This window comes from Ceratotherium simum, chromosome 25, assembly GCF_057802395.1.
Source record: "Ceratotherium simum simum isolate JZ-2026a chromosome 25, ASM5780239v1, whole genome shotgun sequence".
In the NCBI taxonomy this organism is placed as follows: Eukaryota; Metazoa; Chordata; class Mammalia; order Perissodactyla; family Rhinocerotidae; genus Ceratotherium; species Ceratotherium simum.
In genome coordinates this window covers 6,107,714-6,168,661 of record NC_141924.1, presented here as the reverse complement: position 1 = coordinate 6,168,661, position 60,948 = coordinate 6,107,714, and the positions used below count along the sequence as shown (strand labels likewise).

The 60,948-nt window shown below is 53.4% G+C and overlaps 1 protein-coding gene across 7 annotated transcripts; it reads left to right on the top strand.

The window, feature by feature from the left end:
• Nucleotides 1-568: 568 nt before the first annotated feature.
• On the top strand, nucleotides 569-27,294 carry PARVG (parvin gamma). Of its 7 annotated transcripts, none has more exons than XR_015556330.1 (15): nucleotides 569-912; nucleotides 2,689-2,783; nucleotides 5,277-5,341; nucleotides 6,741-6,843; nucleotides 7,924-8,064; nucleotides 9,004-9,119; nucleotides 10,751-10,806; nucleotides 13,046-13,068; nucleotides 15,600-15,658; nucleotides 15,851-15,919; nucleotides 18,036-18,137; nucleotides 22,987-23,105; nucleotides 23,395-23,513; nucleotides 23,725-25,039; nucleotides 25,144-25,216. XR_015556330.1 is itself a non-coding variant. In XM_087448767.1 (14 exons), the coding sequence occupies exons 3-14, from the start codon at nucleotides 2,705-2,707 to the stop codon at nucleotides 25,854-25,856; spliced, it is 996 nt and encodes a 331-aa protein (XP_087304893.1). In that variant the 5' UTR covers nucleotides 570-912; nucleotides 1,602-2,354; nucleotides 2,689-2,704; the 3' UTR covers nucleotides 25,857-27,294. The 7 variants fall into 7 exon arrangements, 3 of the variants coding, with proteins under 3 accessions (XP_087304894.1, XP_087304893.1, XP_004438025.2); XR_015556331.1 differs by having other exon boundaries at nucleotides 23,395-24,595; nucleotides 24,934-25,039; XR_015556329.1 differs by having other exon boundaries at nucleotides 23,395-25,039.
• Nucleotides 27,295-60,948: the final 33,654 nt, after the last annotated feature.

The window sequence follows — 60,948 nt, the reverse complement described above, 5'->3', positions numbered from 1 at the left end:
CGGGCTCTGAGCTAACATCTATTGCCAATCCTCCTCCTTTTTTTTTTGTTTTCCCCCCAAAGCCCCAGTAGATAGTTGTATGTCATAGCTGCACATCCTTCTAGTTGCTGTATGTGGGACGCGGCCTCAGCATGGCCGGAGAAGTGGTGCGTCGGTGCGCGCCCGGGATCCAAACCCGGGCCGCCAGTAGCGGAGCGAGTGCCCTTAACCACTAAGCCACGGGGCCGGCCCTGTTGGCGGGTTTGAGTGAGTTGGGACATGAAGCGGGTCCTCTGGTTGCTTATGGAGAACTCAGGGGCAGGAGGTGGGTGTGAGTGAAGCTGGCAGCGGGGTCCAGCTAGGAGGCCCCTGTGTGGTCCAGGCAAGAGGAAGGGGGCTTGGCCGAGGTGGGGGCATGGAGGTGGCGGGACGGCCTGGAGGCAGAGCTGCGAGTCTGCTGATGGTGGGGTGTGGGGGCCCCGGGGGGCAGCTGACTCCCAGCCTCCGGGGGATGGAGCTGCCACTTGGAGGCAGGAAGACTGGGGAGGAACTGGCTTGGTTTGTATAGTGGGGGTGGGGGTGGGGGGGAGAAATGTTAAACTTGAGTTGCCTGCGAGGCATCCAGGGCGCCAGGAGGTGTGGCCGGGTCTCTGGGACTCCAGGGGCAGATCTTTCCGGTAGGTTCGTGGTGGCATCGCTTTTGAAGCATCAGGCCCCGCCGCCCAGCAAGGAGGAAGCGCCCTGCAGACGCAGCCGAGCAGGCCCTGCAGAAGCCACAGGCCCCGGAGGAAGTGAGCAGCTGGGCCCTGCCTCCGGGCCAGCCCCTGCAGCCCCCCGTTGACCCAGGGAACCGGGAACCCGCTTTCGGTTGGAACCCGGGGACCACCCCTGGAGCTACGTGGCCTTCGTCTCCTTACGTGGAGGAAGCAGGAGGTGAGTCTCTGGCATCTATGCCGCGGGAGCCCTCGGCCGCCGGGGCCTTCTGCCTGTCCCTGAGTCTCAGGAGGCCGAGCTCACGCAGGGAGGGCTCCGAGGGCCAGTGGAAACGGAGCCCAGAGAGCACGGTCTTAGCTGAGGGAGCCGGGCAAGGCAGAACCCTGAGCCCCGTGCCCCGTCCTCCCCATGCTTAGAGGCGGCCATTCCTCGCTTCCCGGAGGCCCAGACAGGCAGAAGGGCACCGTCCCACCCCTCGTGTAGCCAGGTGAACAGATTTTCCGTTCCGCCATGTCACCTTCCCTGAGCTTCATCTAGTGGGTGGGGAAGAAAGGCCACCCCAGCGTTCAGTTGAAGGAACTGGGACCCAGGGCAGAGAAGGACTGTCCAGGCTGCTGGTGGCTCGAGGTAGCTCCCAGCTCTGTGTCCACTCAGCTGCCTTTGGCAAGTGTCAAGTCCAGCCTCTTCTTGTGAAGAAGCTTCAGGACCAGAGAGCGGAGGGGGTTTGCCCAAAGTCACACAGCCAGAATGAGGAAGAGCTAGCCTGCAACCCAGGCCTCCCAACCCCCAGGCCGGGCTCTTTCCTCTTCTCTGACCACATCCCTCGGACAGAATCCTGGTGTCCAAGAGGGGGCTTGGGAGTTTAGGGGACAGGGTTGGCTCAGAGGCTCTCCCTGTCCCCACTTCAGGGCAGAACGGTCCCCCAGTGTCCCCAGGCTGGCTGCTAGTGTGACGGGGTGGCCCCAGCCCTGTGAATGCCTCCATCTCACCACGGCTCTGCGCCCTGCTCCAGCCAGACCTGCCCGGGGGCTGAAGCTGAACACCAACTTCCGCTGCACGACACCCCTGCCCCAGATGTCTGTTTGGGGTTGGGAACACTGGGGAAGACCAGGGGCAGAAGAGAGAGAGGGAGGGAGGACAGAGCCGCCAGCCAAGCAGGGGAGGAAGTGAGCCGCGGGGAACAGGAAGGAGGCTGGGCTGGTTCTGAATCTCCCGGCCCAGGCCTGGGGCGAGCCCGGCACCCTGCCCGTAATGAGGATGCTGGCCCTTCCCAGCGAGCATGTGCCCAGTGCTTCATGGGCATGAGCCCTGAGACCCCCAAACCACCCCTAGAGGTTGGGGATGATAGTCCCATTGTAGAGAGCCGTGTTCAGAATCAGGGGCCAGGCAGGGCCAGGCCACCCTGAGAGCCAAGCCTGCACAGAGTGGGGATGAGTCTGGGTGACGTTGTCACACCAGCTCCGCTCCGCTCACTCCAAGGCTGGCAGTGCTGCTCTGTGCCCATCTGTCTTGGTCTCAGGGGCCCAGAGGAGACTGTCCTGTTGGCCCCCCGCAGGAGCTCAAGATCTGTCCGTGTCACCATCAGTGTGTTCCACCCTACCAGCCCCACAGGCCCCCCACGCAGGCCCAGCCCGGACTTCCCCCTTGAGCGCAGCCTGAAGGTTTCCTGGATCTGACAAGCTCTGAGGAGTGGGCTGCCCACCTCTGTCCTGACTGCTGGGGGTGGGGTGGGGGCTTCCTGTGTGCTGCAGGAGAGCGGGGGGCTGGCTGCTCTGCTGCTGACCGAGGGGCGCCATTTCCCTGAGAAGCCTCTGCTCAGGCTGTGCCCTCAGCCGCGTGCCTTTCTCCACCCCAGCATCCTGCAAGGATTGGCTCCGGGCGTCCTCCGCATCAGGGGCCCTGCGTCCTTGCCCGGGCAGTGTGGTGACTTGTCCACCCACAGAGTGAGATTGGGGCTACTCGGCCAGTGACACCCTCTGTCCCCTCATCCCCCAGGGCCGGCAAGGGAGAAATGGAGCCGGAGTCTCTGTACAACCTGCTGCAGCTCCCGAAAGTGGTGGACCCGCTGGTGGAGGAGGAGCTCCAACAAGGTGCGGTGCCCGAGCTGGGCTGCGGGTTCGGGGGCGGTGGAGGGTGAAAGTCTGCCTCGCAAAAACCAAGCAGGCCGTGCCCGGGCACATGCGCGGGTTTCCAAGTTGTCAACTGAACACCCGGTTCTGTTCAGCCTCTGTGTACGCCTTCTGCTTTATACTTGACTCTCCCCACCCCCTGCCTGCTTCTGGAACTTTCCGCAGTTATCCCCACGCCCCTCCAGGTTAATGGTGATGTTGCTGATGCGGAGGATGCTAATTGCTATGTGTGCCTGCTGTGTGCTGGGTGTGCTAAGCGCTTATGTGCAGCATCTCATTGATTGCTCTCGGTGGGGGGCGTGTTACCACCTCCTTTTCACAGACAAGGAAACTGAGGCACAGAGTAACATAGAGTAACAGGTAACTCCGTTAATAAGTGGTGGAGCTGGGATTCTGAACCCACAGAGGATGGCTCCAGAATTCAGGTTCCAGCCCACTGGCAGATATCCGCACAGACCTGCCACCTTGCAGGATGAGGGGCCTATTGGTCCGCTCCCTTCTTGCATGTGGGTCTCTCTAAAATCGTGCGGGCTTAGGGTCGGAGCAATTCAATGAGTGCGGGTGCCCCTTTCAGCAAGGCTCTGTTTTCTGAGCTTGGGGAGTTTGTGGCCACAGCCCCTGAAATCTCCCTCCTTAGAGACGGTTTGAAAGGAGGACGATGGCAGGAGCGCAGAGCTGTGGTCACCGTGTTATAGAAAAGAGACAAGCAAACAGCAAACCGGGAAGCAGCCCAGCGTCCCCTGCGCAGGGCTTTAAGTGAACTCGCTAGAATTCAGGTGGTCTTTAGAACCTAAATAGGATGACGGAGAAAAAGTGGGAAGCACTCTATGCGGAAGAACAGCATGCACCTTCCTCTAGATCCCGCGGCTACAGCCTCGGAAAGCAGGCGCGGTGGACCCACAGCCCCCTGGAGGGCGAGTCAGACCCCAGGGACCCACCGGCCGGTCCCAAGTCGCGAGGCTGACTTTACTGGTGCTCTCTGCTTATAAACGGCTTAAGACTGGAAAGTGTCGTGAGGAAAATTGCTGTTAGTGTGGTCGGGCTTAGTTATTTGAAAACATGTTTACTTGTTGTTTTACAACTGATTTAGGTTTAGATTACAATTGATTTTAAAGTTCTGGCAAGCAGAGCTGGAACATGGGGTGATTCAGAGTGGCAAGAATTCTGCTCCAGGAAGGGGCGGGGGGGTGTCACCATAGCCATTCATTCATTCATTCACTCACTCGTTCACTCCCTCCCCAAGTGTTTGATGAGAGCCTGCTCGGTGCCCGGCACGTTAGAAGACACGGGGCTGGATAGTACTCGAAGGTTTTCAGAACATCTAGGAAAAGTCTCCAGCTGGGTCATGTGAAGATGGGGGCAATACATTTCGTGAACTTGGGAAGAAGATCCCCACGTGGTGACTCAGTTTCGCCATGTCCACTGGAACCAGATGACCTCATAGGTCCCTCTCGGCCCTGATATTTTGTGGGTTCCGTGAGTCTAAAACGTAGGGAAGCTGCTGGCCCAGGTCCTGGGGCTCAGAGAGTGAGCCAGGGTGGCCTCAGTGTCCCACCCACACCAGGAGCCAGCCAGACGTGGGTGGAATCCGCTCTGGCCCCCTGGAGCCCTGGGGCCTGGGCTCGCTCGTCTGAGCTGTGGCTTCTTCCTATGTAGGTGGGTAGAATCACCGGATAAGATACAGGATGCCCAGTTAAATGTGAATTTGAGATAGATAAGAAATAGTTTTGAGTTTAAAGATTTTATTTATTTATTTTTTCCCCCAAAGCCCCAGTAGATAGTTGTATGTCATAGCTGCACATCCCTCCAGTTGCTGTATGTGGGACGCAGCCTCAGCGTGGCCAGAGAAGCGGTGCGTCAGTGCGCGCCCGGGATCCGAACCCGGGCCTCCAGCAGCAGTGCGCGCGCACTTAACCGCTAAGCCACGGGGCCGGCCCTAGTTTTGAGTTTAAGTATGTTCCCAAAATAGAAGCATTACAATGTCTGAGGATGAGCTGGTGCTCATGAGGGAGAGGAGGAGGAAGGGCATGTGGGGTGTGGTGGGAACAGCATGGGCAAAGCAAGGAGGTGTGGAGGATGAGGCACGTCTGGGAAACCCAAGCCACTCTGGATGTTTGGTGCTCAGGCTGTGCGTGCGTGCCTGTGTGTGTCTATGACTGTGTGTGTCTGTACACGTGAGTGCTTGTGCCTGTGTGTGTGCATATGTGTGTGTGTCTGTGGGCAGGTATGTGTCTGTGTCTCTGTGTGTGTGCCTGTGTGTGTCGGCACGTATCTGTGTGCATGTGTCTGGGTGTGTGTGTGTGTGTGCAGGAGTGTGTCTGCTTGTGAGAGTGCGTGTGTGTGCACTTGTGAGTGTGTGAAGCAGCAGGACCAAATTCCCCTTGTGGTCACGGTGCCGGCTCCACGGTGACCTGCAGGGTCCCCCACGCGTGTCACGCTCCCCTCTGCTTCCAGGACAAAAGAAGAAGTACCTGCCGCCCACCTCCCGGAAGGATCCCAAGTTTGAAGAGCTGCAGAGGGTAGGACAGTCTCTCTGACCTGGATGCCTCCGGAGGCAGCCTGTGCATTTCCTTGGCGTGGGGACAGCAGGCCGCCCCCTTCCCTCCCTGACCTCAGGCTGGCGAGCAGTGACCCACACTTCCCTGGGGGACCTGCTGAATGGCGGCATGAAAGAGGATTTATTGAGCACCCACTGCATGCCTTTACATGCGCCATCCCAGAAAGCCTCCCCATGGTTGAGAGGGATCTGTCGTCACCTGTATCTCAGGGAGCAGATAGTGAGCTCAGAGAGGTGACCTGACCTGCGGGGGGCACACGGCTAGCCAGCAGCAGAGCTGGGGTTTGACCCAGGCCGTCGGCCCCAAAGCTTGAGCTCCTTCACTCACGCTGCTGCCCAAGGCAACGGACAGCTGGAGAAGTGGGCAGGAACAGGCATGATTCGCCCTGGGCACGGGTCTCTCCTTGGTGGCAGGACCAGCTGGGCACAGGCTCAGGGCCTCTGATTTCCTCTGTTAGGAAATCCTACTTCTCTAGTCTCCACGGGACCTTTCTGTTGCCTCCTCCAGGGAGGCCTCCTGGCCTGCACCACCTTCCACGCCCAGAGGATTTGTATTCCATTTTCTATCCCTTCCTTCCTCCCTCTTGTTCCCTCGCTTCCTCCATCCACCTTTTCCACCACTGGGCACTGGGACGCAGAGTAGACTGGTCCCTCCTGGAAAACCTGGTGGGTGCCGACCTGTCTTAGTTTGGGTTCCGCCAGAAGCTGATCCTGAGATAAGGGTGTGGGTGCCAGTAGTTGAGCTGGGAGGTAATCTCAGGAGACGAGGAAGGGAAGTGGGGAGTGAGATGGGGAGGGAAGGAGCCGCCCCGGGCGAGTGATGGAGAAGTCTCAGCTGTGGGAGCTCAGGCCTGCCGGGCACCAGGGAGCCAGTGTGGAGCAGCCCTGGCGGCTCCCACCCGGGCGGAGGAGCTGGGTGTTTGTCCACCAACTCCTGGTTAGCTCGGGGCTGCTCCCTTAAAGGGGCGGGGGCACTACGTCCCAGTGCGTCTGCCCATGGAGCACATGCAGGGTGGGGCCGGCCTCCGGGGCAGCCCTCAGGCAGAGCTGCAGAGGGGAGCGGGCGGTGTGTGCCGCAGAGGTGAAGTTTGCAGGGTGGGCAGCCCCTGTATTACCAAAACCTCACACAGGACAAACAACACCCCTCAGCGCTCAGGTGTGTGGTGGAGAGAAGCAGAGGCTGTGTGGGTCCCAGAGCAGGTTCCTAACTCAGCCTGGGAGATCAAGGAGGGCTTCCCAGAGGAGGTGATGTTAGACCTGGCCCTGAAGGATGTGTAGGAGTTGGCAGGTGGGCAGGGCTGAGCCAGGTGGAGGTCAGGTGAGAAGTGGCCCCCGGGTCAGCTGTTCCCCGGGGCCTGCAGGTGCTGATGGAGTGGATCAACACCGAGCTCCTCCTGGAGCACATCGTGGTGCGCAGCCTGGAGGAGGACATGTTCGACGGGCTCATCCTGCACCACCTCTTCCGTAAGCGGCTGTTCCCCCCAAGTGGGCCCTGCAGGTCCCCTCGGGTGGGCTCCTCGCTCAACCTCATCCTCCCACTCCCTGCGGAAGTCTGGGGGCCCCAGTTCTTGCTTTTTCTCTGCCAAACCGTGGACTCCCCCACCTCCACACTGCCTCTCAAGCATTTATGGAGCGCCTGCTGTTTGTAAGCTGCTGGAGACAACAAAGAAACCCATGTCCTGCCTGGGGCTGCCCAGGCTGCTGGAGAGAAACAGGCCACCGGGGAGACGACCCTGGCAGGTGGAGGAGGGCTGGCTCCTGCCTGGGGGATCCTGTCTCCGATTAGAAGGCCCCCAGTGCGGGAAGGGTGTGTTGACCCTCAGGGCTGCCTCCTGGCCCCGCAGGCCCCCGTCACCTCTCGCTTTGCTGTCGTGAGGTCATGTGTGTCCCCACGTCTGTTTTCTGCACGAAGCTGTGAGGTCCTGGAAGGAGGGTGGGCCTGATTCCGTCCTCGGCCAGCCTGGGGCCTGGCTCAGGGCTGTTTGTGGAGCACCTTGTACATGGGCTACAGAACAAGCCTACCAACTGGCTGAGCACCTACCGTGTAACGGTGCGGTTAATCCTCGGGACAACTCCATGGTGTTACTGCCCCCATTTTACGGACGAGGAAACTGAGGCTCTGAGAGGCCTAGAAACTTGTCTGAGGTCTCAATGAAGAAAGCAGGGGAGTCAGGTGTCCAGGCTTTAACCACTAGACCACACTGCCCTGCAGAAAGGAAGTACCCAGAGCTGTGAGGAAGGCTAAGGGACTGGGGCACAGGGGTAGTAGAGCGGAGGAGGGCCAGTGGGGGGCAGCTCGGAGGGCTGGGCTTGCTCAGGTCACACAGCCTGCACGCCCTGTGTGAGGAGGGGGCTGCACCCTTACTGCCTGAAGGCTGGCCAACCTCAGCCTCCGGGAGGAAGCCACGGGCTGTGGGTCCCCCTGCAGGGGCCCACACTGTCCCCTACCCCCACTCACCCCCTCCCCCTCTCCCACCCCCTGCCACCCTCTCACTGCCTTCTCCCCACGCCCTCCTGCCCTCTGCTACCCTCTGTGGCTCTCAGAGAAGCTGGCGGGGCTCAAGTTGGAGGTGGAGGAGATCGCCTTGACAGAGGCGAGCCAGAGGCGCAAGCTCGCGGTGGTCCTGGCGGCCGCCAACCGGAGTCTGCAGGTCGAGGAGCCGCAGGCCAAGTGGAGCACGGAGGGTACGTGGGCCTCAGCGGGGCTGAGTCGGGGAGGCCGGAGCTGGTCCTTTCGCACCAGGGCTGTCTCTTTGCCTGGCGGGCGCTCGTCCCCCTCAGGAGTGGGCACAGCCCGGGGGCTGGAAGGAGGCCGCAGCTCCGGCAGGCGCGGAGTCGGGCCCCGCCGAGGAGCAAACAGCCCTTCACGCTTCTGCACCCCGAGGGCATCGCTGCCGCCAAGCCCAGCACGCGGGGACAAGTGCAGTCTTGTCACCAATGCAGCCACTATTTATTGGGTGCCAAGTACCGCACACGCCGTGGGCCTAACAGTCCCATTTCATTAGCTTATTTAAGTTACATCTGCGCCGCCAGCTTGTGAGAAATGAGATATGGCAGCCCCAGACCGCCCCACCCCACCCAGTTAAGTTTGGTGTGAATTTCCTGCCATTCCCTCTCTGCATCCTCCCCATTTCCCAGATGAGGAAACTGAGCCTGAGAGGAGTTAAGAAGCTTCTCCGAGGTTGGCTGGCGATGACGTAACAGTTTTCAAACGCTCTTTTTATTGGGCCGCGTGCCACTGCCGTCGCCGCTGTGTTTAAATTCTCACACTCAGTAACTGGTGTTTATAATGTGGACCCTGAATTAAGTCACATTCAGCTTAAGTCTGGCCATTTGCTGAGCGGTGCCCTCCTGCAGGACGGGACATTTAGTTGGCTCCAGTGGTAAACAGCGCTGCAGCGCACACTCTGTCTGCAGCCCGTCCACACGGCGGTGTGCCCTTGGGCCGTACTCGCAGAGCTGGGATGACCGGGGCAGAGTGAATGGACCTCCAGAGTCTGCTTTCCAGAGGGCTGGATGCAGGTCTCCTTGGTCTGCAGAGGGTCGTTGTGATGGCGACAACTCCTCCGTGTGGCCCAGGGTTGGGCGGCCCCACAGCGCTAACCTGGTCCTCCCCACCCCCAGCCATCTTCAGCAAGGACCTGATGGCCACCTTGCATCTCCTCGTCGCCCTGGCCAAGCGCTTCCAGCCCAACCTGCCCCTCCCGGCCAGCGTCCAGGTGGAGGTGATCACCATGGAGGTGAGGGCTGGACACAGGGATTCACGCGCACAGGCAGGGCGCCTTGGGTCCATGTCACCATACCCTGGATTTGGGGGTGCTGTATGGGGCAGGGGCTGGACTAGGTGGGTTCTAAGGAGCTGTGGGAAACGTCAAATCCCACTGGGACAGCAGTGGGGTGCTGGGCTGCAGCTGTGGGTGGGAGATGCTGAGTCCAGTGGGGTGGGCAGGACCCAGCGGGGCCACGAAGAGGTGGGTGGGCAGGCCAGTCCTACTGACCTCAGCAGATGGCATCTGCCTGGGGGTGTGGTGAAGGTCCCGGCTGGTGCAACCACGTCACGTGGGCTGAGTGGCCATCTGTTTGTGCCTTTCGGGAGCCTTCACGCCCCTGAGCCACAGCCACTGCCCTCGTCACTCGTTCACTAGCTGATGGCTGTGACGATGGTTCCACGGAGACTTTTTGGGCTTCTCCACTGCACGGGGTGCTCTCTCTCTAGTCCCTGCATGACTGTGCTGTAGTTAATGCCCCAGGAGTCCATGGCTTCTCTCTCAGACCGTTTCTGAGCACCACAAATAGGGCCCCCACCTGCTCCCGCTCGCCGTTCTTCCCTCCCTCAACCTCTGGGTATGTGGTGAGCAGTAGGGCTTCCTGGCTTGGGGCTTACCTTTGACTCGCTCCAACAGAACAAGCCAAGTCCGGCCAAACTCAGGTGAATTCATTCTTACTTTTTTCAAAACCATTGATTAAAATTCTCCACTGAGAAATTTCATGGCTTTGTTTATACTTCTTATGTAAATCAGAGGTGACTTCATTCCTTCACTCGTTCACTTACTTATCCATCCACTCATCCCCCCCATCTACCCATTCACCCATCCGTCCATTCATCCATTCATCCACTCACCTATCCATTGATCCATCCATCCATCCATCCATCCATCCATCCATCCATCCATCCATCCACTCACCTACCCATTGATCCATCCACCTATCCACTCATCCATCCATCCACCCATCTACCCATCCACCCATCCATCCAACCATCCATCCATCCATCCATCCATCCATCCACTCACCTACCCATTGATCCATCCACCTATCCACTCATCCATCCATCCACCCATCCACCCAACCATCCATCCATCCATCCATCCATCCATCCATCCATCCATCCATCCATCCATCCATTCACCTACCCATTGATCCATCCACCTATCCACTCATCCATCCATCCACCCACCCACCCACCCATCCATCCATCCGTCCATCTGTCCATCCATCCATCCATCCACTCGCCTACCCATCCATCCATCCACCCACCCATCCGTCCATCCATTCATCATTCATTCATTATTCAGATCAACACATATTCATTGGCCCCCTGTGAGCTAGGTACTGGGTGAGACTCTGGGGATACCTGGGGAATAAGGCAGGCATGGTCCCTGGCCTTGTGGGGCTCCAGGCTCCTGGGGAAGAAGGACAATTAATCTGGACCACAGTGATGAGGCCACCAGGGAGGACGCCCTGAGGAAGATATGAAGTGGAGTAAACTGGGTCCCTCGGGGCTGCTTTGGCCACTACAGTCTTTTAGCGGCAGGTGTGGGTCCCCAAGTTTTCTAGGATTACTCAATTCCTTGCCCTTTTTCTTTCTTAGAGCACCAAGAGTGGCCTGAAGTCGGAGAAGTCAGTGGAACAACTCACTGAGTGCAGGTGGGCAAGGAGCAGGGACCAGGCAGGGCTCGGCTATGGTTTTGCGGGTATTGGCGGTGGGCCTGGGGCGGGGGGACAGCCCTGCCTGACCTTCATGGGAGGAGCCTACACGCTGCAGGTCCTCCCAGCCCTGCGGTGGCACGCGGGGGCCCTTCCGTCTTGCGGGTCCCTGCAGGGCGTGCCCTTATGGACTGTCAGGTGTGCCCGCCTCTGCCAGCTCATTTGGTCCCCTGCACAACCCAGAGAAACAGGCAGAGTTGGGGTCAGAGGGGGCTCTGGCCCTCGGCCATGAGGTCACACCACAGCCGCTGGGGGACAGGAGGCACTCAAAATTGGGGTCTTCGGACCCCGAAGCCATGCTGGCTCCCTAAAGCCCGGCGTCCGAGTGCTCCTGGGCAGCCTTACCCTCATCCACGGTGGGGAGGAGCTGCAGCTGAGTGTAGTCTACACCTTACAAGCGGACAGCAGAGCCCCGTGAGCCTCCTGGTGCCAGGAGGCAAGGGCACCAAGTGCTCACTCCTACCACCAACACTTATTGAGTGCCTACTGTGTGCACGGTGGGGACTTGAGTGTCCAGGTCAGCCAGCTGTTGGCCTTTCGTCTGTCTGGGTGAGCAGGGCGCCCGGAGCTCTTCCCTCTGCCCTCCTGGAGGTGGAGGCCTCCGGGCAGTCCTGGCCAGGTCTCTCCGGGTTGGTCGGAGAGTGGGCTACTTGCAGGAAAGTTGTCTAGCACTGACTGGAGGCCTACTATGCGCCGGGCACTGGGCTGGATGTTTTAGCTCCCTTGACTCATTTAATCCTCACGAAGCCCAGCTAGGTGGGGTCACTTCTTTTCAGCTCACAGACTTGACAGTCAGCCCCAGCTGGGCTTAAATCCTGGCTCGGCCTTGTGTGAGCTGTGTGACCTCGGGCAAGTCACCTTCCCTCTCTGAGCCTCTTTGCTCCTCTGAAAACCGGAGACTCCTTCCTACCTGTTGGGGCTGCTGTGAGGGTTACAGAGGATGTGGGGAGGGGGACCATCTCCTCCTGCTCTCCCTCTATCCTGAGGCCTTCCAGTCTATGGCTCCTGGATTTCCCTGGGGAGGTGGGGCTCAAAGTACTGCAACTGATGACAATAGTGGCCATGGCCCAAGTGTGTGAGCTGAGTGTGGCAAAGGCGGGAGAAAGCCAACCCTTGCTGGTCCCTCATGCCAGCAGGTCCTGTGCACACGCTGGCCCTTTCACCTTCCCAAGGACGCCCTGGGAGGGAGCCTTGTTCCCCTCTGACTCAGTGAGGCTGGTCACCTCCCTGTCACCAGCCGCTGAGCTGCTCTGAACCTGCTCGACAGAGCTTCAGGGTCTGAGCATGAGTTTTGGGAACTTGAGGGGGAGGCCGTGGATGGTGTTCGGGAAGCCCTGCTCCTTCCCTCTCTGTGGCTCTAAAATCGCCCCTCCCAGCCCCTTTATGAACGGGAAACCTCTGTGGGGGCTCCCCTCTGGCTCTCAGCTTGTGTCGTGGGCAGCACAGAGGCGTCTGTCCCTCCCGGCAGTCTGTTTGTGTGGAGCCCTGGTCTCTGTTTCAGGCTGCCCTCGCCACCCCACGCGGCCCAGCTCCCCGCGAGGGCCACAGTCGGAGGGGCCGCCCGCCTCTCCCGAGACAGCCTGGCCTGCTTCTAGGGGCGGGGCTGGGGCAGAAAACTAGACAACAAAGTCAAAGAAAAACCCTTCAAAAACAATAAAAACGGAGTGAAAGAAGCCAGCCAGAAAAGAGTAGTGTATGATTTCATTTATGTGGATTTCTAGAACAGCAAGACTAACGGATAGCGAGAGACATCGAAGCAGGGGTTCTGTTTGTGGGGGTGCGGTGGGGCGGTAGAGCACCCTGGGGGTGAGGGGGGCCTGTGCCCTGTCCGGGTGGTGGTCACACGGGGGTGTGTCCGTGTGAACGTGCACAAGCTGTCAACTCAGGGCTGTGCATTTTACTGTGTGTATAACATCCCCCCCCTTAAACTAACACAGCAGCCCCCAAAACAGCAAAACCCAGCCACTTCTGGGTGTGGAAGCCTCCAGGGAAAGGTCTGAACCCCTTTTTCCAGTTGCTTTCCCCGGGGATCCCTCCTGCTTCCGAAGCTGCCGCGAGAAAAGACGCTGGTTTCTTTGTCAACCTTGTTGTGGCCGCGTCCTGTCCTATTAAGAAACTACAGATCTGAAGATTTTTTTAACCGTTTGTTTTCTTCTTTCCCCTGCAATTTTCCCTTTAGCACAGACAAGGACCAGTCTCAGAGTGAGTACTTGCATAACGTGAGGAAATCTTTTTCTGTCGTGTACATGTTAAAACAGACGCGTGACGGTGAAGGGTTAATTGCTGGGGGTTCTCTCGCATTTCCTCTGTGGTCTGCTGTTCATGTCTCCAGCCTTCGTCTTGTCCATGTGTCCCTCCTTCTCTCTGTCCGTCCACAGATCTGGCTGTTCCTTCTCATGACACCGCTCACACGGGGACGGAGATTTATAATTCCCATTGGCGATGATGGTGGAGTTGTTAAGTGCGTGGGCTCTGGAGCCAGGCGGCCCGGGTCAGATACAAATTCTCCCACTCATTAGCCACTTGAGCTGCCTGTGCCTCAGTTTCCTCATCTGTGAAATGGGATCAATAATGGCACCCACCTCTTAGACTGTAGTGAGGGTTAAAAGATAATTTGTGGTGCTGGCCCAATGGCGCAGTGGTTAGGTTCTCGCGCTCCACTTCCATGGCTCAGGGTTCGCAGATTCGGATCCCAGGTGTGGACCCACGCACCACTTGTCAAGCCATGCTGTGGCTGTGTCCCATATAAAGTGGAGGAAGATGGGCACGGATGTTAGCGCAGGGCCAGTCTTCCTCAGCAAAAGGAAGAGGAGGATTGGCAACAGATGTTAGCTCAGGGCTGGTCTTCCTCACAAAGAAAAAAAAAAAAGATGATTTGTGAATATATGTTTAGCATGGGGAGTGCTTAATAGTGATTGTTCAATAATGTGGCTGCTTTTGTGACAGAGCTCTTCACCAGTCAGCTGATCCAGCCATTCCTTCTTTTATTCATTCATTCCTCAGTCAGTTGGCCAGCCAGCTGTTCATCCACCCATCCATCCATCCATCCATCCATCCATCCACCAACCCATCCATCCATCCATCTACCCATCTTTCCATCCACTCATCTGTCCATCCATCCATCCACCAACCTGTCTATCCATCATCCATCCAGCCATCCAACCATCCATCCATCCGTGTATCCATCCATCCATCCATCCGTGTATCCATCCATCCATCCATCTGTGTATCCATCCATCCATCCATCTGTCCATCCATCCATCTATTCGTGTATCCATCCATCCATGCCTCCATCCATCCTAACATTTTTCCTCTCCAAACCCTCCCCGCTTAGGCCACAGAGCTGTATGGGCAGGGGCTTCTACGAGGGGCACCTCATCTGCAGAGGTGGAAATAATGACCTGTGAAGAGCTTCTGAGAACAGGGGCTGAGGGAGGCTGAATGGGGGAAGGAGGGAGAGGGGAGGCGAAAGGGCGGCTGGTTGGGTGTCTGTGTACGTTTGTGGAGGGGCAGCGTGAAGACGTGTGGGGTTGCCCAGGGAGCAGTGTTTGTTAGGGGGCAGCATGAGGATGGGTCACACAGTGAGGGGCAGGGACACAGAGCAGGGCCTCCTCAACACCGTTTCTAGCACATTCATCCTGTTCTGGCCTACATCGTCTGAGTACACATTTGCCTCTCATTTCCTGGCTCCTTCAGTGACACAATTTCCCTGATCACAGGCCAAGAGGCCTGGAAGGGACCACTGGGGGTTCCCTCTGTGTTTATTGGTTTCTGGGGCATTTTAGCGTACAAGATGCTATCTGACCCTACCTTTCCCCCTTCACTAATGAGGGAATCGAGGCACAGAGAGGTGCAGTGACTTGCTCAGAGTCACACAGCTGCAGAGTGGCAGAATCCAAAGATAGATTCTAATACCCAGTTTGGGTATGCAGTGCCTGAGGACCAGTCTCCCCAGGGCAGGCGTGTTAGCTGCAAATGGCAGAAACGCAGCCTGTGGGAAAAGGGCAGGAGCCTGAGGACTCGTGGTGTCTGAGGCTGGACCGAAGCCTGAGCTGCTAGATGCCTTCTCTGTTCGCAGACCCCATGGGCATGACGCAGCTGCTGATGGCGCCCGCCTTCTGCACGCTGTAAGCTCAGACACTCCGGGGGGGCTCGCTGCCCTCATTCTGCCAATCCAGGGACGCTGCGGAGGAGACCCGCGGGCCGAGTGTCAGTCCAGCGCTGGCCCCTGCGCAGCCACCTATGGCAGCTCCTGTGGGTGGAGCGGGGACCTGGGAGGAGGCAGAGCAAGTTTCCAGAGGAGGGGATGGTGGCCCAGCAGACACAATGATAGGCGTCCACAGCAGAAAGGACGAGCGTTAACCGAAGTCTCACTGTGTGCCCAGCCACCGTGCCAAATGTGTTATCTGCTCCCAAATTTGGTCTTTGCAACGACCCCACCTAGTAGGTATTATCAGCCAATACTTTACAGATGAGGAAACCAAGGCACAGAGAGGGGAGGTGATTCCCCTGGCGCCACACAGCCAGGGGAGCAGTGAATGTTTCATTTGGTGTATTTATAGTAGTTGAGTCTAGTGACTCAGACCCAGGCCCCTTTCTTAATTCAAGAACTTTGAGATAAAACCACAGCTCCCTCTGGACTGGTTACTCGGGAAACTTTTATGGAGAAAAAGTCCCGGCTTGGCATAGAGATGATAGCATCGTAATGAGGTGTTTATTGGATCTGTCTGCAGAGGACGTCTTTGATGAATTATTTAAGCTGGCTCCGGAGAAGGTGAACGCCGTGAAAGAGGTAGGAGGGCTCAGAGCTCCCAGCGGCTCTCCCACGCCCACCTGCGCTGTGTCCCGGGGGCTCGGGGAGGAACCGCCCTGCTGCACACCCACTGTGCCCGGGCAACATGTCGGGGTCGGGGGGTTCTGTCCCCCAGGCAGGGAGGTCGCAAACCTGAGCCCTGGGCCTGGGGCCTTGTTCTTCCTTGGGTAGGCCATCGTGATCTTCGTCAACCAGAAGCTGGACCGCCTGGGCCTGTCCGTGCAGAATCTGGACACCCAGGTAGGGACTCAGCTGCGGGGAAAGGCCGTGGGGTGCGGACAGGGAAGAGGGTACACAGGGCACATCCGTGTGGCCTGGGATGTGTCATTTCTCAGAGCTGTGGGGTCCACCTCTCCAACGGGGGGTGTTGCTGGCGGCAGCATCGCCACCCAGGGACACTGTGGAGATCCCGTGAGGTGGGGACCGTGGGAGCACTTTACAAAGGGACTCGTCTATGTTGCTGTTATTACCTTTTACTGTTGTAAAAGAACCTCTTTTCAGCTCTTTTTTCAAAATTACTCTCAGACTATCAGATGCCATGACTCAGCACGTGAGCTGTCCCAGGGTAACTGTTCACTCCCCATATTTATTAGGTTCGTGCCGTGTACCAGGCACTGCCGCAGGTGCCGACAGCCCCGCGTCTGTGGGCTCCCCGGGGAGTCAGCCCCCGTGGCTGACCTGCCCCGAGTGGTCCCTGGGCAGGAACAGAGCCTTCCGTGCCAGCACTCTGCAGTGGGCCACGGCCTTCCGCTGTGGCGCTGTGTCCCCGTGGTGTTCCCTCAACACAGCGGGGAGTGGAGAAGCCGAGAGGCCAATCGTCAGCCCGGGGGCTTCAGGGTGGCGAGGGGCCTGCTGGACGTGGTGCTGTGGGTGTCGGGCCACCTGGGTTCTGTACAGCATGGGGGGATGGAGAGGGCAGAGCTGGTCCCAGAGGGACAGAATGGCTTCTGACAATCTTGGCTGGAGCTGCTGACTGCTCAGACACACTCTGCATTAGCCAGCGGGGAATGGGGTTGATCCACTCCTGTATCTGGAACTAAAACCCATGTAGCCCTCACTATGGGCCAGGCCCTGAGCAAAGGGCTTTGCATGCACTAACTCACTGAATCCTGCCAACATCCCCCTGAGGGGGGCACTGATACTACCCCATTTCACAGATGAGGACTCTAAGGCACAGAGAGGTTAATTAGCTTGTCCAAGGTCACACAGTGATTAAGTGGTGGACCTGCGATTTGAACCCAGGCTGCTGAGGCTACAGTTTGTACTCATGAGCACCTCACGTGGTGGACACGTGAGACGTTTATGCATGATATGGTGTGGTGCCATGGCAGGATGGAGACACCAGGCTCTGAAGCCAGATGGGCACATGTTGCCCCTGGGCTCCGAGGACACCTCCTCCACATTAGCCGTGTGATGTTGAACCTGGACTTCTCTGAACCTCAGACTCCTCTTCTGCACAAGGATACCAACCTCACAGAATTGTAATAAATGAGAAGATGAACATCAGTGTTTAGTATATTACCTGGCACACTGTGGACACGCAATAAATGATAGATTTGCAGTTTTATTATATTTTATGTGGGTATAAACAGGGTGATTTCTTAGGCTTACATTCGACCTGTTTCATCTTCACTTGCGCCATGGTAAAACAATGGCATTCGGAGAATATCAGCGTGTGCGCGGATGGTATTTACAGACTGTTGGGTAAAAGGAGCTATCGAGGTCCCTGGTATTTTGGTGGTATTACCAGGGAATATCAGCAGAAAAGAATTCAGGCCAAACTAATAACATCGGAACAGACCTAATATGAGGAAATTCCATTGAGGACTTGGAGTGGTGGTTTTTCCTCCGATATCGCACCTTGGGTTTTGTATCTTCGAAGAGATTCAAAAGGATTATATTAGCATACGATACGCTGGTGGCGGGATGAGGGCTTTATCTCTGCACACACAGACAGAACAGACAGAAATATTAATGTGGCAGCAGTGAAATGAGCCGCTGTGCCGTTCTCTGCTTTTTCCTTACGGAATAATTCTGCACTTAACTCTGTTTTCTCCTGTGCTTCTGTAGCTCATGGAACAGTGTGTGGTTTAAAAAGCGATATGAGGCTATTTCACAGAAAATGTGAAAATAGCTCATTTTATTGAGCACGCACTGTGGGCCAGGCAGCCAATAACTGCTTTGTGTCTGCTGCTGCCGATGTTTTCAACAATGCTGTGAGGTCGGGGAGGTCGTCCCCATTTCTCAAAAATGAGGCTGAGCCCCAGAGAGGTTGTGTGACTTCCGTAGGGCCACACAGCCTGTGAAGGCAGAGCAGCTCCCCCGGGCTGCCCGCCTCCAGCTCCCTCCTTTGTAGTTTGCAGATGGAGTCATCTTACTCCTGCTGATTGGACAACTGGGAGGCTTCTTCCTGCACTTGAAGGAATTCTACCTCACTCCCAACTCTCCTGCGGAAATGGTAAGTTTTCCAAAGATTTTCCTTGGTGGTCTACCTCTGAGTGGACAGATCTGCGGAACTGGCACAACCAGTCTTTATTTATTTACTTCCAAGCGAAGTGAAGGATGGAGGGGAAGTTTGTTTGTCGTATGTCTGCCCATCCATCCATTCATTCACCCATCTACCCTCACGCCTATCCATTCACTTGCCCATTCACCCGTCCACCCAAGTCATCCACCCATGCCCCTGCCTGCCCATCCATCTACCCACTCATCTGCCCATCCATCCATCGATCATCCATCTATCCAACCATCATCCACCCATCCATCCATCTGTCCATCCTTCCATCAATCATCCATCCATCTGTCCATCCATCCATCCATCTCTCCATCCATCCATCAATCATCCGTCTATCCAACCATCATCCATCCCTCCCTCCATCTGTTCATCCAGCCATCAGTCATCCATCCATCCATCCAACCATCCATCTATCCATCCATCCAACCATCCACCCACCCACCCACCCATCCATCCATCCATCCATCCATCCACCCACCCACCCACCTATGCACCTGACCCCTCACTTCCTGAGGTCCTCTTTGGTGTCCGGCCCTGTGCTGTGTGGGCCATAAAGACAACCCAACACAGCGCCTGCATCTGAGGGCCTCCCAGTCTTGGCCACCATACTCTCAACGATGTACGGTCTTCCAGGGTCATGATGAAGTGTGTTGGTTCATGGTGGGTCAGTGGGGGACCTGGAAGAAAGAGTGGTTAGTACCATCTGAAGGACTCATGAAGGCTCATTTAAGACTGTACAACAGGTGACACGTGAAGTTGATTAGGGTTTGGTTTGCCGAGTTAACAAACTGTTCCCAAGCAGGGGAAACAGCGTCAGCAAAGGTTCAGATGTGGACAAAAGCAGGAATGTCTCAGGGCTGCGTCTGTCGTTCACTCGGCTGCAGGGCTGGCCAGGGTGTGGCAGGGGTCTGTCCTCGGAGTCGGGAGTCCCCACGTGGACCCTGGGGGCTGGCAGGCTGGTTGGGATTTGGCTGCATTAGTCCAGACAGGAGGGTCTGTGGCCTGACCGGGGGAGGGGAAGGGAGATGGAGAGGATGATGATGCTGGCAGAAGTGACAGGGGAGCCTCCGAAAACGCAGGTCTCACTGCCTCCTGCGTACAGCCTTCAGTGCCCCACCCCGGGGCGGGGGGGCTCCGCTTCCCTCCTCTGCTCTTCAGCCCCCCACCCGCTCAGGCCCCTGTCACCCAGAGCCACTGCAGTTCCTGGAGCTCCTCGTGCTCTCCCACCTTCTGCATAGGCTGTTCCCCGCTGGGGATGCCCTTGGCACGAGGGATACCTGCCAGTGGGGGGAGGGATTCTTACTGCTCTCCAGACGAGGAAACCGAGGCCCCCTCACCCTGGTCATCTGGCTCTGCATCAGGGCAGACGCGGCAGAGGAACGAGCTTCCCTGCCAGGCGAGAGACCTCGATTCTGGTCCCTGCTCCACCACCAGCTTGCTGCCGGCACCACAGGCTTCTTGTCTGTAAAATGGGCCGACAGCTCCTGCCCTGCCCGCCCCCCTGGCCCCTCAGATGATAGGAAGGACTTTAGAGACTCATCAGGGGGAAGCACCGAGGGGCATGTGGTCCCTGGTCGCCCTGCCCAGCCCAGGACCGGCCGGCCGTCTTCGTGAGCATCAGCCCTCCAGGAGGTGGCGTGGTGGCCAGAGGACAGGCTGGAGCGCTGCCTAGACCCCAAGTGGCCAGCTTATCTCTGTCCACAGCAGGGTCCCCGCGGCTGCTCGGCGTCAGCCCAGGCAGGAGGGCAGCCACGTTTTCTCTCTGCAGCAGTGGCTTTTTCTGAAGAGGAGGCACACGGGCAGGGCTGGGAGCCCGTTCCCAGGGCCAGCCTTTGGGGCCATTTCTGGGAGAAGGAAAGGCTTATGTGCCCTCTGACATACCGTGTGTCCTGGGAAGGGTGACAGCCTGTGGCCCTGGGGCTGGATCAGGCCTCTTGGGGTGAAGTTCTACACCCTTGATCCTGGCCCAGTTCCAGGCTGGGTCCCCCTTCCTCCAGGCCCCTCCCCTCAACTCCTCCCCCACATGCCCACAGCCCCATCTGTCCCCTGCTTCTAGCTGCCAGCCTGGCCTCCCAGCTTTTCTCTGGCACTCCATGCCCCGAGTGGTCTGGCCCCACGTGCCGCCCCAGCCTCATCCCTTCTCCCATCCCGCTGACTCCAGGCGCATCCACACGGCCCCACCTGCAGCCTCTACAGGGCTCATCCTCATGAATCTCCAGGTCTCTGCCCAGGCCCTTCTCTCTAGCCTGCCTCCTGCTTTGTCCCTACTCTCTTGGCCCTGCGGTCGGCTCTGACCCCCTTCTCACCTCCTTGGTGTTCCTTGGCATTTTATAGGCCCCTGAACCATGGCTCCTCCCACATTCTCTGGGAGTCACTACCCACATCTAGCCCCCACCCCGGCCCTTGACCCCATCTTATCCTCACTCCACGCCTCTGTGAGGGGGCAGGGAAGGGGTCACATCTCCATTTTACAGAGGGGAAAACCGAGGCCCCAAAAGGCTGTGGGGCTTTCCCAGGACCACTCAGCTGCTCAGTGGCAGGTCTGACACCAGGACCAGCCTTCTGATCCCCAGCCTGCTGTTCATCCCTCTGCACCATGGAGATGCAATCTTCAGTGGGCGTGGTCTCCGCCTTCCCAGGAGGCGGGGGTGCTCTTGAGTTGAGGATTGATTCAGGGCTCAGATTCCCAAGAGCTGGGAGGTTGGGTGGGGAGCAAACAGGTGGAGGGGCACAGTGTGTGTGGTTCTCGTGGTGGTGGGATCAACGATCGACACTTGCTGGGCTGTTACCGTTCACTGGGCGCTGCATCAGTCAGCTTTACACGGAAATGCTGCCTAACCAACCACCTGAGCAAGTGGTGGCTTAAACCACAATCATTTAATCTCAAGGATCTGCAGGTCGGCTGTGCTGGCTGATCTAGGCTCTGCTGGGCTCCGTCACCCATCTGGGATTGGCTGGGGATCAGGCCATCTTGGCGGGGTTCAGCTGGGGTGGTTCAGCCCTGCATCGTGTGTCTCTCATCCTTCTCCTGGGCCAGCAGTGAGCCCAGCCTGGTTGTCTCATGGCAACGGCAGAGACACAAGGGACCAAGCCGGATGCGCGGGGCCTAGGCTTGGAGCTGGCATGCTGTCGCTTCCACCTTCCCTGCCTCCCAGGGAAGGTCCTGCCTTCCTCCCTTCCCTGCCGCCTGGGTGGGGATGTGGGAGAGCCCTGCAAAGTGTGTGGGTGCAGAATTGGGCCAGTGGGACGATCTCCCCCAGACACTGTGGGTGCACTTGCTAATACCTCCTCGTGTCGCGCCTCTGAGTTAGGAACTCTGCCCATCCCCATTCCCATGTGAGGAGACTGAGTTCAGAGAGGGACAGCAGTTTGGTCAAGACCTCACAGCCAGTTAGGGTGGAGGTCAGACTGGCGTCTAGGCTTGTGTGTCTCCAAAGCCAGAGCTGCCCCCCCGATTCCTTCCTGGGGAGCCAGGGTGAACCCTGCGGGAGGCAGAGGGGTACAAGTCTCTCCACAGCCAAGAAGGAGGCTTGCCCGAAGCTTCTGGGACAGCTGAGGGCTCAGGAGGTCAGAGCCAAGGCTGAGACCACGTGTCCAGAAGGCAGGACCCTGAAGCGTGAGCAACGAGAGAAGGCAGAGGAGGGAGCCCGGCAGGACACGTGCAGGCCTAGGAGCCCCTGGGGACACGGGGCTGCAAGCCCAGACCCCGAGCAGCCGGAGGGCCCCCCCTCTGTTACTCGGCTACTGGGGCTTCATGGGGCTTCAAGGCCGGCGCTCAGTGTCTTGCACGCTTCCAAATGCCGACTTCTCGCCCCGTGTGCAGTCGGCTCGCCGGATCCACTGATTTCAGAACCTACTTCTGAAGATAAGCCCGATTATACGTGGGGGAAAGAAGCAGCCTCTTAGCTCAGACCCCGAGGACGGATTTTTATGGTATATTGTGGGAAACCTCAGCCGCAGGAACGTGTAATAGAAACGCCGGAGAGGCCATTAGCTGAAGAGGCGGGAGCCACGGCCGCTTCCGAAGGGGGGGACGCCACAGAATTGTTATCTCGGCAGAGCGGCCTCTCGAAATTGGATTTCTCATTATCAGAGCTTCTTTGCCAACAGTGTTTACGTGAGACTGTCATTCATTGTGGGAAGAGAAGTTAGGGACGGAGGGAGAGACGCGATCGTCTGCTCTGCGGAAATCAAGCTCTGAGCCAGGAATCCTTGGCTGCCTCCCACGTTCAATTATTTCTCCCCGGGAGGACTTGAATGCATCCTCCTGGGTCGTAACCTTCCCTCGGCTCCACGGCATGTGGTGGTTTTTCCTTCGTCATCTCAAACCGGGTACGGAAGAAAAATGATTCTTTGGGTAGAGCATGGTGAGATGGTTCTGGATGGAGGCTGGGGCAGCTCCTCCTGGGTCAGACTGAGCATCGGTGAGGAGCAGTGTGACAGATCGAAGCAAGTGTGATCACATTTATAGTGTCGATAGCAGCGATTCTCAGAGCACAAACTCCATGAGCGCAGAGTGGGTCTGTTTTTCCCCCGTTGCACGGCCAATGCAGAGCAAATGCTCAATAAATATTTTTTAAATAAATGAATGAACGAAGTGTTTCCAAAACACTGGTCCCATGAGGTGCTCTGTGACGAATGGATTCTATGGCCAAATAACTTGGGAAAACATGCATAGTCTTAAGGGTTGGTGATACACTGTAACATATTCAAGGCTCTGAGAAGTCCTGCAGCGGGGGATTTTCATATTATTTTCTTCGAGCCAACATTTCCCAAAACCTTTTGGTCACAGGCAGCCTTGTCCTTCTACACCCTGGATCGTGCTCTTGGAGATGCCGGCTTACAGAGTACATTAAAGGCGGGGCTGCGAGGTGCACAGAGCATCCTGTGAATAGCAGTCATGATGAGAAGGTGAACAATAGCAACAATTGCAGCCCTCGTTTTCCAGGATATTTCAGTCTGGGGAGAAGACCTGGGGACACAGTGACAGGAACGGGCGGTGCAGCTCTGATCTGCTCGCTCTAGGATTTCCTTCCCTCTTGGTCTGGACATTCCCAGAGGTGTGTCCCACGTGCTGGGGGCTTTGGCACCTGTGACAGCCTTTGTGTCTTCTTCTTGACCGACTGTAGAGGGACAGCCCTGCTGGGCCGGTGACCCAGCCTCTCCCCCACTCTCTCTTGCATCCTGGTCCTACCCCCAGCTCAGCTGCTCTGTCCGTTTGATGCTCTAACAAGAACTCTCCCCCGTGGAGAAGGACCCTGCTCACTCTGCCTTCTGGATCCCGAGGAGGGGCCGCCTGTGCTCCCCGCACAGCCCACCGTGAGTCAGCCACCAGCGAGGACTCCAGCCCCTGCCCCAGGACACAGCAGGAGTCCTTGGGGTGGGGATGGGGGGGTGGAAGATACTCCCCTGACCCTGCCCGGTGTCCCTGGACCAGGACTGTGACCCACACCCCTCTCTCCCTCAGGGAGAGTTCTTTCTCAGGGGGCTTTGAGCCCCCTACACATGTCCTGTCTCCTGGCCCCTGCAGAAGCCCAGACACAAGGAATTTTCAGGGAGGCCCTGGCTGAGGCCAGGCTCCCACTGTGCCTTCATCAATCCACCATCAAATCTTGCTTTGTGGCTTCGATTCTGTGCCCATCATCACCACTGACCCACACGGCTGCCTTGGAGAGGCAGGTTGGAAGACATGCTGTTCCCGTTGTACAGATGAGGGAACTGAGGATGTGTGACTTGTCTGAACTGCGACTGTGACCTGGTGGGGGTTGGTGCACAGACACCCAACCCAGATCTCAAGAACCCTCCTGCCCAGACCCCCAGGAGGTGACCAGAGGCGTCCTGGGCAGGGCTGGCTTCCCCAGACGGGCCTTGCTCATCTGAGGCTCTGCCAACGGGGCCTCCAGGCCCCTGGGTAATTTGCCATTGGAACTGCCTGGCCTGTTGGAAGCGAGCTGTGGGATGGCTGGCAGATGGGGAGGGAATGGCCTGGACGTCCTGCCCTCACAGTGGCCCTATGGGGGGCTGAGACTGTTGAAGGAAGGGCCTGCTCGCGGTCACAGAGAATCAGGGGGTCAGCCGGCTTCAGACCTCGCCGGTCCTCCTTCACCCCACACCTCTCTTTGCATACCTCAGGCTGCTGCCCCAGGAGAAGGGCGGGGGTCTTTTGGGTTATATCTGAGGCCTGAGGGAGAAACCAGCCTTGAAAAGGGAGGACCCCACTCACAGAGGGTCTGCCCTGAGCCAATGGCAGACAGGGCCCCCCGGGGCTCCCCACCCAGTATCCCATATCAAGGCACAGGGGAAACGGTGGTGACCCCACTTTGCAGATGAGCAAGTGGAGGCTCTGGGCGCCAAGGGACTTGCTCGAGGTGACCCAGTGACCGTGCCGGGATCTGAACCGGGTGAGCCCTACTCCGGCCTGGCAGTGTCTGCTGTGCTGGAGGCAGTGTCTGAGGCGTCTGCCCATGCGGAGGGGTGTGGAAAGGGCAGACTCCTGGGCGGGGGCGGCTCCTCCGGTCTCCAGCCTGCTGAGCATGGGCATCGGAGGGAGACAGACCTGGTTCCGGCACTTTCTGTCACGTGAGCTCAGTTTAGCCGCTTGGCCACTCTGAGCCTCGGTTTCCTCTTCTATGCTTTGCCCATGGAACTCAGCTGTTTCTGAGGGGTTCTCTGTTGCCCACAGGGCCCGGGGCTGCATCAGAAAAGATCGGGATGAGCCCATACTCCTTTCCCTGCCTAGGTCTCCTCACCTGGCCGGACTCACCTCCAGGTGTCACCTCTACCAGGAAGCCTTCTCTGCCCGCCGGGCTGGGTGCCCCTCTCTATAACTGCCTTTCCCACTACAGGTGGCCCCCTTGACGCATGATGGACATCATGGGCGAGGGGTGGGCCTGCCACCGGGTGGGGGCTGCCTCGTTTCGTGACGTCTGACGGGGTCTTGTCATTGCAGCTGCACAACGTGACCCTGGCCCTGGAGCTGCTGAAGGACGAAGGCCTGCTCAACTACCCCGTCAGCCCCGAAGGTGAGCGCTCGGCACGCGTGGGCACCGTGGCCCCGTTCTCCGGGCAGCCAGCCTCGGGGGAGACCCGCAGAGCAGGGCGCAGGGCGGGGGGGCGGCGGACAGCACGTGTTGGCGTGGTCCTCTTGCCTGGCGTGGGTGGGTAATGAGCGTTTGCCAAGGCTTCCCAGGAGGGGCACTGTGTCCACGGCCTCCACCCACCCCAGTGGAGTAGGGGTTCCAGGAGAGAACATAGGGGACTGAGGTCCCTGGGGACGGGCTGTCCAGAGAGGAGAGACCTTGAGCAGTTGCTGTGTTGGGGGCACCCCAGGAGGGGTGCAGGGGAGAACTGGACAGAAGGAGGAGGGCCAGGGCCCGTGATGGGTCCTGGGACTCAGGCCTAGTGTGACTGACTGTCCTGGTTTGCCGGGACTCTCCTGGGTTTAGCAATGAAGCCCCATGTCCCAGGAAGTCCCTCTGTCCCCGGCAAACCGAGATGGTTGGTGACTCCCCTGCCAGCCTGACCAGCTGGCCCGCTCACCTCTGGCCTGCAGACATTGTGAAGAAGGATGCCAAGAGCACGCTGCGGGTCCTCTACAGCCTGTTTCGCAAACACAAGCTGGAAGCAGGCACGGACGGGACGCCCCGTGGATCCCCGAATTAACCGTCACTGCCCCAAAAGCAGCTTCTCAGAGCCTGCCTGCGGGTCCAGCTGGAGGGCCCGAGGGCCGCAGAGGGATGTCCACCACGGTCCAGCAGCCCCCGGGGCGCCTTGGCTTTCCTGTGTGTCTGTGGCACGCCTGCCCACCTGCCCCTGTCTCCTGTTTCCATCTGTCTGAATATCTTGAACCCACTAGGCGTGGACCCTTTTTAAGCCAACCTCTGGCCTCACTCAGTTTATTTTAACCAATGTATTTCTGGAGGGATTTTGGGAGCCTGCCAGTGTCCTGGGAAGGGCCCTGAAATATGCATAAATATGAGCTAACTCCCCGGGCAGCCTCCCTCCTGGGGGGGCTCTCAGCGTCTCTTCTCCGAGGGCACCCCCGGGGGCAGCCGAGAGCCCCACGATGCTGACCTTCACTCAGGCTGTAGGGTCCGGCTCTGGGAGCAGCAGGGGCTCTCAGGTGTCCAGGCTGATGTCTAGAGGCCCTGCCTCCCCACACGCCTCTCCTGCTGCCCACCGGCCTCACACTTGAGTGACAGGCCCCAGATCACTATACAGAGGCAGGAGCCCCACATGGTTCCTAAACCAAGCCCCCGTGCTGCTCGGGGAGGTTAACTCAGTTACTTACCGTGGGCCAGGCCCACCCCTATGGCTGCGATGGTGAGCTTTGCCCCAAAGTCATGGAGAAGAAACATTTGTGGTTGGTTAGTGGGTCACAGCGTCCCCCAGTCTGTCCCCAAGGAGCTACTGTCAATGTCTCTGGGGAGACTTGGCACTTGCTGCATACATTTCTCCAAGAAAAAGCCCCTGTAGGGGGATTGAATACGGGGGGTTCCGGGAGCTGACGTCTGATGGGGACCAGCCAGGAGGAGGCACCGTGGGCGGGGGCGACGGCCTGCAGGGGAGGGCAGAGGTGGCACCCCCGGGCTGGCGCTGGCTCGTCCTCTGCCCTCCAAGCCCCCGTGGAGGACAGAGCCCACTAGATCTGGGCTCGTCACAGTTTGACAGCCTTGGATTTGGGGAGGGGCTTTGGGCAGGGGCCGGCGTGGGCCAGGCCGTCTTTCCAGATCAGCTGGGGGAGCTGGGGGGCCGTCCTGTGGGGAGTGACGTCAGGAGGCAGTGGAGCCGGTGTCTGAGTATGAGAAGGTCTCCAGTGGTCTTCCCTCCACCCTGCCTGCATCCACCTGCCCCCGCTACCCCTGATTCACAGGCAATTAGGTGTGGATGAGGTCACAAGGGGGGACTCCCATGATGGGATCAGTGTCCTTATAAGAAGAAGAAGAGAGACCAGAGCTCTCTCTCCGCCGCGTGAGGACACGGCGAGGAGCTGGCCGTCTGCAAGCTGGGAAGTGCACCCCTACTGGGAACTGAATCTGCCGGTACCTTGGTCTTAGATTCCAGCCTCCAGAACTGTGAGAAATAAATGTCTGTTGTTTAAGTCCCCCAGTCCATGGTATTATTATAGCAGCCAGAGCAGACTAAGACAGAATCTCAATACCATTATTCATCAGGGAAACATAATCAAAGCCACAAAGACGTATCACTGTATACCCCCTAGAGTGGCTAAATTGAACAGACTGACAATAGCAAGTGTTGGCAAGGATGTGGAGCAACGGGAATTATCACACATTGCTGGTGGGGATGCAAAATGGTACGTTGACTCTGGAGCACAGCTTAGCAGTTTCTTATAGAGTAAAATATACACTCACCACATGACCCCGCCATTTCACTGCTGAGCATTTACCCAAGGAAAACGAAAACATATGTCCACACAGAGACTTACACATGAGTAGGGCTACCATTCATAAAAACCCGACACTGGGAAGAGCCCAGACGTCCATTGCTGGCACATGCACAGATGAGAGTGTGTCCACACAACGGGGTCCTGTTCAGCAATAAGAGGGAGAGGGTGTTGATGCAACCACTGTGCAGATGGTCCATAGCTTCGGGCTGAGTGAAAGAAACCACACAAAGCCCACACACTCTATGACACAGTTTATTAGAAATTCTAGAAAAGGCAAAACCACGGCGATAGGAGGCAGATCAGTGGTTTCCAGGGCCAGGGGGCTGGAGAAGGGACTGACAGCAAAGGGGCACGAGGGAATTTTGGGGGGTGATGAGAATGTTCTTGATGATGGTTACATTTGTCAAAACTTGTCAAATCACGCACTTAAAATTGGGAACATTTACCTTTCGTAAATTATTCCTCAATAAAGCTGCAAAAAGTTAAAAAATTTTTAAAAAGTTGCTGTAAAACTGAAGGAGGGTGAGGACGGCTGAGCTGCAATGGGTGAGGCCCGTGTAAGGGAGCAAAGACCCCGGGGCCCAGGGGACATGACTGCTTACTAGCGCGGAGGCCTGAGGCTGCACAAATGCCCACAGGAAGGCTCCGGAAGAGAGAAGATGAGGCCTGAGAGGGAGCATCGTAATGCGGGGAGGTACCTGAGCAGGTGACAGAAGCCGGGCTCAGGTGCAGGCAGGACGCGCCTGGGCTGTGGGGCTGGCAGGGGAACAGGAGCGGGGCGGGCAGGGGAGCAGACAGAGAGGAGCGTCTGGTCCCGGAGAGCTGACCTGGGGCTGGCCTGCAGTGAGTGCCCATCGCGATCATCACGGCCTTTCGACGTCCTCTTTCATAAAATCTCCTGCTCTGAAATCTGCTTTGTCTGATATTAATACAGCCGCTCAAGGTTTCTTTTAGTGTTAGCAAGGTATCTTTTCTCTCCTTTTCCTTTTCAACTATCTGTGTTTTTATATTTAAAGAGAGTTTCTTATAGAAGCAAATAGTTGTGTCTTTTTATCTGATCTGAATACCTCTGCCTTTTAATTGGAGAATTTAGCCCATTAAAATTTTTTATTGTGGTAAAATACACATAACAAAATTTACCATTTTAGCCGTTTTAAAGGGTACAGTTCAGTGGATTTAAGTACATTCATTTTGTCGTGCAACCATCCCCACCATCCATCTCCAGAACTCTTGTATCTTCCCAAACTGAAACTCTGTAACCGTTAGACAACAGCTGTCCAGTGCCCCCTCCCACCAGCCCCTGGCAACCACCACTTTCTTCCCTGCCCAGACGCAGATTTCTAACTGCCCAGGCACAGCTCCCTTCGGGTGCCCACCCCAGACTCACCACATCCAAGTCAGAACCTGCCCCTTCCCCTGCCCGACCTCCTGACTCCCCGTCTCTTTGGTCGGCCCCTCCCAGCCTACTGGCCCCCAGGCCTGAGACCTGTGGCTCACTCTAAACCCTCCCCATTCTCCGCGCTGGGCACCGAGTCCTGTCATTTCTGCCCTCTGCTCTCTCTCAAACTCACGCCCTCCTCTCCCCCGCTTGGCCCCTCAGAGTCCAGGCCCTGGCTAGCTGTCGGGGCTGGATATAGTAACTCCTCAGCTGGGCTCCTCATCTCCTTCCCATCTGACCCCAATTCTGCACCAGCAAACGGAATTTTTCCGTCCTGGGAACCTGATCCTAAACCTCCGCTGGTGCCCGGCCTCCAGGTGGCATCTGATGCTCTGGGCCCTCCTGACCCCGTGGCTCTGTGGTCTTCTTGCTGACCACGCGCTGGCTCCTGCTGCACCCCAATCTTTCCCAAGGGAAAGCCCTGTGCTCTTTCCAGGCCTTTCTGATGCTGTCGTCCCTGCCCGAGATGCCCACGTCCCACCCACCCCCAGAGCTTAGCATTCACGAAAGGAGTGGGGACATCCTTGAGGAGAGAATGGAGGAGGGATTAGCCCTGGGGTGGATGCCTGGGGGGTCCCGTACTTGGGGGTGGGTGGAGGGAGTGGCTCCCACAGAGAAGCCTGAGCAGAGAGGGGACAGGGAGCCCCTCCCTCGCTCAGCTCACTGCCCGTGGCCCTCGCCCTCCTTGTCCCTCTCTCCTCCATCCCAAGAAATCTGACTCCAGCAGAAGTTGCAGCAGAAGTTGGAAGCAGGATAATGACAGTGGGCTGAGCGGGAAGACATCCAGGGCCTGAGACGGAGCTGGCAGCCTCGGGCTGGGTGTGCAAACAGCTTTGGAGTGACGGGAAATGCCTCGAAGGCCGGGGTGCCTCCAAATTGAGCCGCTTCCCAAAATAATCCAGGGGGCAGCTGTCTCAGATTCTGAAGCTGAGACGGGCCGCCTGAGCTGCAGGAAGCCCCAGGCCCCACACCAGCCCTGCTCTGGGAACAGATGGCACTGGGAATATTTTTTTCTTTTACCAAAGTCAGCTGGTAAGCGAACAGCTTGTCTAAAGAAAAGCGTGTTCCTCCCCCTCTCTTTTGGCAGCAGATCAAAGCTGCCACTGCCCCTCCCCCAGTCCCTGCCCCACGGGCCTTCCGCCTTGTAAGACCCGGGGCGGCCGAGGCCCTTTCTCACCACGGGGTTCTCACCAACTGATGGGTTTAACCCAGGGAGCAGCTGGGGCCCATCAGTCCATGGGGCCTGGGCTGAGCTGGGGCAGCAGATTCTGGGAGGCCTGACTGGTTGGAAAATGGACAATGAGGATGTCCCAGAAATGATTCTTCCAGGAAGAGCCGGCCAATTGACCTGGGTTGGCTAACAATTGCATGAATTTATTCGTTTATCCAGGAGCATTTCAAATCGATTTGTATGCTTATTGCCCGTAAAGGTGACGCATCAACGCACAGGTGGGTTTTTACCTTGGTACAAATCATTGCGCAGAAGCCATTCCTAACAGACCTTCCCTGAGCACCTACCATGTGCAGGCCCTGGACTTGGAGCTGAGGATATAGATGGAGGCTCTGTTCCGGAGGAACTCAGAGACAGCAGTGGAGGAGGCAGGGTGGTGCAGTGGTTAGAGTGCACCGCTTGAGTCAGACTCTGGGGGGTGAATCCTGGGCGCATCCTCTGCCGGCACTGTGATGCTGAGTGAATCACTTACCTCCCTGAGCTTCAGTTTCCTTCTCAGTCAAATGGAAGCAATAAGGAATCTATGTTTTGTTGGGTTATTATGAAAGTTAAAGAAGAGAATCCATCTAAAGAGCTTGAAACATTGCTGGGCACATAGCATTAAATAATGTCAGACGACCTCACCACCACCACTGTCACCATCATCACCATCACCATCACCACCATCACCATCAACATCACCACCATCACCATCACCACCATCACCATCACCACCATCACCATCAACATCACCACCATCACCACCACTACCGTCACCACCACCACCATCATCATCATCATCACCATCATCACCATCACCATCACCACCATCACCATCACTACCATCACCATCACTACCATCATCATCATCATCACCATCATCACCATCATCATCACCACCATCATCATCATCATCACCATCATCACCATCACCGTCACCACCATCACCATCACCACCATCACCATCACTACCATCATCACCATCACCACCATCACCATCACCACCATCACCATCATCACCACCATCACCATCATCACCATCATCACCATCACCATCACCATCATCACCATCACCACCATCATCACCATCACCACCATCACCATCACCATCATCATCACCACCATCACCATCATCACCACCATCACCATCATCACCATCATCACCATCACCATCATCACCATCACCACCATCACCTTCACCACCGTCACTACACCTGCAAAAACAGAACTGACAGCCCCTCCCGCTGCAGGTTCTGGTGAGGATGCTGTGATGTGAAGTGAGGCTTTGGCACACAGTTGGAGTTCAGGGCTGGGCACTAAAGAGCCAGCCCATCAGGTGAACCCTAGCTGGATTTTGCATGTCCCATGCCCCGGCTCTGCTGGTTGGAGCCCACAACACTATCCAGCACATCAGAGGTACTGGGTAAATATTTGCTGGCTGACCTACCAACAGTGACCTCTTAGCTCTTCGGGGGAGAAGTCGATCCCGACCTGTTGCCTCAACTTGCAGCCTCCCAGCTGGCTGCCCTGCCACCCCTGTTCATAAGCGTTAAAGCTGAGCTCAACATCAGATTCTGCTCTGACCTCTGGCCGGTTGCCTCAGCCCCTACGCTAGGCCAATGGGTTTACTGCTCAGTTGAAAACACAGAGGCAGATGGAGGACCTCTGGCTCCATGAACCCCTTGTCGTCTGGAGTGAGAGGCGGCAGTGTGACACTGAGGGGAGTCCTGGGCTCCAATCCCAACTGGGCCTCTTAGCAGCTGTGTGGTCCTGGGCACGTCACACCCTTCTCTGAGCATAAGTTTCCTTATCTGTAAAATGGGAATGATCCTCCCTGCTTGATCCCCAGGACGGGGGTCATAAGGATAAACTGGAATAATGACGGGCAGGGTTTTGAAGAGTGCTATCAGCTGAACAACAGCTGTGGCTAACATGTGCTGGACCCTCACCTTTCTTCAGCTGGCATGGCCAAGACGGCCTGGTCCAGACGCCCTGGCCACTCACCAAGCCCACTTCCTCCCCACGCAAGGCACGTGACTGGAATACATTTCCCAGCCTCCCTTGCAATTTGACGTGGCCGCATAACTGAGTCCTAGTCCATGAAATGAGAATGAAGGAAGACGCACGTTGCCGGGCCTCATCCCCAGACCTGGTCCCCTGCACGACCCTTGGTGCTCCATGGCGCCCGGTGATGACCGGATGTGGCAGACAAGTGCGGGGATCGTGGAAGCCACGTGCTGAAGATGGTGGAGCCTCAGGCGGAATCGCCCTGGCAGGAGAGCCGCTTGCCCTCAGGAACACCTGCTCTGGACCGCAGCTGAGTAGGAGATGTTTGAACTCTCCTCCGTTTGGTGTTTGTACAGCACCTGGTGGCCCCTTGACCAAAACAGCTGTATCGACCCTGCTGTTAGATCCGTTCATTTTATTTCAATTATATAGTTGTTCCATTTCTAGATGTTTTATTTACTCTTTTTCAAAGTCTCTTGGCCATCTTATAGTCTCTTGTTCCTTACTCATCTTTTTGATCCTTTCTTTGCGTTCTTTCTGCACATTCAACATCTTTATTTTACGTTCTGTGTTTGCTGGTCTAATGCCCAGAGCCACCTCTGCAGTCCGTCCTGCTGTCTGTCGTTTGTGCTGACTCCTGCTCATGGTGCTTTTCCCTTGTGTCTTCCGTGAGCTTTGCTGCTGCTCCATTCTGGTTATTCACAGGTGATTCTTCGAGGCCTCCGTTGAAAACGGGAACCCACAGAGGTAATTCACATCTGTTTCAGCCAGATGCCAAGGGTCACGGCGAGGTGGCTCCCTTTAAGTTAAAGTCTCAGTCTGAGATATGTGGGCCACACAACTAGCGTAAAACCCACATCAGGGCTGGCTGGAGGTTCTGACTTCAGGGGAGGTATTTTTTCCTTTTCCCCCAGCGCCAAGATTGACACAGGCAAGTGTCCTTGCTTTCTCCTTTTTCAGGATTTTTCTCCCTAACTTATTCCGACAGAGAGAGCATCTTTGGAGAGCCCAGCTTTACGTGGGGTCCCTATCTGACTCGCATGCAGGGCGGGCCAGGTTTTTCTCCCACCCCAGAGCCATGGAGGTCATGACAAAGGAAGATCAGGTGACTGGGCTTAGGGAATGTCCCCAGGGCAAAGCCGGCTTTGGCAACTGCTTACTTCTGGGGACTTCCAATTTTATTCGTAGTTCTTTGGCTGGTGAGGATTTTCCCTGTTCTTGCTTGCTCAGTGATACGTTTTAATACATACATCATGTGTATGCACATATGCATACAGAGAAAAACACGTTCATACACACATATTATCTTTTCGTACCTTTGCAGTGGGACTATTGCTCAGTGAATTCATCCGTCATACTGTGGAAAGTGGAAGTCATTCTCTGGTTGCACAATGTAGAGTTTTAATAAGCATCTTTCAAAGTATCTTGAAAATTCTCTCTCCATCTCTCCCCTCCCCGAGTCTACATGGAGGTAGGTATCTGCTGCTCCCATCTTCTCTCCTCCACTCTCTACTCCTTGTCAAGACCACTCAACACCCTCTTCCCCCAGTCCTGTCTCCCAAACCCAGCCCCTGATGCAGCCAGATAAGGGGGGAACAGCAGCATTTACCCACGGATAATCTTCCCCCGTCTCATCAATACGCCACCAATAAAAGGCTTCTCAAGGACAAAATGAGCCGGGGGTGTGCTGGGGAGATGCGATCTTCCCGAAAGGCTGGTTTTGGCTGTGCTAGGGGACAGGCCCTGGGGACAGGGTGGGGCAAGGCAGCAGTTCTGGAGGGAAGGAATCCACCTGAGGTCCCGGGCCAAGGGAGGCAAGAAACAGGGGCAGGGGAGCCAACAGCCTGCGGTGGAGACAAGGCCCCACAGGCTTACTGGTGGGAGGCAGAAGCCCCCTGGATGCCAGGGCCCAGGAAACAGATTCTCCATCAGTATCAGGCAGAGCTTTCTAATAGGCAAGGCTGTGCAAGGACGGCACGGGCTGCCTTAGAGGCGCGTGAGCAGAGGGAGGACACCCACCTTTCGGGGGGCCTGCACAGGGATCTGGCATCCCACGGACAAGCAGTACCACTCCTCATGGGCTAGGTGCAGCACCCTGGGCCAGGGGCCTTGTCAGACCACCCTGGGTCATCAAAGTCCGGGCTGTGGTGGTCAGACAGGCCCACCAGCTGATGTCCATCCATCACTCAGGGGCCCATGGGGACACGCAGTACGTCATGGGTAAGTGACCAAGGGTGAGCCCAGAGCCACTGGGTTGTATATTATGCACCGGGCACTCTCTTCTTGCTGCTCAAACCTTACCTGTGCGTAACTCACCTGGGTGTTAATGCAGCTCTGCTTTGCTAACAAGCCCTGGGCGATCCGAGGCTGCTGGTCCACGGACCACACTGTGAGTACAGCCTTGGGCAGCGGTTCTCACCTTGGCCGCATGTTCACTCTCCTGACCCTGGGTCCTACCTGAGGACGTTCTCAGTCCCTGGTCCAGATGCGGCTCAGACACTGGGAAGTCTGGACCTGCCTGGGTGATTCTAGTGTGCAGCCGAGTTTCAGAACCATAGTTCTAGACCACAAAGAAATGGAAACTCATAGCCCTCCTTGTTCATCTTCCATTTTGACTGAGAGATGAGTTTGGGGAAATATCTGTCTTCTCTGAGAAAAAACAGCACACTAGGCAGTGACTGGTTGGCCAGGACAGGAAGCCAGTGAGCAGTGGAGACACAGAGAGGGGACCCCATGAACCCTCCCGGGGCCTTGGATGGCCACTGCCCAGCAGGATGGAAAGGGAGAGAGCAACCTCAGGTCTGGCTGGGTTTATTTCCTGGTTGCGTGTTCTAGGTTCCTCGACTCACCTCTGTTCTTGTCCTGCTGTTTCTGGGCCACAGCGGTCACCTGTAGCTTCGGCCTTGAACTCACACTGCACGTGGCCTCTCTATACCTTGAGCCCCTCGCATGCGGCCTGAGTCCCTGGGCCCACAGCCCCGCCCTGTGAGTGCCGTGTGCACGGATGAGTCTGTCTTCCCTGGTCGGTGGGCTCCTTGGGTCGCCTCCCTGCCGAGTGCCTGGTGCCGAGCACGGGACGGCATGGGAAACAGTCAGTGAGGATCTGCTGGGTGAGCGAGGATTGGGGACCCAGCGGAACAGGTCAGTGGGGCGTGCTGGTTACCCCGACCTTCAGTCACCATGGTTGCTCTGGTTAGTTGCAGGTGACGGTTGTGTTTTCCTGAGGTGGGGCACGTGGTCCCGGGCATCGCGGCAGGCGGCTGTTCTCACTCTCGGAGCAGCTACAGTTGGTTGGATTTGGGCAATTTGGCTGGACTTCAGGGCCACCTGTCGGGGAGCAGACCCAGGGCTCTGCTGGCTCCTTGTTGGCATTCAGGGCACAGGACCCCCCAAGAGAAAGCTCCATGTCTCAGCCCCCAACCCCATGACCCAGGATCCAGGGATGTACACAAGTACCTGTTTATGGACTGTTTCTATCCTGATCATTGTAGAAAAGTTAGAAAACTCGAGTAAGCAGAGGGGAATCCATACCCTAATTCCCCGGTCCCCAGCGCTTGGGGCTTCCTCCCTGATTGTCTCCGTGCATGGAACTCACCCTCCAGCCAGTAGTGGCCGAGAGCTTTCGGATCCCCTCGCCCGACTCCACCCCTACCTTCTTCTCCTGGTCAAGCTTGGCTTGGCTTCTCCCTGCCCTGAGCAGGGTCAGGCAGGCCCCAGGCAGCACTCTTCCCCGGGCCCCAGGCCCCAGGCCCCAGGCCCCAGAGACTTGGGCTCCTCTTTGCCTTGATTTTGGGGGAAGAAATTGAGATTCTATTACACATGGCTGTTTGTCCTTCAATGATATTTTCATTTCAATACGCACTCAACTATAGGATTAATATAGTGGCAGAACACAACTGCCTATTTCATAATCTATTGAACGAGTCGTCTCTTTTGGCTCCCCCATGGGCTTGCCTGTGAACTGAACAATCCCTCCCCTCTCTCCCTCCTCCCTCTTTTTCTCCCTTTCAGCCACCCCTCTTCTCATTCACCCAACAAACCCATGTGGCCCGAGGTCGAGGGACGCCAAAGCAGACAGATTGGCCCCCACCCTTACAGGTTGTCTGTCCAGGGAATGAGACCCTTCCCTGCTCGCAGTCTCAGTCTCCCCACTTTAGAGCCAGGGTGCTCTGACCCCGGGATTCCAGTGGGACCCGCCCCGTTCTGGACCCTCCAATCCCATCTCACACATGGTAAGTGGCTGTATCTCGCAGACTCAATATTGTGGGAGCAGCAGGCACCAGCAGGATCTTCTGCGATGTGGTTTAGCTAGAGGTGCCATCTGCGATGTGGTTTAGCTAGTGCAGTGATGAACACTGGGCGACACTGTGATGGTTTCTGGAACAAAAGGCAGCTTTTTTAGAAGGCAGAGTGGATTTCATGGGAGGGAGGGAGGTAAGCATGAGCCTCAGGGCCCCTCATTTGCACAGCTCCTTCCAGGGAGCTGGGGGGCCCTGGTAACCTGTTCGCCTGGCCGTGCATCTCCATGCAGCGTGCAAGAGGAAAATGTTTTTGTGTTCCTTTGTGCAAGTGTCCCCCCACCAAACTGGAGAAGCTTTCAGCTCCATAGCCCCTGGACTTGGTGCTGCTGAGAGGGGGCTGCGCTGGGAAGGCTGAGCCGTGGGACCCCCAAGGCCGGAACACTTGCCACTTCTCAGTGGAGCCCTTCACTTCCTCTTCTGCGCAGACCACCTTCCCAAGCCTGGGGGATCCTACGCATCTAATCAAGTCCATCAGAACTGCCTCTAGCAGAGTAGGAACTGGCCAGGCCCCGGGGAGGGCAGGTGCTATAAAGCCAGGACACCCAGGTTCAAAGCCCAGCTCCGCCCTTTGTCTGCCTGTGACATTGGAGGAGGGCCTAGAGCTTTCTAAGTTGATGTTTCTGCATTGTAAGGGGCGGTTACTGTTAATAACAACTTCCTCTCTTCCAGTTTCTAGGTTGCCTGCAAACCTCCCCTACAGCAGCCACCATAAGAGAGCCACCATTTGTTCTGCTCCCGGCCTCCGCGGGTGAGGCATTTAGATGCTTCCAGTGGGTGGCTCAGCTCTGTTCCCAGCGTCTGAGGCCTCAGGTAGGAAGGCTCGAGAGGCTGGAGGTGGCTGGAGTCATCCAGAGGCATCTTACTTACTCGCCTGGTCCTGTGCTGGGCTTGGCTGGCGCTGCTGATGGACCGAGTGCCTGTGGTCACACTGTGGGCCTCGGGCTTCTCACGGCAGGAGAGCTGGGCTCTGAGTGTCCTAGGAGGAAGCCAGTGGCCTTTAGTGACCAAGACTGGAAGTCACGCGGCAGGACTCCACCGTGCCCTGTGGCTGATGCAGTCACAAGCGGCTGTGGACGCAGCCATCCGGCCCAGTTTGAGACACGCGTGGAGCAGGAGTTGCTTATTTGAGACCAGAGCCAGGGACCCCGAGGAAATGAGGGTGCGGAGAACAAACAGGGCTGGAGGGAGGTTCCGGGCCAAGAGGGACCCAGCTGGTGAGCCCAGCAGGGGAGGGAGGCTCAGACAGGCCCCGTGGGCAGCTGGCTGTGTCAGCCTGTCCCCTGATGGGTGGATGACCAGGTCCTCTCTTGGGTGAGGACAGAAAATACTTTAAATGCAGCTTTCCTTGACGGCACTGCTTCTCCTGGGCCGATTTGGCGCGTCCAGAGGGAGCTGGAAGGCAGATGGCTGGACGCTGGCTCAGAGGTCCTCTGGGCTATTTGTCCTCCAGGCGCAGGCCGAGAGCCCAGCCCAGCAGGCATGTGGGGACAGGGCCTGGGGCTGCACCCCTCAGACAGGGGCGGCAGTGACCGTGCCTCCAGACCCCACGTGGAGGTGTGGTCTGATAAAGGATGTTCCCCTGGATCTGTGGTGTGTTTTTAGGAAAAAACTTACACAAGCGTAAAACCCTTTAAACACACTCAGCTACGCGTTTCACAGGCTGCCTCTACTGATGAGAATAAATTACCTACGAGGAACACCAGCCTCAGGCAAGAACACCCTCCAATCGGCACATGTCATTTTGGTCACCTGCTGCTGACACTGAAGGCGCGTTGAGGCGTTTGTCCTTAGCGGCCACTCCCTGAGCACCTGCTAAGAGCCAGCTCCTGGCTGTGTGGCTGGTAAATATTATTTCGAATCCTCATGACAACCTGAAACGGGAACTCGCGCACTCATTTGGCAGGAGCACAGAGAGGTTGATAACTTGCTCGGGGCCACACAACCACAGCATGACAGAGCCAGGAGACTCCAGTATGACAGCCCAGGGTGGCTCAGGACTTCGACTAGGGGTCCGGGACCAGATGCTAAGAGAGGACATGACCTTGTGGTGTTAACAGAAAGAGAAGGCACCGGGGGAGGGCTGCTTACCCTGCCCTGGACCAGTCCCTCGTCCACTCCTTCCACCAGGGTTCACGAGACTCGTCACTTGAACGGTTGTCAGTCTTGGTAGGAGCTCCTGAGGGCCGCTGTAACCAATCACCGAAGACTGGGGGCTTCATACTTCAGAAGTCTATTGTCTCACTGTCTGGAGGCCAGAGTCCGAGATCAAGGCGTGGACAGAGTGGGTTCCTTCTGGAGGGTGAAGGACGATCTGTTCCAGGCCTCTGTCCCATCTTCTGCTGGTTCCTGGCAACTCTTGGTGTTACCCGGCTTGGGGGTGCCTCACTCCCTCTCTGCCCCCATCCTCACGTGGGCTTCTCCTCTGGGTCTTTTCTGCGTCTCTGTGATTCAAATCCCTCTCTCCTTTCTTTTATAAGGACGCCAGACATTGGATTTAGGGCCCACCCTGCATCCAAGATGCTCTTGTCGTAATTACTGTCTGCAGAGACCCTATAGCCAAGTAAGGCCAGAGGCACAGGGACGGGGGTTAGGATGCCGGCATATCTTTCTGGGGACTCTCTTCAGCCCGTTACAGTCTTGCAGAAGGCCCAGCAGGGGTGGGATTGGCCATCTCCAGGTCTCTGCAGGGCTGTCTCAGGCAAGGGAAGTAGGCATGTGTGCCCCGGAGGGCAGGGCTGGGTTGGGGGCTGCGGGGTGAGGTGCTGGCTCTGGGCTCGGGGCCTGGAGGAGCTGCAGCACAGTCCGAGGAGCATAACGAGCCCTGGGCCTCCAGGGCCGGCAGGAAGGAGGACCTCAGAATCCGCCCCAACTCTGCTGTGGCCTCAAGAGCCTCCTCGAAGGATCTGCCCACTGCGGCCAGGAGCTACCCCGACCCCGCTCCCAGTACCGCTCAGAGCAGGGGAGGTCACAGAGTCCTAGAGTGGGGGGAGGGCACAACGGGGAGGTGACCCGAGGGGAGGGGCATCGCCCGCGGGGAGGGCACACCTAGACAGCCCCCTCCGGGCTCGGGGAGGAGGCGCAGTGCCCTGCTGCCAGACGCCCCATCACGCCGGGCCAGCTTCCCCTCCTGGGACTGACCCTCTCCCAGTGAGGACACCGAGGACGGCGGCCCGCCTCGGGGAGGTCCCTCCATCCTCAGAGGACAGCCGGGCCCCCTCTACGTCCCTCTGTCCACAATGCTGTCCCCGCTGGTGCCCACAGGCACAGCCCCTTCCTGACCCCGCTCTCAGCTCCGCTGTCACGGCTCCTGGCCGCCCACGTGAGGCAGCCCGTGTCACTACCTCGCACCACCCCGCAGTCTCTGCTTGTCACCAGCTCTCACCGCCCTGTCGTCCCTGCCCTGCCTTAGCACTGGCTGGAATCTCCTCCCTCCCTTCATTTTGCTGTCTCTGTGCATTCTTGTTAGTCTCTCCACCGAGGGCAGGGACCCTGGAGGCCTTATTCACTGCATCTCATGTCTAGAACAGAGCCCAGCACGTTATAGGTATTCAAAAAATAAGTTTTGCAAAGGAAAAAACTTTCTAACACTTGAAACCATCTAACAGTGGAATGGACCACTTGTTGGTAGTGAGCTCCCTGTCGTTGGTGGTATTCAAGCAGTAACTAGATGAGTGCTTGTCAGGGTGCACTGGAGGGACAACAGCAGGAGGTTGCACTCCAGTTTAAGGCAACGCCCCTCGCCTCCAAGGGATTCTGACCTTCCAGTGCTCCCCTCTCTGTCCTGCTAGCATCTTACTGTAAGAGGCTGGGTGACGCCCTTCCCCTCTCTGGGCCCCGGTCTCTCCACAATTCTAGAAAACAAGAGACGGCAGCATCTATTCGGTTGAACCACCCAGATGGAAAAAGCTGCAGAAAGAAAGACCAATATTTATTCATTATCATATTCAGAAATTAGACGGGGGAACCACAAATAGACGTTTCTAACGAGAGCCCGTCTGGCCCTGCCTCTTGGGCTCGTGTTGCAGATTCCTCGTGCATGTCATGTCTCGCTGCCTCCCTCACTGGGGTTTGGCTCGAATATTTGCCTGCTGCTTGGTTATTTTTTGATGCAATTAATGGGAAGGTGGGGCGTCCAACAGCAATCAGGATGTTCTTTTAAAAAGACACAGGCTGTTCCAAACAAGGACCCATCTGAGTGCTGAGCCTCTGTGCGGTTCAGGGGCTCGCCCTTCTCTTGGAGTGGGAGGGCAGGGGTCGGGGAGAGCCAGGGCAAGCAGTGGGTGTGGTGCCGTCCAGCTGGAAAGACCCATCAAAGCCGAGGCCGCACGGGGCAGGCCACGTCTGTTTCTGCCCCTGCTGTGCACTTGGCGCTGGCCCATCCGTGCCAGGCTCGGATAGGTGCTTAGCCAGTACTTTTCCATCCTCAACCCTTAGCATCAGCACTCACGCATCCAGCTATATCTCCCATCTTCAAAAAGCCTTCATCTCCCACTTCTGCCCTCCCCTGCTCCGTCTCCTTCCCCCTCTTGATAGCAAAGCTCCTTGAGAGAGCACAACTCCACCCCATCTTTCTCGAATCCCCCCATCCCCTCTAGGCAGGCTCTCGACTGCACAGATTCCCTCAACCTGCCCTGAATGAAGCAGCACTGACCCCCGACCTGAAATCCAGTGTCGGCTGTCAGATCTCAGCTTCCCAGCCCATCAGCATCTGACTCTGCTGACCAGTGCCTCTCTCCTCCCCGGCCTCCAGGACCCCACACGGTCTGGTAGTGCCTCCTCTCTCCTCTGCTGGTTCTTCCTGTCTCTTGATCTTGAACACGTTGGAGTGTTCCAGAACTCGGCCCTTGGACTGTCTCCTTTTATTCACCATTTGCTGCCTTACTGATCCTGTCTCATGACTTGAAACATCATCGGGATGCCAAGGACCCCACGCTATACCTCCAGCCTGGACCTCTATCCTGACCTCCAACCAGGTTGCCAACCGCCTCCGTGACAGTGCCACTTGGATGTCAAAGCCACCTCTTGTCTAGCTCAACACGTCCATCACTGGACTCCCGTCTCCTCCCAGCCTCCCTGTCTCGGCTGGCGGCAGCCCCGTCGTCCAGTGGCTCAGGCCTAGAGCCTTGCATTCATCCGTGGTGCCTCTCTTGCTCTCACACTCCACATCCAATCTGTCAGGAATAGTGCTGGTGCCACCTCCAGAACCTGACCACTGCTCACCACCCTCACTACTTGCATCCGGGTACAGGCCACCTTCGTCCTCGCCCCGCTGCAGTCTGTTCTCAGCACAGCGGTCAGAATAATCCTTTAAAACCATTAAGCCAGAGCGTGTCACTCATCTGCTCAAGACCTTGCAAAGGCTCCCATTTTTCATCCAAAACACAAGCCAAAGTCCTTACGAGGGTCTGCCAGGCCCCGTATAATTTGACTTCCTGCACCTTCTCTAGCATCACTCCCTGGGCTCACCCCCGCGCTCACTTCTTCATGGCACCCTGTCGCCGCGCCGTGAGGGAGCCCAGGCAGCCAGGTGGAGAGGCCCACGCGGAGGGGAAGTGAGGGCCCCACCTGGCAGCCAGCTCAGCTCCCAGCTTGTAGCCAACATCAGCCGCCAGCCGCGTGACGGAGGTCGTGGTGAAGCCTCGAGCCGTCCCGGCGCTCCAGCCAACACCCTGTGAAGCAGAAGAGCCATGTGCTCAACCCACAGAACTGTCACGGTAAGCGGTTGTTGGTATTTTAAGCTACTAAGCTTTGGGGTGGTTTGTTCTACAGTGGTGGATAACCTAAACAACCGTCCAGCGGAGGACTTGGTTGAGAAACGTATTTTAAGAACAGGAGCACATACATGTGTATGTTATACACATGTGCCAAAATGTGTTCACACTCGCAAGGTTTGTTTTCTTGGCCGTCTTCCTGTTCTGTTTTCCTATTTTGCTTGGCTTCCTTTTTCCTTCCTACATACCACATCCTACGCCCCCAAGTCATGTTGCCTTATTCTTCCGAATATTCATGCAATCATTTATTAATGTCTACAGACACAGATATAGGGGTCTTGTTGGGAACACATTGTGTCACAAAAACGTGATCAATATCATGCTCTCTTGTTTGTATTTTGTTTTTCTTATTCGACAATTCTTTGTGAAAATCGCTCCAAATCCCCTGTAGATCTCCAATTCATTCCTATAAATAGTTGCATAAAATTCCACATTATGTGGCCGTTCCATATCGTCAGCTGTTCCCAGGGGTGTGCTAGAGTCAGCACATACTGGCTCCTGAGAGCCTGTTGTTAATGTTTCAGGAATTCTGTGATCCAGTTGTTAAATGCAGGCAGCCAGTAAAAAAATTAAATTCCATAAACTTATAATTAAGTACCTTATACTAAAAACATAGGTAATAAATACTCAAAACTGTCACTTCTGAATTGTTTTACTACGATTGATGTGCCTGAGGTTATTTATCCATCGTAAAATACGATATCACGGTGCGCTTCCGTGCGTCTCTTCCCAAGGCCGTGATCAGATGTGTCACTGAGGTAGTTTAAAATGGGCCACGGTGAAAGCACTCACACCACGGAAGTTGGCACATGTTACAGATCAGGGCTTGGTTTATTGTTCTGTCGATTGTCTAGACTTAAGAAATGTTAACATTAATAATGCAAATTCAACGTAAAAGTGTGTCATGTCTGCGCTATTGCATTGTGAATAGCACAGAAACATTGGGGACCTGTTCTTCCAAGATTGGAAAACTGCTGTTCAGTTCAACAAAGAGGAGGGTCACGCCGTTGATGAGTGAAGTTTCAACGCACGTCTTCTTCATTTCACTTTCCTCTTACTCTTGAACAAAAATGAAATTATCATTGAACATCGTGTTGGACCTACCCTTGTTCTTTGGTTGCAGCTATAGGTTGGCGACATGTACAAGATTTTGGCAAAAATCAACAAACGTTCTATGAGAATTCTGTGAGAATACAGTTGACTGTATAAAATTTGCAATGAAAAAGATTACATATTTTTTACTATTCGTGAAATTTTGTGCCACACATCATTTACGTTAATAGATTTATAATAAATATAGGTATGCACACATGTGCAGGCATTTTTTTTTTCCAGAGACTGGGCTGTGGATCACATAGCAGCCCCGCACTGAGTCTGTCCCCCTGTGGATAAGCATCATTTTGTTTCCAGTCCAACATGGAACTGCATTCCATCCATGCTGGGTCAAAGGGTGGAGGTATTTTTAATTTTAACAGATATTTTCAGATTGCTTTCAACAAAGGTTATAAAAACTCTCATTTCTAGCATCAGTGCGTAAGAAGACTCTTTTCTCATACAGCAGCTGAAAATAGATTTATAGGTTTGTTTTTGCAGGCTGATATAAAGTGATTCTCATTATTTCACTTCCCCCCCTACCCCCGGCCAGTGCCTTTGAAAGTTTTCTCATGGGTTTCTTACCCTTTAGATTCATTCTGCGAATTGTCTCTGGGTGTCTCTTTTGCTTTTCCTATTGGGTTATTTATTCCCTTTCGGTCAATTTGTGCATGCTCTCTATAAATAAATATAAGCCTTATATGTGCTCTCGTGTTTAAATCTCTTGTTCACGCATTGATTCTGTCATCTTTTGTCACACAAAAATTAATTTTGCCTTACCAAATGTTTATTATTTCTTCTCTAGTTATTGGTTGTCTGGTCTTGATTAGGAATATTTCCCTACATCGAGAGTGTTCATACAACCCTTTAGAATTTCTTGTTAAATTTTTATTGTTTTGTTTAAGTCTTTAATATGAAGTTCATTTTCACATATGGCTAAAAAGTGGTCCTATTTTATTTTCTTCTGGATGGGTAGCCTGTCATGCCAGTATCATTTGTAAATATTCGTGGTTTAGTGAAACAATAATAATAATTACGTATTAATTAATAATTCCCTGATGTATTGAAATACTACTTTTGTTATAGTAAATGATTATATATGCTCACATATATTTCTGGATTCTAATCTGTCTATTCTTATGCCAACAGCATATTGATTTGATCATAGTGTCTTTGTAGTGTGTTTTCGGAAGACAATATATAAGACTGTCTCTGGGATGAGGGAATGGAATGCCTCCATCATCTTTCTACTTCCCTTGCAGTGGCATCTATCACGAGGAGGCTCCATGTTGACACGAGATGGAAGCAGTTGGGCCCTTGAGTCACGGAGGAGGGCTTCCCCGCAGAATCACCTGATTGCATCGTCTTCGCACGAGCGATAAACAACCCTTTGTTTTCTACCTTAGCATATCTATCCTGTCCTGACTAATAATTGGTGTTGCTGCATCAAATACCTAAAATATGTGGCATTAGCTTAGTGGCTGGTGGGGGATTCCAAGGAAACTGATCCTGGAGGTGGGGGGATGGCCATCCAGGCTACAAATGGTAACGTATTGACTCAACTCAGTCTGCATGAACTATAGCCGGTTGGTAAGAAAGCAGGGTATTATAAGTGTGTCTTGGCTGTTGACTACCATCAACACGATTTCGCAAGAAAGACATGAACTCAGGAAGGAAGTGGCTAGTTTGTGACCAGAAATAAAGAGAACAGAGAAATTCCAGAAATCTGGGGCATAGCAAAGTTGGAAAGCCAAAAATAAGTTGATACAGGATTGAGAAAGCCATTGAACAAGAAAGGCTCAAACTACCCCAGCGCAAAAAGCAGATTAAAAAGGTCCTGATAGATTCAAGGTAGGTGGCATGAGGTTGTGAGTGAGATGTGTGGGCCAAAAGGCAAATAAAATAAAGGTGAGATCTATATCTGAAAAAGAATTTGTGGATAGAGGTATAGAACATAGAACTCACTGCAAACAAATAAATCAGAGGCTTGTTAAGTTGTTAAGGAAATTGTATTGTGAAAGAAACCAAAATCTTGGACTAAAATAGGTTTTGACTGTTTATGATCTAAAACAAGCCTTGAGTCCCCAATCTTCCAAGGACAGACAGCAGCTGGGACTTCCACAGCCCCCAAGGACGCATGTTCTCCCACGTCCATGTGGCCAAGAAGGATGATGGAATGACATGGTGAGGGGCCAGTGACAACAATGAACAAGGGCCTTCCCAGAGGAGCCTGATCAAGAAACCTTTGCTTCCCCAGTTAGGGGCCTTCACAACATGGACCCAGCAGGTTTCAGAATTGCTACGTGGCAGTGACCACTCCCTGTCTTCATTCTTCCCATCTCCAAATGGAAGTGTTTACTGCCATTGTCTGACCCTGCTCCATCACTGAATGCTGGGTCTCTATAGGAGGCAGATCACGTCTCTTTCAGGTTGCATGTCTCCAGACCAAGAGGCAAACCCACTGGAGAGCACTGTGCAGATCGCTTGCTTGAAGATCCAAGATTTCAGGCTGGATTCAGGGACAATTGCAGCTGGATCGTCTCTCTTGAGAAGGTGCGAGCATGTTCTACATGTGGAGAAAGGGTGACGAATATTTGGGGACCACATGAAGACTGCACTTCCCAGTTGCCTGGCAGTTAGGTGGGGCTGTGTGACTGGTTCCAACCAATGAGATGTCAGTGGAAGTGACAAACTGCTAACTTGCTGATGTATTTCCCTGAGACTCTGTCCTGCCTCGCCACGGAGGTCAGTGTTGAGATGATGGCAGGCAGGGCGGAGGGTGCCCAGATCCCCAAGTGCTGTATGGAAGAGAGTTCTCACCAACCCACGTTAGACTTTGCTTGAATGAGATACATAGGTTTTTATGCTTTGCTACTAGGTTTAATTTAAATTAGATTATTTTCAATTTTCTACCTATTCAATCATCTCATGCTGAAAGCTGACATTTTAATTTCTTCCATTTCAATTCTTACCTCTTTTATTCCTTGTCTTTGCCTTACCATGCTGCCAGGATTTCATTTTCAACGTTGAATAGAAGTGGTGACAGCAGAATCAGGGGCTTGTCCCTGATCTGAAGGGAAAGCTTTCAATATTTCAGGCATTAAGACACATAAGATGTTTTCTGTAAGTTTTTCATGGGTCTCTGTTATCTGTTTTAAAGAAAGTTCCCTTGTACTCCTCGCTTGTCCAGCACTTTTTATCTTGAATGAGTGTTGAGTTTTATAATTTTTTCCTGTGTCTATTGAAATGATCATATATTTTTCTCTTTAATATGCAAGTGCTGTGGATTATGTTTGCTGTTTTCTGACGTTAAGCCAACATGACATTTCTGGGATGCACCTGGTTCAGTCAGGCTGGATTCCGTTTGCTGTATTTTGATTGAGATTTTTGCACCTATGTTGATGACTGCAACTCACTTTGTCAGATTTTGGTATCAGGGTTATTCTGACCTCATAAAATGAGTTAAGCTCATTTCATCCTCTTTTATATTCATCTTATATTTTTTTTCTGTTCTCCTGAGGAGCTTGTGTAACACTGGTATTACTTCTTCTTTAAATGTTTGGTTGAATTTTCAGGGCCTGGGGTTATCTTAGTGGGAAAGATTTGCTTATGGATTCAGTTTATTTAATAATTATAGGTCTCTTCAGATTTCTAATTTTCTAGTATCAGTTTAGGGAACTTGTATTTTTTTTTTTAGAAAATTATCCATTTCTTTTAAAATTTCAAATGCTTTGGATACAATTTTTTTATAATAGTCTCTTATCTTTTTTATATTTGCCGGATGTGTAGTAGTATCTTCTTCTTAATTCTTGACACTCGGATTTTGTGATTTCTCTTTCTTTTTTTCTTGAGTTTTGCTAAGGATTTGTTAATTTTTTTCAAGCAACTAGCATTTGGCTTTGCTGATTCTCTCTGTTATGTTTATTTTCTTATTCATTACTTTGCATTTATCTTCATTGTTCTTTTCTTTTACTTTGTGTTTGTTTGACTATCCTATTTTTAACTTGCGAGAAGTATGGCTAAATCATTAGTTTTCAGTCACTTAAACTTTATATCAATTTGGGGAGAATTGACATCTTTACTATGTGGTTGTCCAATCCATGAACCCAGTATGTCTCTTCATGTATTTAGATCTTCTTTGATTTCTTTACCAACATATGCTCGTAAAGCTTAAATTTCCCTTTAAACACTAATTTACCTGCATCACCTAAGTTTTAATATGTATCATTTCGTTTGTGCTTAAATATTTTCTAATTTCCATTATGATTTCTTCTTTAAACTTAGGTTATTTATAAGTATATTTCTTATTTTCCAAACAAGTGGGAATTATCTAGTTATTTTCCTTTGTCTTCAAAGATTTCTCTCTTAATGGCATTGTGGTCAAATAATGTCCTTTGAAGTTGCTGAAAGTTGCTTAATTATCCAGTATATTGTAACTTTTCATAAAGGTTCTATGTCTGCTTGAAAAGAATGTGTATCTTATATTTGTTGGATACATTGTTTTACATATCTCCATTTGGTAGATTCCTTAGTCTTGTTCAATTCTTCCATGGTCTTATTGATTTTTCACCTGATTGTTCTACGTGTTATAGAGAGAGGTGTGTTAAGCTCTCCCACTAGGATTGTGGTGTTCTCTACCTCTTCTTACAGTTCTATCAGTTTTTGCTTTATATATTTTAAGCTATGTGTTATTAGGTGCATACAAATTTAAGATTGCTATATTTTCCTGTTGCGTTGGCTCTTTTACCATTATGAAATGTTATTCTATACCTTTGCTAATACTGCTTGTCTGTAAGTCTACTTTATCTGATATTACTATAGATATAGCAACTTTTTTGGGGGTTAGTGCTTGCACAGTTTATCTTTTCCTATCCTTTTACTTTCATTTCTTTCTGCATCCTAATGTAAATGTCTCTTATAACATATAGCTGATTTTTTTTGTTTTCTGTTTTAAATCCAATTTCAATCTTTATCTTTTAATTTTAGAGCATTTCATTCACTTATATTTAATCTGATTACTAAAATATTTGGTTTTAAATAGTATGTGCTTTTTTTGTCCTATCTGTTCTATCTTCTTTTTCTCTCTCTTTTCTTCTCATTTTTTTGGATAAGTACATTTTGTCATTCCATGTTTTCTTTCATATTAGCTTGGAAGTTATATCTTCTTTTACTATGATTTCAATTATTCTCCTAGAGATTACAAAATGCATTCTTTCTTTTTTTTTTTGTGAGGAGATCGGCCCTGAGCTAACATCTGCCAATCCTCCTCTTTTTTGCTGAGCAAGACTGGCCCTGGGCTAACATCCGTGCCCATCTTTCTCCACCTTATATGGGACGCCACCACAGCATGGCCTTGCCTAGCAGTGCATCAGTGCGTGCCCGGGATCTGAACCGGCGAACCCCAGGTTGCCGCAGCGGAGCGTGCGCACTTAACTGCTTGCACCAACTGGTCAGCCCCCAAAATGCATTCTTAACATAATCTACTATTACTTGGTACTTTCTTTCTTCTTGGACAATCCAAGGCCTAACAACACTTTAGCTCCCTTTATATCCCTTCTGTCTTTTGTGCAATTTTTGTTGTGTATTTTAATTCTGTGTATTTTGACACCCACAGGACATTATTATAACTATCCAAGTCAGCACTGTTCACTTAGATTCACCTATGTGTTTACCCTTCCTGTTGTACTTCATTCTTTTCTGTGTCATCAAGCTTCTGCTGGAATCACTTTTTTTCTACCCAAAGAAGATCCTTCAGTATTTTTTTAGTTGAAGTTTACTAGTGATGAATTCCTTCAATTTTAATTTTTCTAAAAATATCTTATTTTACTTTCATTCAGTTTTTTTTTTTGATAAGGAAGATTGGCCCTGAGCTAACATCTGTTGCTGATCTTCCTCTATTTTTTTGTACGTGGGATGCCACCAAAGCATGGCTTGATGAGCAGTGAGTAGGTCCCCACTTGGGATCCCAACCCGTGAACTCCACTGAAGCGGAGCTCGCAAACTTAACCACTAGGCCACTGGGCCGGCCCCATTTACCTTCATTCTTGAAAGATATTTTTTCTGGGTTTAGAATCCCAGGTTGGCAGTTACAGGCATACCTCATTTTATTGTGCTTCGCTTTATTGAACTTTGCAGATATTTCATTTTTTACAAGACCCTCCACCAGCAAAAAGATTATGACTTGCTGAAGCCTCAGATAATGGTTAGCATTTTTCAGCAGTAAAGTGTTTTTTAATTAAGGTGTGTCCATTGGTTTTTTAGACATAATGCTATTGCACACTTGAATAGACTACAGTATAGTGTAAACATAGCTTTTATATGCACTGGGAACCCAAAAATTTCGTGTGACTCACTTTATTGTGATTCACTTCATTCACTTTTTTGTGGAGGTCTGGAACTGAATCAGCAATATCTTTGAAGTATGCCTGTACTTTCTTTTAGCTTATCAAAAATACTATTCTATTGTCTTCTGGTTTCCATTATTTCTATTGTAAAGTCTGCAGTTTGTCTACGTGTGCTCCCTCGAAGGTAATCTCTCTCCACCTCCCCCCTGCTTTCCCCAATCCCACCCTCTTTTCTGACTGCTTTTAAGATTTTCTCTTTGTCTTCTGCTTCAATTTAATAGGGCTCCTCGAATCCACAGCTTGATGTCTTCAATCAATTGTGGAAACTTCTCAGCCTTTTATCTCTTCAAATATTATTTCATCTCCAGTCTCTTTCACGTCTCCTTCTGGACCTATAGTTACATGTCAGCTACATGTTTCCTATGACTGCTAAGTGCTTTTCTGTGTTTTCCATTAACTTGTCTCCATGGTCTTCATTCTCAATATTTTCTTCTGACATATCTTCAAGTTCATTAATTCTCTCTTCTATTGTGTTTAATCTGCTTTTTAAAATTAAATCATTTCATTTTGAGATAATCGTGTATTCGCATGCTGTTGTAAGAAGTAGTGTGAAGATGGTAACTTCTTGCAAAAGCTATATTACAATGTCACAACTAGGATGTTGACAAGTCAAGATACATAACATTTCCATCATCACAAGGATCCCCCCGTTGCCTTTTTATAGCCACATCCACTTCCCTCCTGCCCCTGCCTCCTCCTTAATCCTCTATAATCATTAATCTGCTCTCTATTTGTATAATTGTGTCATTTCAAGAATGTTGCATAAATGGAATTGCACAGTATGTAGCCTTTTGGGATCGGCTTTGTTCACTCAGTGTAATTCTCTGGTGCTTCAACAAGATTGTTGCATGTACCAATAGTTCATTCCTTTTCATTGCTGAGTAGTATTCCATGATATGGGTGTACACAGTTTGTTTAACCATTCACCAGTTGAAAGGCATTTGGGTAGTTTCCAGTTTGGAGTATTATGACTAAAGCTGCTATCAACATTCACGTACAGGTTTTTGTGTGAACATCAGTTTTAATATACCTGGAATAAACGTCCAGGAGTGCCATTGCTGGGTTGTTTGGCAGTTGCATCTTGAGTTTTTGTTTGTTTTTTTTTGTGAGGAAGATCAGCCCTGAGCTAACATCCGATGCCAATCCTCCTATTTTTGCTGAGGAAGACTGGCCCTGGGCTAACATCTGTGCCCATCTTCCTCTATTTTATATGGGACACTGCCACATCGTGGCTTGACAAGTGGTGCATTGGTGCATGCCTAGGATCTGAACCTGCGAACTCCGGGCCACCGAAGCAGAGCGTGTGCACTTAACTGCTGCGCCAGTGGGCTAGCCCCTCATCTTGAGTTTTTAAAGAAACTGCTAAACTGTTTTCAAGAATGGCTGTACCATTTTACATTCCTACCAGCAAAGTATGAGCGATCCAGTTTCTCCACATCCTTACCAGCATTTGTCACTATTTTTTATTTTTGCTATTCTGGTAGGTATGCAGTGATATCACATAATGGTTTTAATTTGCATTTCCCTAATGGTTAAATATGTTAAATATCTTTTCACGCACTCATTTGCTATCTATATTTGACAAAGAAGTGTGAAACTTATACTCTGAAAACTGCAAAACATTATTGAAAGAAATTAAACAATGAGGCTGGCCCAGTGGCATAGTGGTTAAGTCTGCATGCTCTGCTTCGGCTGCCTGGGGTTCACAGGTTCGGATCCTGGGCATGGACCTAGGCACCACTTATCAAGCCATGCTGTGGTGGCGTCCCATATAAAGTAGAGGAAGATAGGCATGGATGTTAGCCCAGGGCCAATCTTCCTCAGCAAGAAGAGGAGGATTGGCAACAGATGTTAGCTCAGGGCTAATCTTCCTCACAAAAAAAAAAGAAAGAAATTAAATAAGACTTAAATGGAAAGACATCCCATGCCTTTAAAGACATGATATTGGGAGTCTTAATGGAAGACTTAACATTGCTAAGATAACAGTACTCTCCAAATTGATCTACAGATTCAATGAAATTCCTATCAAAATCACAGCTTACTTCTCTGCAGAAATTGACCAGCTGATCCTAAAATTCTCATGGAAATGCAAGGGACCCAGAATAGCCAAAATAATCCTGAAAAAGAGGAACAAATTCATAGGACTCACAATCCCAATTTCAAAACTTACTACAAAGCTATGCTAATCAAGACTGTGGTACTGACATAAGAGTAGACATACCAATGAATAAAATAGAACCGAGAGTACAAAAATAAATCCTCACATTTATGGTCAGTTGATTTTTGACAAGGGTGCCAAGGCAATTACAAATGATGCTGAGACAACTGGATATCCACATGCAGAAGAAGGATATTGGACCCTTACCTCACACCATATACAAAATTAATTCAAAATGGATCAAAAATCTAAATGTAAGAGCTAAATCTATAAAGCTCTTAGAAGAAAACATAGGGGTAAATCTTCCTGACTTCAGATTAGGCAATGGTTTCTTAGATAAGAAGCCAAAAGTGCAAGCAACAGAATACAAAATACATCAACTGGACATCATCAAAATGATTTGTCCTCTGGATATCCTCTTTCATAAAATGTTTCTTCATGTCTAATTAGATTGTTTGGTTTTTTTTTTTTTACTATTTACTTTTGAGAGTTCTTTATGTGTGCCAGCTACTAGTTCTTTGTTGGATGTGTGGTTTGCAAATATTTTCTTCCAGTCTAAAGCTTGTCTTTTTATCTTAACAGGGTATTTCACAGAGCAAGACTTTTTACTTGTGATGAGGTCCAATCCATCAGTTTTTCCTTTAAGGATCAAGTTTTTGGTGTCATATCTAAGAATGCTTTGCCTAGCCCTAGATCCTGAAGATTTTCTCCTATTTATTTTTCTAAAGTTTTGTAGTTTTACATTTCACATTTAAATCTATGATCCATTTTCAGATAATTTTCCCTTAAGGTATGAGATTTAGGTACTTAGGTCAAGATTCTATTTTTTTCTTTCCTATAAATGTCCTGTTGCTTCATTTGTTGAAAAGCCTATCTTTCCTTTATCAACCCACTTTTGCACTTTTGTCAAAAACCAGTGGGTCTCTTTGTAGGTTCTCTGTTTTGTCGCATTGATCTGTATGTCTATCCTCCCGCTAACACCATATAGTCTCGATTGCTGTAGCTATATAAAAACTCTTGAAATTGGGTAAAGTGATTCCTCCCACTTTTTTCAAAATTGTTTTAGCTATTCTAGTCCTTCGCTTTTCCATATAAATTTTAGAATAATCTTCTTTATGTCTTCAAAAAATCTTCCTAGGATTTTGATAGGAAATATTTTAAATTTATACATCAGTTTGGGAAGAATTGACATCTTTACAATGTTGAGTCTTCCAATCCATGAACAAGGTATGTCCCTTCATTTATTTAGATCTTTGATTCCTTTCAGCAGCGTTTGTAGTTTTTAGCACACAAATCCTGTACATGTTGTGTTAGATTTATACTTAAGTATTTCATTTTTTTTGAGAAACTGTAGATGGTATTATATTTTAAATTGCTGTGTTCATATGGTCATTACTAGTACGTGGAGATACAATTGATCTTTGTGTGTTCATCTTGTGTCCTACGACCTTGTGAACTCTCTTATTGGGTCTAGGAGTCTTTTTTGTAGATTCCTTGCATTTTCTATGTAGACAATGAGGTCATCTGCAAATAGGGAAGTTTTAATTCTTCCTTTCCCATCCGGATGCCTCTTACTTCCTCTTCTTGCCTTATTTGCACTGGTGAGAACTTCCAGCACTCTCTTGAACAAGAGTGGTGAGCAGACATCCTCGCCTTGTTCTCAATCTTATCTGCTTTAAACCCATTTATTGAGATCTGAATTTTGGTTATGATATTTTTTATCTCTACAGTTTCTAATTGGCTCTTTGTAAACTTTCCTGTATTATCTCCTTATCGTTTTCAGACACAGTTTTATACCTTTTGAGCGTATTAAGTACAGCTGTTTGGAAGCCCCTGTGGCTCTCTCCTATGATCCTGTTTCTTATTCTTATTGCTGCGTTCTACACCTGGTCATCTCTGAAGGTGTACCAGACAGAGTATATTTGGTAAATTGTTTCTAGAAAGATTTTGACGACTGGGATGATGAAACCCCTTTGCAGGAAGATAGCATTTGGTGCTATCAGTTGCCTGGGATGCTAGCAAAGGATCTCCTTAATCCAATTTCAGGAACTGGGTGCCTCTGGGCCCCCAGGTGACGTGGAACTGGGCTGCAGGGGCGGGCACACCCTTACTCCTATGGTGCAGCCTTTGGAGTCTCAGTTCAAAATAGGGGTTACAAATCCCTCCCTCCAGCAGTCCTGGACCTCAAGCCCCTCCCCTCAGGCTGGCTCATCCTCTCAGCCTCCTCCTTCAGAATCAACAAGCCTCAGGGCAAAAGCAGCCCCAAGTGCCACCTCGTCTTCTCCCAGACCTTGACCTCAGAATTCTCCACCACCCTGTGAGTGTCCTAATGCCTTCCCGGAGATTTTTAGAAAGCATTTGGCTCAGTGTTTCCAGCTGTTCTCGTGGAGGGGCCAGTCTGAAGACCTGACTGCCCTCACTGGGGGGAATGTTGCTCTGTGCCTGTGACGATAATCCCGGCAGGACTCCTCGTCCTGGTCGCAGTGTGGGGGGCAGGTGGCCCCTGCCTCCTGCAGACATTTCTCTTTGTGGGGAACTAGTGTTGGTCCAGTGTGGACCATGGGCTGGGCTTCCTCGCTGGGGATGTGGGTGTCTCTGATGCTCAGGATTGAACAGGAGAAGAAGGACGTGAAGGAGAAGCCGGGTCAGGTTCTCAAGCGATCAAGATGGGAGCCACAGCTCCTCAGTCCGCCCACCGCTGCTGATGGCCACCAGCTCACTAAGGCTGGCCCCTTGAATGTGTCCTTTCCACGCCCAAATCCTTCCTTTTCATGGGACAGATCTGATGTCTCTCCTTTGCCCCAAGCCTGCCCATGGCTCCCCACTGCCCATATGATCAAGCCCAGGACGAGGCCCTGAGGAACCTGAAGCCAATCACTGTCTCTTCTCGTGGGTCATCACCCCTGCCAGCTCTTGGGGCCAGAATCAACCCTGCCCCCAGCGTAAGGGCACTGGGAGAGAGAAGGCGTCTTTCCAGAGGTATAGACTTCATCAAGGAAGGTTATTCTGCCCCCTGTCAGAGCCAAGGGGGGAGAGGTGTGTGTGTATGTGTGTGTGTGTCTGTGTGTGTTTCTGTGTGTGTGTGTGTGTGTGTCAGTGTGTAGGGAAGGGATTTCGAGATGACCACTCACAAGGATGTGAGGTGCCTGCAGGGACAGAGGAACCGGCACTTCCTTCCCGAGGTGGCTGGTCTGCTCAGCAGTGGACTAGCAGCCCCGCCCAAGGCCCCGGGCAGAGGGAAGGAGGACGAGGGGCAGGGGCTGAGGGAGGGGAGGTGGGAGACAGCGGGCCCTCTCACCCCTGGCTCTGCAGAGGGCAGGAAGCTTCCAGTGGGACAAGGGGGGCATCTAGCTGCAGAAAGCAGCCCGGGACTGCTGGTGCCCCCCCACCGAAGAGGGCTGCTGGGGGGGGGGGGCTCAGCAGTAAGGCTGTGGGGGGCCTGCTGTTGGAAGACCGCACGCCCCGGTGTGTGTGCCTGCGCATGTGTGTGCACACGTGTAACTGTGTCCTGGCCTGCTCCCCTTGCCTGGAAATAGAGGCATGGGAAGACCCCCTGGGGCTCTTCGAGGAAGCCTCAACGTGCCCCAACAACGCGCCCGCAGCAGCGAAACAGCGACAGCAATCTTGCCTGCCTCACCCCCCGCCCTTTCTCTGGTCCTTTTCTCTGCCCCAGCCCTGAAGCCAGGCAGGTGGGGAGGAGGAGGGCGTGCTGTCACCCCCCCCACACACACACACACTAGGCCATCGGATGGGACTCGAGTCCGGAGGGCTGGGAGGAAGACACTGAATAGTGTTTGAGATGGAAACTGCTGTGAACTGGACCCACCCCTGTGCCTTCGGAGCGACGCTGCTCTGGCCCAATTGTCAATGGGGTTGAGACCTGGGGAAAGAGGGTCCAACATGGCCCCCTTGGGTGTCAGTTATTGGAGGCACAAAACCCCTATGTGCCCAATAGCGTGTGTCTCCCTCCTCGAGGGCAGGGGGTTCTGGTCCTTCTCCGGGAACCCACTGGCTGGAGTTGTCAATCAGCCCGTGCCATCTTCTGAGCCAGGTACTGAAACCAAGTCACCCGGGAAGAGCTGCACTCAGACCCCACCAGCCCGCGGCGCGAGGATTACACCAGATAACACAGTAGCCGGGGCCACCGACGCGCCGCCACGGCCAGCGACTGTCCCTGGCGCGCCCGCGTGCTCACAGCTCCCGCCGCCCGCGACTTCGCGGCTCTGTCTCCTTTCTGACCCGGCTCTGGCCTCCTGGGACGTGTTGCCCCTCTGGCCTCCCCATCTACCCTTGGCGCTGGACCCCCCGAGGGCTTCGGGATGGACTCGTGTGACCAGCTGCCCCTCATGGCGCCCTACACGGCTCCTTGGCTGAGCCCCCAGGCCCCGATCCTCCGCCCTCCCTGACAGAGTGACAAATCGCGGGTTCCCGCCAGCACACTTTGAAACATGAAAGCAAATTTTGACACAAGGAACAGTTGACAAGACACTCCTTTATTAAAACCTAAGGACATCTTTATAAAAACTACGGTATATAAAGACAAAAGCAGTGCAACAGCGGTCAGTGTAAAACACATTAGTATTATTACTACATTATATTATTATTATTATTAGGAATAGTATTAGTTTTTGGTTTTCCCCGGTCATCAGCTCTCAGAGAGACCCCCAGGCCTGCTCGCGCGACGTCCGGGTTTACAGGAGAGGAAGCGTTTCTGTCCCACCCGCGGCGGCGCGCTTGCCCGGCTGACCCGGGGAGGACACGCGGGCCTCGGGTGGGTTCCTGCCTGGTAGGGTGACGGAGCCCCTCACCCTCAAGTCCCCACTTAGTTATTGCACATCACCCAGACTCTGACTGTTTGGCTGTTTGCCTGTGATGTATCCCACCAGCTTCAACACAGAAAATGAGGAAGAAACTGCGTGCGAGGAACCAAGGCAGGGTTCCAAGAGGACACTCTCTGGGGTCACCGGTCTGGTTCCAGTGGGGCCACACTGGATGCCCACAGTGGCCATGTGACCTGTGACTTGCCATCACGTGCGCGGTGATCCTCCCCGGGGTTCATCTGACATTGAGGGGACCTGCACGTTTTGGAGGGTGGTTTAGGGCGTTCACGGGGCACTTCATTGCACAAGCCCAGGGGTGTCTATTCACAGCACAGTCTAGAGAAACGGTGTCCCCGGGAGCCCAGGACCATTTATGTGACAGCGGTGTGACTGGTGCCCCCTGGAGGTGGGCACTGCAGCGGCCCTGAATTTCAGTCTGTCAAGGGGAAATGGGTCAGGGCTTTGAAGTGAACAGAGTTTTAGGTACAGCGTGACTAATGATCAAAGCCACTCACCACCAAGCATCTACCTAGCACCAACTATCTGGCAGGGTTTTGGACTGGACACTTGCGGGCAGGGGGGACAAAGCTACCTCCATGGTCACTTTTGTGTACGGGATAGTAAGTGTTCCTTCTTTGCTTTGTGAATCTGAGCATTCCTAACTGTTAGGCACAACTAGTCATGTCACAGGCGATGCCAGCCTCTCCCACGGACATGGCACATTCCCTGACATCTCTGTCCACAGCGGGACCTGCTCCCAGACGGGCACTGGACAGACATTTGTTGAACAGATGAATGAATGCAAGCGTGAACGAATGGATTTTCTAGGATCTTCTATCTCGCCTGACTCCCTGATTTCAACATTTGAGTTTTTCAGGCCACGGACCCCAAAGCTGCACACGTTCACCTACCTACCATCTAGGGCAGCAGCCTCTGTGCTACAAGGAGGGGCTGGGTGCCTTGCATGGCGTCGGCCACACAGCAGGGGTGCACAGGGCATCACCCCAGTCTGGTGATGCGTTCCGGGCCTGCGGGTGGCAGTGAACACGGTGTCACCCACTCTGGGTGGTTGGCTGACCCTCTGACCTCTCAGACGGTCTGTGGGGACCAGGCAGACACCGTCCGATGCTCGCGAGGTGAGCAGTCAGATCAAGAGCCCCGGAGGCCGCCTCTACTATCCACCCCTATTTCCATAGCAGACGAGACGGGGGCCCACAGATGCTTCTACCCCCCAAGTCCTTTCCAGCTCTGGGGACAAATTTGCTTGAAAGGGTTTTTGGATGACGAGGGGACATGCCACCCACCCTAGCTAGCTGCCTACCTGCTCATTTTCCAAAGCAGCAGAGACAGCGAGAGAGACTGGATCAGCCTGCAGAATCGTGTGTGTGCACACGTGCATTCGTGTGTGTGCACATGTGCATGTGTGTGTGTGTGCGTGCATCTGTGCGTGGGTGTGCGTGTGTTTTCAGTTAAGGCCTGGTTCACGTTGGTCCTGGTCGGCATCAGATGTTCGCCCGGCAGCTGGCGGCTCCGGGCACGTCCGGGTGAGCAGGCTGCGATTCCGGAGGTGAAGGTGAGGGCAGGGGGCCTGTGGGCGCCGCCAGGTGTTGGTTCTGAATAGAGATTCCCACACACACGACAGTGATGCCATACGCGGACGAGAAGGAAAGCATAAAACTGCTCGTTAATAACACACAGTTCCCAGTGGGAAAGAGTCCTTACAAACACGGGGAGTTCCTTACACAGACCAGCGGCGAATGCAAATTCCTCAGCGGGCATGTCGTTGTCACCTTTCTCCTCTTCTTTTTGTATTATTATTATTGTTATTTTTACAAATTACGTGGTAATAGCCAGAAGCTCACAGTAAAAAGGAAACATAGGCAGCTTGAAAAATCAGGTTTGGGAGTCACTAAAAAACACTAACTCTATAAACCTCTACCTGAACTTGTCACCACCTGCATCTTGTTCTTGGGGATCCTCTACTAATTGGTACGTCCACCGCCACAGTAGGATGGGGACAGGTTTTCGTCAGGTGACCCAGGGTCCCATGGGTTTTGAGGAGCCCTTGACTTGGGGAAGGACCAACCTGCACACACGTGCCTTCCACTCCGGGTGTCCACACCATGTGCAGTGTCTTCACCCCCTCGCCCACACTGCAAGGCAGCGAGTATGGGTACCTTCCTCCTGCACCCCCACCCCACACACTTGACAGGTGAGAAACTGGGGCTCAGAGAGGTACAGCGACTCACCCAAGGCCACACAGCTGGGCAGGGGCGGGGCTGTGGGTCTCCGCACTCTGTACCCGTCTACACCACAGGCTGCCCGCATTGGTTTGCTAAGTCTGTGACATCTGCTGAGCCACACATGGAGGCCTCCTGCTTACAGCGGAACTTCCCGATCCCCAGCCCGGCTGCAGCAAACCCCCATGGGGTTACGGGTCACTCCTGAAAGAACCCTGGTAGGACCAGCCATAATATTCTGCGAGTCGTAAATCTCAGGGATGCAAATCAGGTGAATCCAAGCCCTGGCTGGTCGGCAGGACAGTGACCTTTGGGGCAGGGAGGCAAGGCCACCAGCTCCCTCTTGGCAGAGGAAGCACTTCTGTCTGTGCAGCTGCACGAGCATCACCCAGAACTGCGGGAAGCCAGAGATGCGAGTCCCCCTAAATGCCTGCTCTGACTCCATCCCTTATCGACTGGGAAACTGGGCAGAGAGGATACAGGACTTGCCCAAGGTCACACTGCTCTTAACACAGAGCAGATGTCAGAATCTGGGTCTTGTGCCCACCCCCACCCCCACCCCAGGCTTAGGTTCCTCTGACTCCCAAGGCTCTGCACACGGGTTGCAGGTGTGGGCTGATCCAGCTGCGCTGAATGGCTGCTGAGCACCCGTCCACAGCAACTGCTGCTCCGCATGGCCAGGGGCCTGAGGCATGTTCTGGGATGACTCAGCATCCAGGGGAAAGGGAGCCGTGCCTATCCCTAATCAAGACCCCAAGCGAAGGTTCTTCTGCCCTGCCTATGCCAAGCTGTATGTCCGGGCACTGGCACCACTGTCTGGAGGAGAGGGGACTGAAGCCATGGGCCTGGGTCTTCCAAGGCTTGCCTGTGTGACCTTGAGCAAGCCACTTGACCCATCTGAGTCTCAGTTCCTAGTCCATGAAGTGGGGAGGGTCCCTTCTTTATGGGGCTGTTGAGAGGACAAAAAGCCAGGCTGTATAGAAAATGCTCTACGCCCTGGAAAGTTCTTTTTGCCTGATCAAAGGCTGGGGCCTTGTGTTTGTGCAGCCTGACGGTGACACAGTGACCACAGGGTCTGGGCTCTCTCACCCTCATCTCCCTCTGCCCTCCCTTTGGGCCCGCCATGCTGGATTTCTTTTGGTTCCTTGAAACCATCAAGCCTGTTGCTGCCTCAGGGCCTTTGCACGAGCTGTTCCCTCCGCCTGGAATGCTGTTCCTCCATCTTTAATGCCCATGGCTGGCTCTTGTACATCATTCAGATCTGGGCTTGACTGTCACCTGCTCAGAAAGGTCTTCCCAGACCACAAAATCTCGACAAGACCCTCACTAACACGCTGTTTGGACTGAGTTCTCTGCAGAGTGCTCACCACCATCGCTCTCTTCCTTATTCACTCATTTCTTCACTGCCCTCTCTCCCCAGCTAGAAAACCAGCACTGTGAGCAAGGGCCTGCCTCTCACTGCTGTGTCTCATGAACACTGAGAACACTGGGTCTGGCTAAGTGAGGACACACCATCAGAGGGGACATGCGTATATTGAGCAAGGCCCATCGAGCTAGGAGCTGGGGGAGACTTTAGTATCACTAACACCAGCAGAATGAGTGTGTCTACACTGGCAGCGTGGCTCTTGGGGATTTAAGTGATCATTTCCCAGGCAACGCCTTTCCACGTGTGTGCCCTGGGGCCGCGGGGTGGGTGGTGGCGGTGAGCTCTGTGGACGGTCATCCAGGTTTGCGTGGAAGTCCCACCTTAAAGTGGAAGAGTTTCTAGAACCTTCTCTCATTTTCTATAAGCTCGTCAGCCTGTCCAGCATAGATTTGTGTGTCTCTCTTTCCCACCTGGCGGCTCCCCCAGGGCAGGGACGAGGCCCGCCTGACGCATGTCTCGTCCCCATCACTGCCCAGCACGG

What these genes read in the sequence shown, in the direction of transcription:
- PARVG (XM_087448767.1), top strand. Translation starts at nt 2,705, where the DNA reads ATGGAGCCGGAGTCTCTGTACAACCTGCTGCAGCTCCCGAAAGTGGTG. An exon ending in GGCCAAGTGGAGCACGGAGG is followed by an intron (nt 8,065 to 9,003) that starts GTACGTGGGCCT and finishes CCCCACCCCCAG; the next exon opens with CCATCTTCAGCAAGGACCTG. An exon ending in CCAACTCTCCTGCGGAAATG is followed by an intron (nt 18,138 to 25,143) that starts GTAAGTTTTCCA and finishes TTGTCATTGCAG; the next exon opens with CTGCACAACGTGACCCTGGC.